Below are 72,089 nucleotides of genomic sequence, written 5' to 3' on the forward strand. Positions count from 1 at the left end.
TTAACATCAACAACAAATTCCTTGGTGGTTACAATGATTAAAACAGGATGATGCTGCTTGTCAGCTTCATTGTGGTATGACCCGGCTGGTTGGTCGATTGGCCAGGTTTCTGAAAAACTGGTCAGACCTGGCTGGTCGTGTCAACCTGAAGACTTATGTCAAAGCCTTTAGAAGTTATAGTCCCCAAAGGGAAATTCTTTTTCACAAAAATGTATTTTATGGGAAGAGATCATTTAAACCTGTTTGTAGACTCACCTTAAATCTCCATAGACCTCCAATGTCACAGCTGCTCTCAAAGCAGGTGGGCTCCAGACCTTCTTCCAAACAGGCCTTGATGCTGGTCAGACCAGCAACCCCCGAACCCACCACCGCCACTGTCCGAACCATGCTGCTGTGGGAGAAGCTGCCGACCGCAGAGGGAACTCTTCTCTTGTGGAGAAAGTTGCAGGAACTGGAGGGACAAGTTTTAAGTTGAGCGTCTATATGGTCTTTCACGCCCACTCATTCTGAGAGCTTCATCTGCATATTAATGATGTTTAAGTTGCTTGAGTTAATCAGGGTTGATTGGTTTGTGTGAACAAAAAGATTAAATTCCTTGGTTCTATCCACAAACTGTATACAAAAGGATGTATCCGGAGTGATGGAAAACGGAAGGAGTTTTGTACAGGTTTATCGAGCAATTTCTAAATTAACAGCTGGAGCATGACGTTGTCAGGGCCACCATAGGCGTAGATCTCGGGGGGATGCAAAGGATATGTGCCCCTCAATATTTAGAAAAGGTAAATGTGTCCCCCTCAAAAAATAAAAAAGCCAACCCCCTTTTCTCCAAAACAGGACAAAATAACAGTTCAAGTGAGACTTGATTCCTTGATTAAGATTGTCTGTGAGCCTTAGTGCATTCTGTTCCATTATATTTGTGTCCCCATACCTGAATGTTGTCTGTTCCTTAACATAGATAAGGACATTTCCAACATGAATGAATACAGAAAATGCAGAAATTGGTGAATAGAAATTCACCAGAATGTAGGAAACTAAATGATTGAGAATCAAAATGTTACGGGGAAGGACCCCCTGACCCCTTTGCTTAAAATGTACCCCCCCAATTGTAAAATAAAACTTAAGCCCTTGAGCGCCACCTTTTTCTGCTGTGAAAACTATGGATCAGATTCATTCCGAAACAAAAGAGAAACAAAAGTGTCTCGTGCTGGCAGAGAGAAAGTATATTACAAGATGGACATACTTTTGAAATGATCAAAGCAGTGGATTACAGAAACGCATCAGTCTGATCTCACACATGAAGAAGCTTTTTCTGCTCTGCAACAGAGCCTTCCGTGTGCACAAATCTAGCACATGATTAACTTAAAAAGCATGAACTAATGAATGACCTATGAATCACATTTAGCCACCACTGTGAGTAGTGAAAAGTTACTGAATAATAAAGGAAACCTTTTTTCCCTAAAACAAAGTGATATTCCCCCGACCCCTCCACCCCATATTTGGAAGCACATACATTACCAAAATTAAGTAATGAGAATAAAAACACAGATTATGCATTTCAGAGATGTCCATGTCATTATGTACAGGCACATATTTATTTATAGTAGGTTGGTCCAATGCCTTCTCCTCAGCAAGAGTATGCTCTATGTGTTTGTTACCAAAAGGTAAAGCTCACATTCTGTGGCTGTATAATTGGCCACATATACAAATCATTTTGACACTAAACAGGAGACATTCCTTTGTGCAGAGTACAAACATGCTGACAGACAACACTTTTTGAGCTTCCATCAAACGCATGAACACACCCTTCAATCAACCCACAGATGCACACAACCTATTCGACGTGAAGATGTATCAGCCTTACCTCTTCTCCTTAGTTTGAGATGAATGAATGGGTCAGCTCTAACACTTTGAAGAGGTCAGTGTTGGGGAAGTTGATGATTGATCCATAGTGGCTCCTCAGATCTAATGGTCTGTTTGAGATAGTTTGTACCCTGGACCATTTTTAACCAGAGGTCAAAGTCTGCTCCTACTGAGGTCTTATTTCCTGAGGCATAACAAGGTTTATTTAAAAATAGCAAGGGTTCCTCCGGAGGGGTCACTGGTTTGCCAGGTGCACGTGGGTATGTTGCAAAGAGTGACCACCCTTCCTTAAAATCATCCACCACATATTTAAAGAACATTTAGGGGTTCGTATTTAATCGTTGTCATTTTATCCACACAGATGAAAAAATATATTTATAGAAAATCCCTGTTATGGAGTGGACTGAATAACAGTGTGTCTAGTGTGGGCAAGATTAAGACAAAAATAAATTGTTGAAGACTCTATGTTGTAGGTCGTCTGCTTTTAATTAAAAGCTTTTAGTTTAAAAACATATGCATACATGTTCCAGTGTTTCTGCAGCAAAATAAGCCTTGGTCAGTTTCAGACCACTTAATTTAAAAGGATGCCTTCTGGTGGTCCATCCCGCCATCATACAACACATGCAATCCACATCAACCAAAACTACAAACAGAAACATATAACAACAATAACGCTCCTGGATATATTCCACAGTAGAAAAATACAATTCCCTACCTACAAACACAGGCACCTTATATGCAAAACATACAGTAGAAAGAAAGTTAAGTCTAGTTTGGCATTTAAACCTACATGCTCTTAACACTTTACTCTATCAACTGTATTTTTCTCAATTCCACTAAATATGAGGCTCTTCTTGACTGCCTGTTTCCTAAGCGACACCATTTGGTCAAAACAATACATCAAGTTCTAAAGAACAGGTTGCAGTCAAATTAACTGAGAATATGGTGCACAATTTTTTTCTACCTTGGATATTGTTAAGTTTTCCTCAAGACAAATACTTAAGTTTACTTAACATAACAACATACAGTATATAGGGTTTTTGATCCTGGGGTACAAACTCCACCAAGTTTTCAGGACCATATTGTGGTTAACCAGTGAACCATAGTCTGAGCTGCAGCTTGCAGCACTGGAACATCCTCTTTAGACAGAAGCACAGCCACCAGCACAATTCCTCCAAATGTGAGCAGCCAGGGAGAAGAGAGGACGGATGGCTTGCTCTCCCGCTCTGGTACCACTCTGGTTCTAAAAGGCTGAGTCACCCGCTCCCACTGAGTGAGAATAGCTTGACGGGCTCCGGCCCACCGTCCAGGCCCAGTCAGACGGTACTGGTACGGAGTGCAGGGACCAAAGAAGACCTTCACCCACAGCACAGGATCTCTCAGTAGTAGTCTCAGAAGGTTTATACGAACGCCGACCTGTAATTCGAAGACTATAATGATTGTTCTGTCTAATTACACAAAGGGTGACACAGTTGTGTTGTAGAGCTATAGAACTGACCTGCTCAGCCATGAAATCCAGGTAAGTGATGTAATCTACATACAGAGCAGCCTGTTGTGGGTAGCTGAGAAAACACAATCCAAGAGTGCATTAGTACAGATGTTGTTGTTAACAAGACACATTTTAAGTTCTGCTTTCTAAAGTAGGAACCTGAACTGTCAACATGCATCACCAAAAGCACTAGCCCGGTGAACCCAGCCTGATCGCGCCAGCTTCACTTTCGTTTCTCTCACACAGTTCAGTCTGTAATTTCTCCAATCTCTGTGGGAAGGAGCCACCAAAAATATAAAATAATAATAATAATAATAATAATAATAATAATAATAATAATAATAATAATAATAATAATAATAATAATAATAATAATAATAATAATAATAATAATAATAATAATAATAAAAAAATAAGCAAGGGAGCCTCTGATTATTTTGTGTAATTGTCAATCTATCCTCATGGCACTTGCCAAATCTCACAAGTTTATTCATCGATCAATGTGACATCAAGACCCATGAGGTGTATGAAGTGGTCAGAAACCTATCAGTCAATAAATCGACAGGTATGGATTCCATCTCTGCTGAACATCTCAAATTTGCCAGCTCAAGGTTAGCTCCTCTGCTTGCCCTATGCTTCACTGCCTTCATGGTCCATGGCTATCTTCCACACTCTATGATGACGGTACTGCTGGTCCCTGTTGTCAAGGATAAATCAGGAAAGGTATGCAGCTCAGACAATTATAGACCCATTGCACTGGCTAGTGTATTATCTAAAGTTGTTGAACAAATTCTTCTTGAAAGAGTCCAAGCATTAATTATTTCTGCAGAAAATCAATTTGGCTTTAAACCTAAGCATAGTACGGATATGTGTATCTATGTTTTAAAAGAATTGTTGAGTGACTACAAAAGAAAAAACTCTTCCATGTTCATGTGTTTTTTAGACGCTTCCAAGGCATTTGACCGCGTGAACCATGGGAAGTTATTTAAAAAATTGAGCGAAGCGGGCGTCCCAAAATACATAGTGAGAATCCTGTCTTATTGGAATGCTCACCAAACTATGCAGGTGAAATGGGATAATTGTGTATCTGCTCCCTTTCAGGTCGGTAATGGAGTCAGACAGGGGAGCATTTTATCTCCTATTTTATTTAATTTGTATATGAATAGTCTGTCAAAAGAGTTAAAAAGGGGTAAAACCGGCTGTATGTTTGGCAGTACAGTGGTGAACCATCTCATGTACGCGGATGACTGTGTGCTACTTAGTCCAAGTTCAGCTGGTCTGCAGCAGCTCCTTGATGTATGTTCCTTGTATGGAGAGCAACATGACATCAAATATAATGATGTAAAGAGTGTTATTATGATCTCCAGAACAAATGAGGATAAACATATGGTTTTCCCTGACTTTAAGCTGTCGGGTCATGTTTTAAAAACCTGCAGTCAGGTGAAATATCTTGGTCATGTGATCACTGACACACTGAGTGACGATGAGGACATTCTGCGTCAGTCTCGCATGTTATATGTGCAAGCAAATGTACTGATACGTAAGTTTGGCTGCTGCTCTGATGATGTGAAGCTGACTCTATTTAAAGCTTATTGCACACCGTTATACACTGCACATCTGTGGTCAAATTATAAAAAAGCGAGCTTTCGGAGGTTGCAAGTGGCATACAATGACTCTCTGAGAATTTTGTTAAAACGGCCCAGATGGACCAGCGCCACCGAAATGTTTGTGACTGCTCGAGTTAACACTCTCCAATCTGTCTTAAGAAAAATCATGTTTAAGTTCATCTGCCGTTTGAATAACTCAGAAAATCTGATTGTTTTGGAACTGACGAACATTGCATTTAGTGCCACACGTTACACATCACTGCTCTGGAAACACTGGTATAAGTGTATTTTAATAGGGGGTTGCTAGACAACCTTGTATGTTGTTGTTGTTGTTGTTGTTGTTGTCGTCGCTGTTTGTATTGTTTTATGTTCTTTTGTATCTGGACTTAGAGTCTGTAATAAAAAATTATCTATCTATTTGTACAGGAACCAATCAGGGGCTTTCTTTCTCCAATGGACGTAAAGTGCGGAGGGCACGGTCTGACTGGAGGCTAGATAGACAACTACATGGACCAATCAGGGCTGCCTTCCATTAACAGACAGGGCTGGGCTCCTCCCCACAGAGATTAGAGAAAGGCTAGACTGATCTGCAAGAGAGAAACAAATGTGAAGCTCGCACAAGATCAGGCTTGTCTTGCCAGGCTACCAAGGGACCCAGTGTGAGGAGAAAGTTTACTTTTTCATGTGCCTCCTCCTGTCAGACTCAATGACCTCTAGCATTTTCTCCTTAGGTGGAAGACGGCTCAAACCTTGAAGACAAAACAAGCCAAATGACACGGTTTGCTTCTCAATCCTTGTGTGTGTGTGTGTGTCAATTGTTACAGTTGTTTACCGGCAAAGACCTTAACAGCCCACCGCGCCTGCATCTCCACGACGGGCATGATTGGTCCTCTTGTTTGGAAAAGACCCATGACAGCCAGTGTGGTTGGTAAAAGAGATGGGGGAAACAGTCTCCTGAAATGAGGAAAAATCGTGGTGATACTTCTTTACAAAATAAATGATAGTAGAAACATTATTATTTAAAAATGTGTCACTCAAAACAGGCAGGTGTGTCAGAGAAGCAAGTTTAACTAGTCATTATTATTAAACCTTTAATTGTATTATTTATTTTTATCAAGGCTACTGCATGTGTACATATGCAGCCAAGCCTACTATATGTTGTATGCCTGACAGTGTTAGCTTCATTTTTGCTCTCCTCCAATTTGTTGAGATCTGCAGTGAAATACGCCATATACTAACTTGTACAATGTCAGCTCTCCGTGAGGCCCCTCAGATAGAGCTGCTGGCAGAAAAGGAAAGTTCCTTCTATAACCAGTACAGAAGACCACAGCGTCAATGTTGTCTTCTACGGTGCCATCTTCAAAGACAACTCCAGAGTCCGTTAACCCTTTCAGATGGGGTTTCATCACCAGTGCCCCCTGAAGGATTCGACCAGGAAGGTCATCATTGATCAAAGGAGTTCTGTCCAAGAACCTGGGAAAGAGAGGAAATTATTGACAAAGAAAACTTTAAGTTACCAATACTTGTCTACATCTGCCATGCTTTAGCCATGCTAGCTCTGTGGCTCAATAAGGGAAATATCGGTTGATCCAACATCTTGGTCCAGACTAGTGGAACATTTCAATAACTAGTGTAGGGATTGTGGTGCCCATTAAACATTGGTGGTCTTGGACCATGAGTGTCACCTGTGTCTGGGCTTCAGGCCGTACAGGCTGTGGTCATATTGGTTGTTCAGGACTCTCTCTACTGCCCAGTTGACCGGAGTCTTGGGAAGGAGCCTAATGAGGAGCTTGTTGATCCTTGTGATTGCTATCATATCCACGGGAAGACCATGACTGGACATCCTGCCGACCACCCAGGCCCCATGCCTTGTGCTGAGAAATGTCTGCACATCGGACATTTATTATGTTAGTGTAGCATTCTTACAAGCAGACAAAAATAATAGGACACATTACAAATATTGTGTTATATTTTCTATAGAAATCCTACTAATGTAAGATCCTGGAAGAGTAATCGAGTCACACTTAAACTGCAAGTGCAATAAGGTAGTAATAATGTTAAAGCTTCTTTGATATGTATATATTTTTTTTTAAGATATTTTTTTGGCATTTTTATGCTTTATTGATAGTGTAGAGACAGAGTTGAAATGGGGCAGAGAGGGGAGTGACATGCAGAGAACGACACGGGCCGGAATCGAACGCGGGTCCGCTACTGGCCGAGGCCCATGGGGGGGACGCCCTACCAACTGAGCTAAGGGCGCCCCCTTTGATATTTAATATCTAAGGATATTTTAAGTGCATTTAGGACAACACATGCATACATTAATGGATTGGTTGAAAGCACATATATATTTCAGTCATCCATCTCTGGTCCCCTGGTTCTTCTGTCTTACCTTCTCTGCAGATCTGCTTATCTCTACTGCGATATCTCCTCCAGAGTTGCCGATGCCAACCACCACCACCCTCTTCCCTCGGCAGGCATCTGCATCCTTATATTCCCAGCTGTGGAAACACCTGCCAGAAAATCTCTCATGTCCTAAAGATGCAAGAATGTTGAGATGTTTAGGTTATTCCACCGACTGTACTACTCCATCAAATTATGTAAAACATTTGAAAAGTGATATCTATTTGTTGACGGACCTGGAATGTCTGACACGGGGAAGGCCGGACAGGTGTAGTGTCCTGAGCACACCAGGACTGCATCAAAAACATGTCTCTCCTCTTTTCCATCCCTGTTAATGGTCACTATGTCCCACTGACCGGATACATTGAAGTCCGACCTCTGTGTCACACTCCTTACTGTGGTCTGCAGCGGTACACAAACACAATAAGAACTCTTCACATTACACTTGTGAGAAGACAGTGAAAATCCAGGAAAGGTGAACAGTTATAACCTGTAACTGAATGTATCTGAGCAGGTTGAAGTGCTCAGCGTAGAGCCTGAAGTATTGCAGCAGCTTGGAGTTGTGCATGTAGTTTGGATAGTCAGCCGGCACTGGGAAGTCGCTGAAACACATCATCTCTTTGGAAGTGTTGACCACCACAGACTGATAGATGCTGGATCGCTCTGGCTCGGGTGACTCCTGTTCACACAAGGGAAAACACGACATTTTTCTTATATCAAACAGAAGACTTGTTCTGGATGATGTGGAAAGCTCTTTGGCCAAACAGTGCCATAAGACAAATCCGGCTGGCAAAACGATTAATAACAATCACCTTAAACTTCCACAGGCCGCCGATGTCATCACTGCTTTCAAAGCAGACAGGTTCCAGCCCCTCATCCAGACAGGACTTGATACAGGCCAGACCTGAACTACCTCCTCCAACCACTGCCACAAGGCGCACCATCGCTCTGCACCTGAAGGGACACAAGGAATCAGACAGTCTGCAGTCATGCCAGCAGGGACAATGCTCACATTGCAATGATAGAAGGTTCAACACCATATCACTTTAGCCTGTTGGACAGGACAGTATAGATTAGATTAGATTATATAACATTGATTGATTTATTGAGTATGTATTTATTCCTAAAGAAAATTGCAATGTTGCAGTAGTAGGTAATAATAACTCACAACAACAAAAACTTTCTTTGGGCGATGGAAGATCACGCCATCATCAAATTCATCAGAACTTATCCTCTAGACACCTTGAATACGGCATCCAATCCATCGATTAGTTGTCCAGATATTTCACACAAATCAAAATTATCTATTTATATTGCCATTTGATTAAAGTCAGGGGTTCACTAAGGTCACCTGACAATGTCATATGAAATGGTATTCAGCCTTTTTCTGAAACCAGCATTATATATGTAATCATAAACAGATAGGTGATAAATACAGTAAAATTAAGCTCTGTAAATATTATCTAAATATGATAAACCTTTCTGAACTGTAACAATCCCTTTATACTGCATCTTGCTTTGAGTATTTTAACACTGATGCACGTTCAGAGTAACAGTAGCCTACAGGATAGAAGACTTACACTGCTTTCTTAGTCTTGATAAAGACATTACACTAAACTTCTACACTAGCACCGATTAAAACAGGCAAATTTTCACCGAAACTTAGTGTTTAAGAACCGCCAACACTTGCACTGCACTGTAGCCTATAGCCTATGGCAGTTTTAAATGACAGGTCTATTATGGAACATTTCAGGTTGCAGGTATGCTGCAGAGTGTGACCCATTGTGAACCTCCTATACTAGGCTACTGTATGAACCAGCAGAACACCTTGCACACAAGTCACTGTTCCGTTCAATAATTAAAATCGTGTTGTTAAAGTGTGAATGACATGTGCTCACCTTCTCTTGTGCAGCTGGGATCAGATATTACGCTGACCAGCTGCTTGTCCGCTTATCAGAGCAGCAGAGGACGGACTTTGACGGTGTTTGCTGCAGTGGAAACGTCTCTGGATATTATACCTGACAACTCAAAGTGAGTGGGAGTCTGTGTGAGTGGTAGTACAGGGGGAAGGGAGTGTCGCGGCAATGAAAAACCAGTTTGTCTAGTTAGGGATGAGAGTCTGCAATGAAATACAAGTTGAAACAATGTTCAAGTAAAATGTTTAAGGTCTCGATTTCAGTTGCGACATTCAAATGGAATGGGTCAGAATTTGGAGTAAACAACAAGAAAGCATGGATCCATCCTACCTTGTATCAACGGTTAAGGCTGGTGGTGGTGGTGTAATTGTGATATTTTCTTGGCACACTTTGGGCCCCTTAGTACCAATTGAGCATTGTTTAAAGGCTGCAGCCTATGTATTGTTGCTGACCATGTCCATCCGTTTATGACCACAGTGTACTCATTTTCTTATGGCTACTTCCAGCAGGACAATGTCACAAAGCTCAAATCATCTCAAATTGGTTTCTTGAACATGACAATGACTTCACTATACTTCAATGGTCTGCACAGTCACCAGATCTCAACCCAATAGAGCCCCTTTGGGATGTGGTGGAATGAGAGATTTGCATCATGGATGTGCAGCTGCCAGATCTGCAGCAACTGCGTAATGCTATCATGTCAATATGGACAAAAAACTTTGAGGAATGTTTTTAACACCTTGTTGAAAATGCCACGAAGAATTAAGGCAGTTCGGAAGGCCAAAGGAGGTTGTTACGAGTTCCCACCTTTTGTTCCTTCCTCCTGTTCCCTCCTATTCTCTCTCTCTCCCAGGTGTCCTGATTCAGGGCAGGCGCTACTGCCGGTCCTTAAGGCCTGTGCCGGTGGCTCGTTCTCTCAAACACAGGGGACTGCTCCTGGCCGCGGACGTGCCGTTCTTCACGACGCTGAAGTTGGCAGCTGATTCGCAGCAGCCGATTCAGCAGTTAAGGAAAAGTTAAGGGATTCTTAAGGAGCGGCGAAGTGACTGATTCTCCGTTGTTTAACCTCCTAAATCACCGCAGTAAAGCCACATTAATTAGTCTAGATTATCTAAGAGAGTCTAACCATTCTTTAAAAACTGTTTAAAATTGATTTAACCTTTATTAAGTTTGTTTAAAAGAAAGAGAGGGGAGATTTCACTGCTTTTTTTGCATCTGGACCACATTAAAACTGGTCCTGATTGAAAACCACTGCATCTAGACTCTTCAAATCTTGACTAGATTATCATAGTGAGGCTATAGATTATAGAAAACATAGTTTCTGATTTGTGAAACTTTTTTTCTATTTGTGAAAATGAAATAAAGGCACATGTCAACGCTTTTTTGGGGTCTAGACCACATTAGAACTGGTCCTGATTGAAAACCACTGCACCTAGACCCTTCAAATCTGGACTACAATATCACAGAGAGGCTATACATTATAGAAAACATAGTTTCTGATTTGTGAAACTTTTTTTCTATTTGTGAAAATGAAATAAAGGCACATGTCAACGCTTTTTTAGGGTCTAGACCACATTAGAACTGGTCCTGATTGAAAACCACTGCACCTAGACTCTTCAAATCTGGACTAAAATATCACAGAGAGGCTATACATTATAGAAAACATAGTTTCTGATTTGTGAAACTTTTTTTCTATTTGTGAAAATGCAAAGAATGCACATTTTAATGGTTTTTAGGGGTCCAGACCGCATTAGAACTGGTCCTGATTGAAAACCACTGCACCTAGACTCTTCAAATCTGGACTAGAATGTCATAGTGAGGCTATATATTATGGAAAACATAGTTTTTGATTTGTGAAACTTTTTTTCTATTTGTGAAAATGAAATAAAGGCACATGTCAACGCTTTTTTTGCATCTGGACCACATTAGAACTGGTCCTGAATGAAAACCACTGCACCTAGACTCTTCAAATCTGGACTAGAATATCACAGAGAGGCTATCCATTATGGAAAACATAGTTTCTGATTTGTGAAACTTTTTTCCTATTTGTGAAAATGCAAAAAAGTTACATTTCAATTACTTTTTTGGGTCCAGACCGCATTAGAACTGGTCCTGATTGAAAACCACTGCATCTAGACTCTTCAAATCTGGACTAGAATATCACAGAGAGGCTATACATTATGGAAAACATAGTTTCTGATTTGTGAAACTTTTTTTCTATTTGTGAAAATGCAAAGTATGCACATTTTAATGGTTTTTAGTGGTCTAGTCCACATTAGAACTGGTCCTGATTGAAAACCACTGCACCTAGACTCTTCAAATCTTGACTAGATTATCATAGTGAGGCTATAGATTATAGAAAACATAGTTTTTGATTTGTGAAACTTTTCTTCTATTTGTGAAAATGAAATAAAGGCACATGTCAAGGCGTTTTTGGGGTACAGACCGCATTAGAACTGGTCTTGATTGAAAACCACTGCAACTAGACTCTTCAAATCTGGACTAGAATATCACAGTGAGGCAATAGATTATAGAAAACATAGTTTCTGATTTGTGAAACTTTTATTCTATTTGTGAAAATGCAAAGAATGCACATTTTAATGGTTTTTAGGGGTCCAGACCGCATTAGAACTGGTCCTGATTGAAAACCACTGCACGTAGATTCTTCAAATCTGGACTAGAATATCACAGAGAGGCTATACATTATGGAAAACATAGTTTCTGATTTGTGAAACTTTTTTCCTATTTGTGAAAATGCAATAAAGATACATTTCAAGTTTTTTTTTGGGTCCAGACCGCATTAGAACTGGTCCTGATTGAAAACCACTGCACGTAGACTCTTCAAATCTGGACTAGAATATCACAGAGAGGCTATACATTATGGAAAACATAGTTTCTGATTTGTGAAACTTTTTTCCTATTTGTGAAAATGCAATAAAGTTACATTTCAAGTTTTTTTTTGGGTCCAGACCGCATTAGAACTGGTCCTGATTGAAAACCATTGCATCTAGACTATTCAAATATTGACTAGATTATCATAGTGAAGCTATAGATTATGGAAAACATAGTTTTTGATTTGTGAAACTTTTCTTCTATTTGTGAAAATGAAATAAAGGCACATGTCAAGGCGTTTTTGGGGTACAGACCGCATTAGAACTGGTCTTGATTGAAAACCACTGCAACTAGACTCTTCAAATCTGGACTAGAATATCACAGTGAGGCTATAGATTATAGAAAACATAGTTTCTGATTTGTGAAACTTTTATTCTATTTGTGAAAATGCAAAGAATGCACATTTTAATGGTTTTTAGGGGTCCAGACCGCATTAGAACTGGTCCTGATTGAAAACCACTGCACGTAGACTCTTCAAATCTGGACTAGAATATCACAGAGAGGCTATACATTATGGAAAACATAGTTTCTGATTTGTGAAACTTTTTTCCTATTTGTGAAAATGCAATAAAGTTACATTTCAAGTTTTTTTTGGGGTCCAGACTGCATTAGAACTGGTCCTGATTGAAGCTGATGTCTTTATATATATTTTTTTTGTTCTATTTTTTAAAGATATTTTTTGGGCATTTTTATGCTTTATTGACAGTGTAGAGACAGAGTTGAAATGGGGCAGAGAGGGGAGTGACATGCAGAGAACGGTTGGTTACGTTGTAACCCAGGTTCTCTGAGTGGAGAGACTATCTCTCCACCCTACATATTCCATATGTACGGGGACTGACCCCCACAGGGGCAGTTGACGTGGATACTCTTTAAGACACATCACTTGTGGCGGCCACGCATGATTTGCCTGCCATGGCTATATAAACTACACACATGTGTGGCCTCTTCGGTTTGAACCTTGATTGGAACGCGTTTCTGAGCGGCATCTTGGCTGGAGAGATAGTCTCTCCACTCAGAGAACCTGGGATACAACGTAACCAACCGTTCTCTATCGTGTCAAGACTATCTCTCCACCTTACATATTCCATATGTACGGGGACTTCTGTAAGACACACCGCGAGGAAACCAAGCAGACCCAGCTGCTCCTGCGGGAGCCTAAATAAAAAAAGGCAGTTGAGTCCGAATGACACGTCACCACCACCAGTGTTCACCCATGTGCCCAGTATAAAGGAACTATTTACAATTATACATATGTACACAGTCCTCGCCAAGGCGCCAGACGCTACAAAGGCTAATCTGGCCCTGCAAGACGCTAAAGCCAGCCATGAATGGGTAGATGGGCTTGCCCAAACGCGCCCCGTCCTGCTGCATTGAGCCCAGCACTCGCTCCAAGAATGGGGTGCTGGCTGCCACATTCATGCAGTAGAACCGGATAAAAGTCGACAGGGTCAACCAAGAGGCCGCCGTACGAATCTCCGATAGAGGGGCCCCTTGCCATAGTGCCCATGACGTAGCAATGCCCCGTGTGGAGTGCGCCCGCACCCCTACTGGGGTCGGCTTGACTGCCCTCTCATATGCCTGCTGGATAGCATCCACAACCCAGTGGGCAAGCCTGGTCTAGGAGACTGGCTGTCCAAGACGGTTGGGCTTGTAACAGACAAAGAGCTGGTCCGTTGTCCTATGGCCACGTGTCCGATTCAGATACACTGTTAGGGCCCTGACTGGGCACAGTAGTGACTCCACCCTGCTTCACCTTCCTGAGGAGGGTGGAAAGGGTGCAGCTCAATAGATCGACCGGCGTGGGACTCAGAACAGACTTGAGGGTGGAATGCAGGGTTCGGGCGCAGCACCACCCCAGCACCACCTGGCAAGAAGCGGCAGCAGTCCTCATGCACTGAAAGAGCATGCAGCTCTCCCATATTAATTGCGAGCAAAAACGCTGTCTTGAGAGAAAGCCATTGTAGCCTAGCTGTATCCAGGGGCTCGAATGGCTCATTCTGCAAGACCAACAGCACCACCTCCAAATCCCATGGGGGGACAGCTGGCCTTCTGCGATGTGGAGTAACCCTACGAGCACCTCTAAGAAACTGAGCAATAAGGTCGCAACAGCCTTCTGCCAGCTTCCGAGGTCCAATACGGGCTGCCTTTATGGCTGCCACTATTCCCCTCAATGTCGAGGGAGATTTGCCCACCTCCAACATTTCCTGGAGGAACTGGAGAATGTCATGGGCCGTGTCTCGAATTGCACCATGATAATTGTTGCCTTTATTAGTTAGAGAGAGAGATCAGAACCATATGACCCGACAGCAGACCTGGAACTCATATGGAAAACTGCCATCCTGTTTGTCTCACAAAGGCAAGAGGAAGTGATAATGATTTTCTATGCAGCCGTTGTGCACATTATGACAGGGAAGATGCTAGGATTGGATTTGCATTGAAAGAGTCCTTAATTGCCTGATTCTGCCTGATGCACTTGTTGTAACTCCCCATTAGCTGCAAGGAGATCCAAAATACTATGATGAAGAGATGTCATCAGCAGATGATACCTGCTGGAGATCGTTTATAAAACTCTGGTGTCAATTAAGTTGCTGCAATATATGCAAAGCTGATAGACGATGTCTGCAGAGAAGGCGTGCCATTCTGATGTGATCCTCAGAATAAGATGACTTCTCAAATGCAAAACTGAATCCTTAAAATCCATTGGTAGACATATTTTGCAAGTTTCTGAGAATTGGGAAACAATATCAGAAATGCTTCCTTTCATGACAGTATCAGGGCATAATCTCTACACAAAATCAGCTCACATCTACAGTATGTGCAGACAGGGCCGCCCATAAGGGGTATACAAGTGTGAAAGCTTTCTAGGGCCCAGCCACTTGGGGGGCCCATGGTCTTTGGAAGCCAAGAACCTACCTAGATAACCTTTATTTTTAGATTTTTAGATATTTATGTCAATATCTATTCAAAGTTGGGTGTTTACACAGAGCCGCGGCTCCGCTTAAGGCCATTTAAAAAGCAGTAGAAAAGCTACTTGTGTCTGGGTGTGGTTGTGAAAAGTATTTGGACCCCATGAAAAAACAGGTTGGGTACCTTTTGTAGTTCTTCTACATTCTTATAAACAGGACAGGCTAGTTACTCTGTCATTGTCCTGAGTCTACAAACAAAAGGCTTTGACATAAGTCTTCAGGTCTGACCAGTTTTTCAGAAACCTGGCCAATTGACCAACCAGCCGGGTCATACCACAATGAAGCTGACGAGCAGCATCATCCTGTTTTAATCATTGTAACCACCATGGTCCTGCTTTCTGTATTGTTTCTAAAAATAAAAAATAAAAATAGACCTTAAAAAGTTCTTAATGCAAAGAAAGATACAAGGCACAAAGAAGTTGGAAATAACTGAAGGAACAGATTTGTGTTCAAAGATTAAGACATTTTTTGTAATGATTTCAGTAATGTTTTCAGTAATTTTGCAGTGATGAGAGCAGAATGAACTAAGCCTAAATGTTGCAACCAAATATAGGCCAACTTTATAGTTTTGAGGGTAGGTTGGTTTGGTTATTCATGTAGAGAACCGCCTTTTTTTTCTTTTTTGTGTGAAGAATTTGTTGTTGATTGTTGATGACAATAAATCATTTGAAATATTTTGGTGGTATTGTTGAAATAAATAACGCTTAAAAATTAACATCAACAACAAATTCCATGGTGGTTACAATGATTAAAACAGGATGATGCTGCTTGTCAGCTTCATTGTGGTATGACCCGGCTGGTTGGTCGATTGGCCAGGTTTCTGAAAAACTGGTCAGACCTGGCTGGTCGTGTCAACCTGAAGACTTATGTCAAAGCCTTTAGAAGTTATAGTCCCCAAAGGGAAATTCTTTTTCACAAAAATTTATTTTATGGGAAGAGATAATTTAAACCTGTTTGTAGACTCAGGACAATGACAGAGTAACTAGCCTGTCCTGTTTATAAGAATGTAGAAGAACTACAAAAGGTACCCAACCTGTTTTTTCATGGGGTACAAACACTTTTCACAACCACACCCAGACACAAGTAGCTTTTCTACTGCTTTTTAAATGGCCTTAAGTGGAGCCGCGGCTCTGTGTAAACACCCAACTTTGAATAGATATTGACATAAATATCTAAAAATCTAATAATAAAGGTTATCTAGGTAGGTTCTTGGCTTCCAAAGACCATGGCCCCCCAAGTGGCTGGGCCCTAGAAAGCCTTCACACTTTCTACCCCTTATGGGCGGCCCTGTCTGCACATACTGTAGATGTGAGCTGATTTTGTGTAGAGATTATGCCCTGATACTGCCATGAAAGGAAGCATTTCTGATATTGTTTCAAGGTGAAGTTCCCAATTCTCAGAACCTTGCAAAATATGTCTACCAATAGATTTTAAGGATTCAGTTTTGCATTTGAGAAGTCATCTTATTCTGAGGATCACATCAGAATGGCACGCCTTCTCTGCAGACATCGTCTATCAGCTTTGCATATATTGCAGCAACTTAATTGACACCAGAGTTTTATAAACAATCTCCAGCAGGTATCATCTGCTGATGACATCTCTTCATCATAGTATTTTGGATCTCCTTGCAGCTAATGGGGAGTTACAACAAGTGCATCAGGCAGAATCAGGCAATTAAGGACTCTTTCAATGCAAATCCAATCCTAGCATCTTCCCTGTCATAATGTGCACAACAGCTGCATAGAAAATCATTATCACTTCCTCTTGCCAGCATCAACCATAACATGCCCAATGGACCCCAACAACTAATATCAGTGTGGAAGCCCCCATGTCACTAACCTCTGGCTCAGCTGCTTTCATAAGAAATGCCTTCCACCAGTGGTTGATAAAATTTGATGATTGGGGTGGAATTGTGGCAGTGGGCATGTTCACATAGGAACTTACATGCGGAGTAGATGCATGTAGGGTCACTACGTCTCATATCAACCAATGGGGTAAACACAAAGGATGTTTTCCCCAGGTGATTGCCATGCTGTGCAAATTGCATCATACTAGACCATGCTGGCCTTTGTGAGACAAACAGGATGGCAGTTTTCCATATGAGTTCCAGGTCTGCTGTCGGGTCATATGGTTCTGATCTCTCTCTCTAACTAATAAAGGCAAAAATTACCCAAAAATAACTTGACATTGTTATCTTGAAAACGTTTAATACATTTATGGCAAGAAAATTAAATCAAATTAATATTATGACTTCATAGTTATCATTTAATTTCACATGCATTGTACCATATCTCTTGTTAAACAAAGTTGTCGGTTGATTTGGACAGTAATGAACGATTTGTGTGGATATCAGAAAAGAATGTATGTATAAATAAATAAAAATTAACATTGGATTCACCCTTAACTATTGACCTTAACTGTCTATGATGTTGTATGTGGTATCATAGTAATCCCTGACCATGAAAACATAGGGTTAGACATCACTAGTTATGTGGTATTATGTTTGGTTCAGGAGTTGTGATGAAAAATGCATAATTAGGCTATGGCGGAAAGTAAAATGGTCTCCATGGCAACCATGATTCAATTTTGCAATGGCTTAATATCTGAAAATGTTCAGAGCCCCAAACTGTATAAGTGTACCAAGTTTCAAGCTTTTCTGAAGGGGTTAACAATTTTGCACATATCCCCTCTACCATAAAACAGTACTTTAGGAAGCCGAAAATTGACATAAAGGTGTGGTTAAGAAACCCCTTAGAAAATAACTTTCCACCACTTGGATTCCTTAAGACTTTTAGTATGTTATTAATTACATATTCATGAGTCAAAAACAGTTGAAATGGCTTCTGTTGCAATTTTTGAGAGGTCCACCCATATTTTCTCACAAAATGCCTGTACTAGAAGCCTGCTCTTTCTCTTGTTGAGTCTAGGTGTAGTGGTTTTCGATCAGGACCAGTTCTAATGCGGTCTGGACCCCAAAAAAGCATTGACATGTGCCTTCATTGAATTTTCACAGATAGGGTTAAAGTTTCACAAATCAGAAACTATGTTTTCCAAAATGAATAGCCTCACTGTGATAATGCAGTCCAGATTTGAAGAGTCTAGGTGCAGTGGTTTTCAATCAGGACCAGTTCTAATGCGGTCTGAATCCCCAAAAAGCGTTGACATGTGCCTTTATTGCATTTTCACAGATAGGGTAAAGGTTTCACAAATCAGAAACTATATTTTCTATAATCTATAGCCTCACTGTGATATTCAAGTCCAGATTTGAAGAGTGTAGGTGCAGTGGTTTTCAATCAGGACCAGTTCTAATGCGGCCTAGACCACTAAACACCATTAAAATGTGCATTCTTTGCATTTTCACAAATAGAAAAAAAGTTTCACAAATCAGAAACTATGTTTTCCATAATGTATAGCCTCTCTGTGATATTCTAGTCACGATTTGAAGAGTCTAGGTGCAGTGGTTTTCAATCAGGACCAGTTCTAATGTGGTCTAGACCCCAAACAAGCGTTGACATGTGCCTTTATTTCATTTTCACAAATAGAAAAAAAGTTTCACAAATCAGAAACTATGTTTTCTATAATCTATAGCTTCACTATGATATTCTAGTCCAGATTTGAAGAGTCTAGTTGCAGTGGTCTTCAATCAGGACCAGTTCTAATGTGGTCTAGACCCCAAAAAAGCGTTGACATGTGCCTTTATTTCATTTTCACAAATAGAAAAAAAGTTTCACAAATCAGAAACTATGTTTTCTATAATCTATAGCCTCACTATGATAATCTAGTCAAGATTTGAAGAGTCTAGGTGCAGTGGTTTTCAATCAGGACCAGTTCTAATGTGGTCTAGACCCCAAAAAAGCATTGACATGTGCCTTTATTTCATTTTCACAAATAGAAAAAAAGTTTCACAAATCAGAAACTATGTTTTCTATAATGTATAGCCTCACTGTGATATTCTAGTCCAGATTTGAAGAGTCTAGGTGCAGTGGTTTTCAATCAGGACCAGTTCTAATGCGGTCTAGACCCCAAAAAAAGCTGTGAAATCTCCCCTCTCTTTCTTTTAAACAAACTTAATAAATTAATGTGGCTTTATTGCGGCGATTTAGGAGGTTAAACAACGGAGAATCAGTCACTTCGCCGCTCCGTAAGAATCCCTTAACTTTTCCTTAACTGCCGAATCGGCTGCTGCGAATCAGCTGCCAACTTCAGCGTCGTCCGTTCTTCCTTGTTGTTTTGAGTTATTTGGTTTAGAGAATGGAGGCTTGTTAGTTTAGGTTTACCCGTGTTTTGTTTATAGTTAGGGGGTTCGGGGATTTTAGGTTAGGGGGAGGAAGTCCTGGACCCAACGGTCCAACCTGCGGCTGTTCCAGGCTTCCTCTATTTATGTTTTGTTTTGCAGCCCTCCGGTTGACGTGAGTTTTGAGATTGATTTAAATAAATTACATTATTGTTTTAAACTTCTATCACGGTCCTTCTGTTGTTATTTAATGGTTGCTGGCCGATAAACAAGCCTGGTAGGGTCGGCCGTAACATATTGGGGACTCGTCAAAAGTTTGTTTAACGCACGTTCGTGTGTTGAATGCGTTTATTTACTGTTCTGCTTCGTGCCTTTGTTTTTTTTTTGGTAGACGGGAGTGCTGGGGTTGCTCCCTCGTCGCTTATGGTGGTGTTTGGTGGCTACTGAACACGTTGTCCTTGTGTGCCGGGCGCCATATCAAGTGTAGTGTTTGTTTGTTGTGTTTTTCTAAAGCACAATGGAGTCTGATCTGGAGGGTTTTGTGGGTGGCCCAACCACTGAGAAACTGGATGGGTGCACAGTAGAGCACTTGAAGCTCATTGCGGAAAGATATGACGTTCTCGTGAGTGAGCAAGGCAAGAAGCTAATTAGGGATCAGCTGTTTTTTGCTTTGGTTCAGCGGAGAGTGTTGGTGGCGTGGGTTGCAATTACCCCTCCTTTAAAACTTTATTTAAATAATTTGTTACATGACGTCAATTGAGAGGCGGCATGAGGAGAGGCAATCACGGGTTGTGACATGCGAACAAGAAGAATTACGGTTTAAAGTCCCTGTTAAAAGCATGCAGCCAACAAGGGATGTTTTTTGTTACTTCCCTGTATTTTATTTTGCTTATTTGGCTATTTTTGTTCTTTGTAATTTATGATTTTATGTAAAGATAATGTTGTGATTTCTGTTGTACTGTGTGTATTTATCTATAGTCTTCACGTGAAGTTGGAGGAAAAGTCTGCAATAAAACCTGTTAAAGGAAACCACTGGTGTATGCAAAATGCTTTAGAGGGATTTATAGAAACATATAACAATAATTACCCTCCAGGATATATTTCGCAGAAGAAATATACAACAGATTCAAAAACACAGCCCCTTATTTACAAGACACAAAACAGTGATCCAAACGAGACATAAGAATAAAAGACAATATTTTGAAGTGTGAGGTGTATGCTGTAGATATGTTTGGAGCCAGGGAAGAGCAAAGTGAAGCGAAAAAGAGTTTGTTTGGAAACTGCTATGAAGTAATAGAAGATGGAGGTGGATAAATGTGTACCCAAAAGAAATAGAGCCTTGGGTATCGCCAGAAGGATGTTCAGCTCAAAAGTTTGAGTTTCCAAGTTTGGGGTTCAGGCTCCATTATTATTACAAATGAAGCACATTATTGAAACACAAGTCAATCAACAGGCAACCTCTCACTAAATCCATAAAAAAGGAAGTTGAGTCTGGTTTGGCATTTAAACCTACATACTCTAAACACTTCAGTTTATCTACAGTATTTTTCTCAAATCTACTAAATATGAGGCTCTTTTTGTAGACTGCCTGTTGTTTCCTTTAGCGACACCATTTGGTCAAAACAACACATCAAGTTCTAAAGAACAGGTTGCAGTCAAATTAACTGAGAATATGGTGGACCATTTTCAACCTTGGATATAGTTAGGTTTTCCTCAAGACAAATACTTCAGTTTACTTAACATGACAACATACAGTAGGATTTTTGATCCTGGGGTACACACTCCACCCAGTTTTCAGGACCATATTGTGGTTAGTCAGTGAACAATCAGGCCCCTCAGGAAAACCTTGCATCTATCCATAGTCTGAGCTGCAGCTTGTAGCACTGGAACCACATCCTCTTTAGACAGAAGCACAGCCACCAGCACACATCCTCCAAATGTGAGCAGCCAGGGAGAAGAGAGGACGGATGGCTTGCTCTCCGGCTCTGGTTCCACTCTGGTTCTAAAAGGCTGAGTCACCCGCTCCCACTGAGTGAGAATAGCTTGACGGGCTCCGGCCCACCGTCCAGGCCCAGTCAGACGGTACTGGTACGGAGTGCAGGGACCAAAGAAGACCTTCACCCACAGCACAGGATCTCTCAGTAGTAGTCTCAGAAGGTTTATACGAACGCCGACCTGTAATTGGAAGACTATAATGATTGTTCTGTCTAATTACACAAAGGGTGACACAGTTGTGTTGTAGAGCTGTAGAACTGACCTGCTCAGCCATGAAATCCAGGTAAGTGATATAGTCTACCTGCAGAGCAGCCTGTTGTGGGTAGCTGAGAAAACACAATCCAACAGAGGATTATTACAGATGCCCAGCCTGATCACACCAGCTTCACTTTCGGTTCTCTCCCACAGTTCAGTCTGTAATTTCTCAAATCTCCTTGGGTAGGAGCCACCAAATAAAATAAATAATAATAATAATTAAAAATTTAAAAATTTAATAATAAAATTACAATGCCCTAAGGTTTGTCCCTTAAAGCAGCCTCTGATAAGTTTCTTTAATCATCGATCAATGTGACATCAACAACTACTTGTACAGGAAATAATCAGGGGCTTCCTTCCTCTAACGGATGTAAAGTGCAGAGGGCACGGTCTGACTGGAGGCTAGCTAAACAACTACATGGACCAATCAGTGCTGCCTTCCATTAACAGACAGGGCTGGGCTCCTCCCCACAGAGATTAGAGAAAGGCCAGACTGATCTGCAAGAGAGAAACTAATGTGAAGCTCGCACAAGGCAAGACATCAGGCTTGTCTTGCCAGGCTACCAAGGGACCAAATGTGAGGAGAAAGTTTACTTTTTCATGTGCCTCCTCCTGTCAGACTCAATGACCTCTAGCATTTTCTCCTGGGGTGGAAGACGGCTCAAACCTTGAAGACAAAATAAGCCAAATTACACGGTTTGCTTCTCAATCCTTGTGTGTGTGTGTGTGTGTGTGTGTCAATTGTTACAGTTGTTTACCGGTAAAGACCTTAACAGCCCACCGCGCCTGCATCTCCACGACGGGCATGATTGGTCCTCTTGTTTGGAAAAGACCCATGACAGCCAGTGTGGTTGGTAAAAGAGACGGGGGAAACAGTCTCCTGAAATGAGGAAAAAACGTGGTGATACTTTAAATGATTCCATGATGTTACTTCACAAAATAAATGATAAAAGAAACATTATTATTTTAAAATGTGACACTCAAAACAGGCAGGTGTGTCAGAGACGTTCAACAAATCATTATTATTAAATCTATAATTGTATTGCATGTGTGCATATGCAGCCAAGCCTACTATATGTTGTATGCCTGACAGTGTTAGCTTCATTTTTGCTCTCCTCCAATTTGTTGAGATCTGCAGTGAAATACGCCATATACTAACTTGTACAATGTCAGCTCTCCGTGAGGCCCCTCAGATAGAGCTGCTGGCAGAAAAGGAAAGTTCCTTCTATAACCAGTACAGAAGACCACAGCGTCAATGTTGTCTTCTACGGTGCCATCTTCAAAGACAACTCCAGAGTCCGTTAACCCTTTCAGATGGGGTTTCATCACCAGTGCCCCCTGAAGGATTCGACCAGGAAGGTCATCATTGATCAAAGGAGTTCTGTCCAAGAACCTGGGAAAGAGAGGAAATTATTGACAAAGAAAACTTTAAGTTACCAATACTTGTCTACATCTGCCATGCTTTAGCCATGCTAGCTCTGTGGCTCAATAAGGGAAATATCGGTTGATCCAACATCTTGGTCCAGACTAGTGGAACATTTCAATAACTAGTGTAGGGATTGTGGTGCCCATTAAACATTGGTGGTCTTGGACCATGAGTGTCACCTGTGTCTGGGCTTCAGGCCGTACAGGCTGTGGTCATATTGGTTGTTCAGGACTCTCTCTACTGCCCAGTTGACCGGAGTCTTGGGAAGGAGCCTAATGAGGAGCTTGTTGATCCTTGTGATTGCTATCATATCCAAGGGAAGACCATGACTGGACATCCTGCCGACCACCCAGGCCCCATGCTGTGTGCTGAGAAATGTCTGCACATGGGACATTTATTAATTTAGTGAAGCATTCTTACAAGCAGACAAAAATGATAGGACACATTACAAATATTGTGTTATATTTTCTATAGAAATTCTACTGATGTAAGATCCTGGAAGATTATTTGAGTCACACTTAAACTGCAAGTGCAATAAGGTAGTCAATAATGTTAAAACATCATCATCATCCTCATCTTCAACCGCCTATCATGAGTCGGGTTGTTGGGGCAACAGCTTGAGCAGGGAACCCCAAACGTATCTTTCCCAGGCCACATTGACCAGCTCTAACTGGGGAATCCCGAGGCGTTCCCAGGCCAGTGTGGAGATATAATCTCTCCACCTAGTTCTGGGTCTTCCACGAGGCCTCCTTCCAGCTGGAAGCTCCTGAAACACCTCCCTCTTACCAGATGCCCGAACCACCTCAACTGGCTCCTTTCAACACAAAGCGGCTCTGCCCTGAGTCCTCACGAATGACTGAGCTTCTCACCCTATCTCTAAGGGAGACGCCAGCCACCCTCCTGAGAAAACCCATTTTGGCCGCTTGTACCAGTGATCTCGTTTTTTCGGTCATTACCCAGCCTTCATGTATAGGTGAGGGTGGGAACAAAGATCGATCGGTATATTGAAACGTTTGCCTTCTGACTCAGCTCTCCTTTCGTCACAACAGTGTGGTAAAGCAAGTGCAAAACCGCTCCATTGCAAACAGCAGTGATGAGATCCGAAAACTAGTCCGACTTACTACCTAGAACCCGGACACTGTACAGCCGGACGGTCTTCCAGAAACACTTTGGTGCCGACCGAAAGTCCTACTCCATGGTTTTTCCAAAACTTTTCCCATACCCGCTGCTTTGTCTCTGACACGGCAGAGGCTGCAGCCCTTCGGTCCTGTTGGTACCTTGCAACTGCCTCTGGAGTCACCCGGGATAACATTTCCCGGAAGCACTCCTTCTTCAGTCGGACAGCTTCCCTGACCACCGAGGTCCACCACGCTGTTCGAGGGTTACCGGCCCTTGAGGCACTTAAATCCTTGAGACCACAGCTCCCCACTGCGGCTTCAGCAATGGAAGTTTTGAACATGGACCACACAGGTTCAATGCCCCCAACCTCCAAAGGGATGCTAGAAAAGCTCTGCCGGAGGTGCGAGTTGAAGATCTCTTGAACAGGGGCCTCTGCCAGACATTCCCAGTTTACTTGCACTACCGTTTGGACTTACCAGGTCTGTCTAGAGTCTTCCCCCACCCTTTGAACCAACTCACAACCAGATGGTGATCAGTTGACAGCTCCGCCCCTCTCTTTACCGAGTGTCCAAAACATGCGGCCTCAGATCAGATGATACGATCACGAAATTGATCATCGACCTTCGGCCTATAAAAGGGTGCTCTGGTACCACGTACACTTATGAGCATCCTTATGTTTGAACATGGTGTTCGTTATAGACAACCCATGACCAGCACAGAAGTCTAACAACAAACGACAACTCAGGTTCAGATCGGGGAAGGCCGTTCCTCCCAATCATGCCACTCCAGGTGTCTTCATCATTGCCAACATGCACGTTAAAGTCTCCCAGCAGAACTATGGAGTCCCCTACCGGAGCCCCATGCAGGACTCCGTTCAGGGTCTCCAAGAAGGCCGAATACTCCTAACTGATGTTCGGTGCATATGCACAGACAACAGTCAGAGTGTTCAAAATGCCTTAGATATTTAATATCAGGGCTGTACGCTTATTTTTTATGTGGTAGCACTGGTGCTAGCAAGCAAAAAAAAATCAGTAGCACAAAAATAAATTTGGTAGCAGACAAAGTATGAAAACTTGCATAACCTTAACCCTTGCATTTCGCTCTTATTACCTTTGAGCATGTCATCTTGGTCTCATTTGAGATTCTTAATTAATATTATTTCCTAGTGTGTGCAGTAATAATTATAGAAAAATTAATTTAGACAAAATAATCTAACCTGCCATTTGCAATTTGTTGCTGATTCAGAATTATTTCTCCCCATAAAAATATAAAAATAATATCTATATCTATATATTTTTTGTATACACATATAATTATTATAATAATGATACTACACATTTTTAGAAAATGTCCTTCTGTTAATTAAAACCAAACATTAAAACATTGAACATAGCCTATTAAATAAATAAGTATACATAATGGTACAAGTTAGGATAAATTAAATAGGTTGTTGTGAATGTGTTGGGGGTAGTTCTTCAGTGGCTTATTTCAAACTTTGTTTAAATAGACTATTGTTGACTTTTCTCTGCAGCTGAATCAGTTGCTTTTCAAGCTAGAGGACTGCAGTGCTAGCCTGGCTCCGCCCGCCTACCTACTTCCGCTCAATTTTAATTTCACTTCAGTAGTCAGTCTGGGGCTGAGGTGTGTTCATGGAATTCTGCTCGTCGAGATTTTTGGTTATCCAATAAGCAACCAGACCGAGTGGCTGAAAACGATGACGTCGAAGTCGCGCTCCAGTTTCAGTTGAATGCTGCGTTCCTTCAACTCAGAACTCGGAAATTTCCGACTTGGCAGTTCCGAGTTGCAACCTGTCTGTGTTCCAGTGCATCTGCTCGGGAAAGTATGGACGCTTAAAACCTTTCTCATCCAAATAACTAAACGTTAGGCTCTAGCATAGACTACAATATGTAGTGAAATCGGAAATTTCCGAGTTCCCTGTACAACTTGAACGCACTGTCAGAAGCCGGCTCATGACATACGTTACGACCCCAAACGTTATGCGATTGGTTGGCTGATCAAGAGTCGCACTTGGCAGATCCAATAGTTTTAAACTTCAACAGACACCCGCCTCCAAGTGAGTGAACGTTTGCCAATTACAGCAGTTCCAGACCTTCTGTACAAATGAAATTAAGTACGATGGTCTGGTAGCACCAGGCTACTACAGTGCTGTACAGCGCTAACTTCCTGTTCTTACTGGCTTCAAAATAAAAGTCAACTCACGTTTGGCTAGTAACAGGCTTTTAATGTGAAGGCAGGAAATGTTCTGTTTGCACACACGCTAACTTAACCGCGTTAATGTTAAGAGCCGTCTCCTTCCGGTTATTACCGTTGGTGAAGTTCACTAGACGCTAGAATCGCCGCACGAGCACAGATCCAGAGGACACGTCTTTCACCAGCCAAAGTGGCGGGTGGACTCAATAACTTACTCGCCTAAGACTACATTTAACCGCATTTGGAGAGTGTTAATGTAATGTCCCATGTTGTGCATCTTTCCTCTGTGTCTCAAAGAGACAACATCTGCGTATTAGCAACCTGTTAGCGAGTGGACTTGTATTCATCATCGCATGTGATCAATTTCAGTAGCAAATGCGATCAAAACTGTCGCACCTCACAGCCCTGAATATCGAAGGACATTCTTAATGCATTTAGGACAACACATGCATACGTGAATGGATTGGTTGAAAGCGCACATTTCTGTCATCCATCTCTGGTCCCCTGGTTCTTCTGTCATACCTTCTCTGCAGATCTGCTTATCTCTGCTGCGATATCTCCTCCAGAGTTGCCGATGCCAACCACCACCACCCTCTTCCCTCGGCAGGCATCTGCATCCTTATATTCCCAGCTGTGAAAACACCTGCCAGAAAACCTCTCATGGCCTGAAGATGCAAGAATGTTTAAATGTTTAGGTTATTCCACCGACTGTACTACTCCATCAAATTATGTAAAACATTTGAAAAGTGATATCTATTTGTTGACAGACCTGGAATGTCTGACACGGGGAAGGCCGGACAGGTGTAGTGTCCTGAGCACACCAGGACAGCATCAAAAACATGTCTCTCCTCTTTTCCATCCCTGTTAATGGTCACTATGTCCCACTGACCGGATACATTGAAGTCCGACCTCTGTGTAACACTCCTTACTGTGGTCTGCAGCGGTACACAAACACATTAAGAACTCTTCACATTAAACGTGTGAGAAGACAGTGAAAATCCAGGAAAGGTGAACAGTTATAACCTGTAACTGAATGTATCTGAGCAGGTTGAAGTGCTCAGCGTAGAGCCTGAAGTATTGCAGCAGCTTGGAGTTGTGCATGTAGTTTGGATAGTCAGCCGGCATTGGGAAGTCGCTGAAACACATCATCTCTTTGGAAGTGTTGACCACCAAAGACTGATAGATGCTGGATCGCTCTGCCTCCGGTGACTCCTGTTCACACAAGGGAACACAAGACGGCAGCAGTTATTCTTATATCAAACAGAAGACTTGTTCTGAATGATGTGGAAAGCTCTCCAAGCAAGTACCACAAGACAAATCCTGAGCTGGCCACACAATTAATAACAATCACCTTAAACCTCCACAGGCCGCCGATGTCATCACTGCTTTCAAAGCAGACAGGCTCCAGCCCCTCATCCAGACAGGACTTGATACAGGCCAGACCTGAACTACCTCCTCCAACCACTGCAACACGGCGCACCATCGCTCTGCACCTGAAGGGATGCAAGGAATCACACAGTCTGCAGTCATGCCAGCAGGGACAATGCTCACATTGTAATGATATAAGATGCAACACAATATCACTTTAGCCTGTTGGACAGGAAAGTATAGATTAGATCAGGGGTGTCCAAACTACGGCCCGTGGGCCATCTGCGGCCCGCAAACAAATTTTTATTGGCCCGCGGCCGATTTTAAAAATATAATGTAATATGGCCCTTTTAATTTTAATTTTATTTATTTATTTGTTTATTTTTTACCCACTAATGCAGGGGTGTCAAAACTGATTGATTGGCCCGCGGCACATTTTAAAAATATAATGTAATATGGCCCTTTTAGTTTTTAAATAATTTAAATGCATTCATTATATTACAAAGAAATATGTCCCATAAAATAAAAAGAGCACCAAGCCCATCCCAGAGGACCCTGCATAATATTTTATTTTGAATTATTATTATTATGGAAAATCCACGTGTCCTTCTTCAATAACTTCTAATTCATCTGACGCAGTATCTCCAAATTATTTGTTCACACAAAATTCCTCAGATTTAGCCTCTTAATTTTCCTCTCAAAGTGCACCAGATTCATGCATTTCACTTTAAAAAGTTAAAAAAAATCTCCCGGGGGGGAATACCCCCGGACTCCCATAGGAGGGTCGGGACATCGGCTGGCTACTATTTTCACCCAGCTGGACATTGGAGGCAATAGCAGAAAACACTGGGTGTCTGAAGGCATTTAACAATAGTCAATGATTTGGGCAGTGCTAACATTGGAGGGGGCCCCCTAATCAAATTCTGCTTAGGGCCCCTTGGGAAATGTGTCTGTTTAATTTGAAAGGAAAGTGTTGCCGTGAAGAAGGATTACAATTTACGAAGACACTATGAAACTAAACATCAGAGCAGCTACATGTCCTGATAAATGTGTTATTTTTGCCAAGTGGCCCGGCCCTTCGTAGATTTTTCTGTATGTGGCCCTCAGTGAAAAAAGTTTTGACACCCCTGGATTAGATTATATAAAATTAATTGATTGATTATTTGATTTATTTATTTGAATTGCAACATTGCAGTAGTCATCTGATAATAACTCTTAACAACAACAACAACATTCTTTGGGTGATAGATGGAAAATCACACCATCATCAAATTCATCAGAACTTATCCTCTAGACACCTTGAATACGGCATTCAATCCATCCAGTCGTCCAGATATTTCACACAAATCAAAAATATCAATTTATAGTGCCGATAGATTAAAGTCAGGGGTTTACTTAGGTCACCTAACAATATCATATGAAATGGTGCAGTATATTTTCCGGCCTTTACTCAGAAAAACGGCGTTGGTAGTGGGTTGATGAAAGAAGACGCAGTTTGAGGCAGATGAGGAGGTCTTCAGGAACAATTCTTTTATTTACAACAAAACTCATCCTGCAGTCAAAACGAAGCCAATAAAAAGTTAAAGTGTTTGTAGCCAAAAAACTAATAGAGGTACATGCATAAAACCAAAAGCTATGAAAAGTTCCTGTTTCCTAAAAGACCTGTCTCTTCCTGAATTGTGGTGGCCTATAACCTGAAATCTAAGTGAGTTGATTGGTCCTTAGGTCAGTAAGCTCCACCTCGCCTAACTCCTGATTGGTGGATCCTAACTAACTCCGACCTACAATGTCCAGAGGACATCTGTGTTAATCAATCCCTGGAGGTGCTCTGCCATTTGGGGCCAGGAAGTCTGATTCAGTAACTTTAGGACAATCCCTTTAGCCAGGGGCCAATAAATTAGCTGTTAAATCTTAACCAATCTGTCCTAAATTGCCCCTACAAGCCAGTCACCCTGGAGCCTCCCTTTGTGTGCATGCTGAGTCACCTACAGAAATCTCACCTATGGCTTCCCCCACTAAGCAATACACATTCCTATCCTGCACACACATATACCCACGAGAGCTACTCCTGGCTCCCCTTATAGTTAACTCTGTATGTAATTAAACAATCTCCTGATTTATCATTAATCTTAGAATGTGTCATAACGAAATACACTACAATGGGATTCAGCCTTTTCTGAAACCGGCATAATATATATAATCAAATACAGATGGGTGATACATACAGTTAAATTGAGCTCTGTAAATATTATCTAAATATGATCAACATTTTTAAACTTTAACAATCCGTTCATACTGCAACTTGCTTTGAGTTATACTGCTTTCTTAGACTCGATAAAGACATTATACTAAACTTCTACACTAGCACAGATTAAAACAGGCAACTTTTCACCAAAAGTTAGTGTGTTAGAACAGCTAACACTTACTTGCACTGAACTGTATCCTATGGACTATGTCAGTTTTAAATGACAGGACTATTGTGGAACATTTCAGGTTGCATGTAGGCTACAGAGAACACCTGGCACACAAGTCACTGTTCTGTTCAATAATTTAAATTGTGTTGTTAAAGTGTGGTTGACATCTGCTCACCTTCTCTTGTGCAGCTGGGATCAGATGTTACGCTGACCAGCTACTTGTCCGCTTATCAGAGCAGCAGAGGACGGACTTTGACCGTGTTTGCTGCAGTGGAAACGTCTATTATACCTGGCAACTCTTAATCAATGTGAGAGTGAACAGTTGTCTGTGAGTGATTATACAGGGGCAAGGGAGTGTTGCGATGATAAAATACCAGTTATCTGGATAAGAGAGTCTGCAGTTAAATACGAGTTAAAACAATGTTCAATTAAAATGTTTAAGGTCTTGATTTCAGTTGCGACATTCAAATGGTAGGGTCGGAATTTGGAGTAAACAACATGAAAGCATGGATCCATCCTGCCTTGTATCAACGGTTCTGGCTGGTGGTGGTAGTGTAATGGTGTGGGGGATATTTTCTTGGCACACTTTGGGTCCCTTAGTACCAATTGAGCTTTGCCTCAGCCACAGCCTATGTATTCTTGCTGTCTTCTATGACCATCCCGTTATGACCACAGTGACCCATCTTCCTATGGATATTTCCAACAGGATAATGCACCATGTCACAAAGCTCCAATCATCTCAAACTGGTTTCTTGAACAAGACAATGACTTCATTGTACTCCAATGACCTGCACCAGTCACCAGATCAGATTACACAGACAATGGTACAACACTTCTGCAATCCAGCCTTTAATTTAAAAAAAAGATGAGATATAATTTGATGAGATGACAAAGGGTGCTGATAACCCAAAGTAGGAAAATATCCTGTGATTGACGTAATTTTTTCCCCCTACTGACAGTGGTTACTGTGATGTAACATGGTCACACAGTCGACAACACGAACAAATCTTTATGAGCAGGTATTTCATGATGAAAACTATCAGTGCATTATTAATGTAGCCTACTGTGGTGCTTCATGAGTATCACATGAGTGAGTGACACACATTTATGATAAGATTATTGTGAAGGTATTACAGGATAATCTTCCCCTTGAACAGTGAGCAAACCAAACCTTGTTTTGACCAAGAGAAAGATAAAGTGACAGATATCTGGTCTCCCCCTGCTGTAGTTCTCAAAATGATCTAGAAGCTGAAAACATGGCGGAAGATAGCCATTTGATTCCTTTTCAGTGAGTGTCAACGGAGCAGGGAGGAATTTAAGGAGCTTGTGCAGTGCAGTGTTTCAGCAGATGATGGTTTCTTTGTGCAAAGTATATTAGCTATGGACATCAGCATGGTCCATAGTTTTCAAAGGACAGAGAAAAGCACAAGTTAATGAGAGGATGTTAGCAACATGTGCTCGACAGGTAAGACACACAGACGACTTAATCAAGAAGGAGAAAGGACTTTTGCCAACTGTCGCTGTCAGTGAAATCGAACAGGATGTTCAGCACAGTGTATTTCCAAGAAAATATTACACCACAACGATTAAAGTTTTATTATTTTAATAGATGTGCATTGTTTCACCATTGAGACCTGTCAGGCTGTGCAGGAGATCATAGAAGTTCTTCAGGCTTGTGCGATAATTAGAAGAATAAAGGTGTAATTTTCTACCATGCAAACAGACCCAGAAGCTGTCAATCTAACTAGTCTCCTTTCGAACCATCTGTGTGCAGGACCTGTTATGTCAGCTTTGCCATTCCATTTCAATAGGGTTGTACATAAGATGACACACTGGTTGATACACAGAGGAAAATCCTTCCACATGATGCCTTAAAGTTTAACATGATAGAAATAAGTCTGGTTAGCTTTAGGTTGTGCTTTTAAAGAGGTCGGAGTGTGACTGATTTAGGTGAACATACAGTGAGGGTGGGACGGTTGGGCATGTTGATGTCTCTGATCCTCCATTAAACGCCTGTGCTGATGTTTCAATATCTACAGTAACTGTGACAATGAGAATAAAGGCATATCGTGTGAAAGAAATGGAAAGCGTTGACAGGAAGCATTAGAAGTGAACATTTTCACTTGGTTCAATATATTTAGTTAAACCACTGCAGCGTGTTCAGACTGTTTGTGGACGCAGTCTGGACAGGAAGGTGGGGATGGTGTTTGGGTTGCGCTGATGGACGTAGTAGATGGCAGCTCCTCCAGCCATGGCGCCCAGGCTCAGCTTGAATAGGGGGCCAGCGATGGAGGGCTCTGGCTCCTGGAGCTGGAAAAAGACAGGATGGGATAAGTTATGTACTTCAGGTTGACACTGAAGTCTAAATTAAGGATTTCATGATGCGAGGCTTAGGTAATGGACAAAAAGAAGTGTTCATTTCAGACCTTTCTGGTTTTTAGGGGCTGGTACATGCGGTCAAACTGAGTCATGATGGCTTTGCGGGCACCCTCCCATTTCCCCGGGCCCTTCAAGCGGTACTGGTAGGATGTGATGGGTCCCCACAGGACCTTCTTAAACAGGGGGTAGTCTGTGAAGAAGAGCCAGAGGAGACTTGGGCGGACTCCAATGTCCCCAGCTATGTCGTCCATGTAGGAAGCAAAGTCCACCTGCAGGGGGGTCAACTTTGACACATTGTAGCTGCGGAGAGGACATATCAGAAAATAAGGACTTCACTAAACAATGTGTTACACGTTTTTATGTGCTGCCTAATATATAGTATTATAACATGCTGCTCATAACATATGCTGATCATGTTTTTTGTATGATTCCTCTCATGATAACTCTTAATTGATGTATTATGTGTTTCTTAAGTTGCATTTGGACAAGATTTGCTTCTCAAATGTTTGTGGTGTACTGTGGTTATAACTTTCGCAATACAGTAATTTAAATCCTGCCTCACATGTGCTTGTTTTTTCCACCACCACCCCTTATTAAATCCAGTTGCAAAACAGTACTGTTTTTCAGCAAACTCGTCGTCCTTAGAAGCGATTAAAAATTTCAACACTTATCAACTAATTAACACTTTCATTGTCGACATGCAACACATGGCTATCAGTGATGTGGGAGCAGTTGCCCATAGTGACACATTTCACTGTTCAATTTATACAGTGTTCACAGCTTGTTTGCTTCCCCCATGTGGCCAAAAATAACATGAATACATCCATTGGGATACAACAAAATAAGGTATGATTGCAACATATAATAAGGTTTACGTTTTCTCGATGTCCTTGGTGTCCTTCTCAACAGCTTTTATCATGGCCTGGTTTGAGGGCAGCTTTTTATATCCTGAAAACCAAAGACAGAAAACAGACTGAGGTGAATGTGAATAATCTAGACTAGACCAGTGGCAGGTGATAAACTGGACCTGCAGCCTCACCTTTGAAAACGCGCGTGACCCAGCGAGCCTGTATTTCAGCCTGGGGCATGATGGCTCCAAGGGCATGGATGAAACCCACGACAGCCAGAGTGGGATGCTCGATGTTGGGAGGGAAGACGTGCTTGTACAGACCCATGCGGTGCCCAGACTTGTACATGGCATTTTTCGGCAAGAATGGGAAATCATAGTTGTAACCTGTGGCGAAAACAATCGTATCCACCTGTAACAAAGAGCCAAGTTACAGATGAGCTTCGAGTGGGCTTGGAATAAATATGGTTTTCTTTAAAAGGGAATCCATGGAGACAAAGTCCTGACCTTTTCCACAGTGGTGCCGTCGTCAAACACCACAGTGGAGCCCCGGATCTCCTTCACGTTTGGTTTGACAATGACCGACCCGGACAGGATCCTTAAAGGCAGGTCATCGTTGATCACTGGGATCTGACTGAGGAATCTGATGAGGCAGAAGAATAAGAAGCGGATAGCAAGGGCCGGTTATTCATTATGCATTGTGAGGAAGTCAGACTGGATGCAGAGTAATAATCCGATCCAAACTGCACCTACTGTACCTGTGTGCGGGTTTGAGGGCGTACATGCTGTGGTCATACATGGCGTTGACTTTATTTTCCCCAAACCAGTTGAGGAACCTCATTGGCAACAGCTGGAACAAGATGTGGATGAAACGCGTGATGTACTTCATGTCCACTGGCAGGCCATTGTCAGAGACTTGGCGGATGACCCAGGCGCCACGACGAGTGCTCATATACACCTGCAGAGCAAGAGATGGACATCAACATGTGTTTATGATCTTGAATCAAAGGAAGACCTGAGCAATCAGAAAAGACCTCAAACCTCCTCTGCCACTCTGCTGCTCTCCACGGCGATATCCCCTCCAGAGTTACCGATGCCTATGACCACCACTCTCTTCCCGTGCATGTCTTCAGGCCCCTTGTAGTCCCAGCTGTGGAAGTATTTCCCTTCAAATGTCTCTATTCCTGCAACGCAGCAGAATGAGGATTGCATATACTGTGTAAAGAGCACTTGAAGGTGAAGAACAAACGTGATGCTACAATAAAGGTATTGTTTCTGCCTTGCCCCTTGCTAAACTGGGCACTTTATGCGGCACTCAGCAAGTCGTGAGGAAAAATATTGTATTTATACACAGCCTAGGCTCTGTAAACTGGTATATAAACAAAGGGTATGTATAGAAAGGGGGCATAACGTAGCTAGCAAAATATCTGTTTTTAAAGCCATGGCCCTGTATTAACACCAACTATTCTCAGCGCGCACACACACAGTACACAGAGGTAGTGGATCCTACCACTATTCACTGATTTTGAAAACAAGCTTTCTCCAGAATCCCTGACTCCACCTTTAATCACACATAACTCAGAAATTTGCATAAGATCATGTCCTCCCTTGCAATGAACAAAGCAGAAAATGTTGGTTCTGCTGTTGCTCACGACTCCAACTGCTGCTACACATGGCTGGTGTAGCAGGTCAAAACATAAGATGCTGCTACGTACTGCCACCCGCCGATTACATGCCCAGTGTAGTTCTTGGGTTACAGTGTAAATGTCAGCTTACATTTCACTGCAAACCTTTACCAGTTAAACCTCGTCTTTACCTGGGAACTCTTTGAGCGGCAGGTTGGGGTAGGTGTAGTGACCGGTGCAGCAGATCACTGCATCAAAGACATGCTTCTCTTCTTGTCCATCTCTACTCTCAGTCACCACCTCCCATTGACCAGTGCGAGAGTAGTCCCGCATCTGTCTGACGGCCTTCACTGTGGTCTGAAATATGTAACAGGTTCAGTGGATTATAGCCACGTGTTGAATGGACCATTTGCTCCTTTTTTATGCTATTGTTCATTTTCTCACCTGGAAGCGAATGTGTTGCAGCAGTTTGAAGTGTTCTGCATACATGCGGAAGTATTTCAGGATTTTAGAGTGATGCATGTAGTTGGGATAATCAGCGGGGATGGGGAAATCACTGAAGCACATCATCTCCTTTGAGATGTTGATGGTGAGGGAGCGGTAGATGCTGGCCCTGTCTGGCTCCGACACTTCCTGCAGAGAAGAGGTTTCAAATTGCAGAAAACATGGGCCAAGAAAACTGGTGGTAAGATTGACAGTGACCTAAACCTTCTTGTGCAGCTTAACATGAATACATTTAGGCATTAGCACTTTTCTTTTGTGAGGTGACCTGCCTTGAACCTCCACAGTCCGCCCATGTCATCGCTGCTTTCGAAGCAGGTTGGCACCAAGCCCTCGTCCAGACAAGCCTTAAGGCTGGTCAGACCGCAGGGGCCAGCCCCGAGCACTGCTACTCTGTGCACCATGGTGTAGCTGCATGCAGGAGAGGGAAACACATGGCTGTCATCAGATTGAATCAGCTTTACAGTAGCAATAACTGTAATTCATTAGAGGTTTTTGAAAGGTTTCTTAAAGTGTATAGGAAGATACTATGTAAAAAATGTGGGACCAAATAGGTTGTCATGCCAAAGTGAAGACTTTTGCTCAGACACTGTAAATTTTCTGCACAAACTCCAACTGGCATTAGACTTGATTTGATGGTATCTCTGATTGCCATAGAATAAAGCACTTAATGGTTGAAAACATGTTTTGTTACTGAACACTCAAACCTTTGAAAACAAAACTGCAGCACAATTAAATCACAGTGTCATGCCATGCAGGTCTGGCGGTTATATCCAGTCATTTGTTTTTTCACTCTTGGCTATACACAGTAGTGGTTACAGGCTCAATCAGATTAATTTTGCTATTAGAAATAAATCTGAAAATAACAATACAATAATAATTTACTAAAGTAATGTAGGGACGCCACCATTCACTTAAGAATGGAAAAATAATAGCAAGTTTGTCTCGTTTATCAATGGTTTGTCTAGTGATCAGTTAAATAAATCAATATTAATCAAACCTAGTCGAATTATCACTATAACATCTAATAATACAGACAGAGCCAATTTTGTGATTAGAACAGAGGGGCTGGGGCTCAGAGGTGTGAAGTCACAATAGTGCCAAAGGGTCATTTTCAACATGGCAGGAGGAGGAGTTGTGTGGGCTATTGATTAAACAGAGTGATCAAATCATTGTGGCTCCTATGATTAGACAGAGCTCAATCTCGTTACACAAACCAAACCAGTGGGTACCTTATCTGAAGCCCAGAAGAATGTCTGGGGGGTTTTGACAAAACACTCTGTGTTACTGTGTCAAATATCAGTATTTAAAATCCAAAAGGTCAATGAATGAAATACATGTATATATTCACTACAACACACAAGATGAATGTCATCTTAACGACTATAAGTGGAGTGTGGAGTCTGAGGCAAAACACAGCCTATTTGGCACTCAAACCTCACTTAGCAATGACTTTGTACTATGTCCTAGAATTCCCCTTAGTAAAATACAGCAAACTGTGAATATATTCACTACTAGAAATCCCATTTTAAAATATAAATTACAGATAGCTTATCTCTAAAACAATTGTGACATTCCAAACATATTTTCACATGTAAAAAAAATACATTTTGACTCGTCAAATTTAATTCACAGATATCTTAAAAATATTGATACCAGTAACTCCCCATTCACTAGTAAGAAAAATTATTTCAGATATCAACAATTGCGTTTCCGATATGTCTGATTAACAAACCATTTCGGATGTGTAGGCGCCATATCATTGAAGTAGCCTCGAAGCCATATCTACTTTTAATACCCCTCTGTAGCCTATATTAAATGAATATTCAACAAATGCGTTTTGAAAACATGTTAGCTTACTGAATTCCGGATCGACTTCTTGTAAGACATAAGATGATTGAACACGTCACACAAATTAGAAAATCTTAAATGCAATTCTGAATAGTAATACATAATTGTAACCAAAAAGAATGTAATTACCTGTAGTTACAATTGTATTTCAAATATCTGAATTTACATTGTAGGCTACATACAATTTCAAGCCAAAAAGTGCTGATTAAATGTTAGAAAGGCTTGCCATAGCTCTCCTTCTTACCTCGATCATGTGTGTTGAGAAAGGCTGAAGAGGGCCGAGCATCACTTGAGCTCAGGCTTTTATTTAGAGGTGGAGTCTGAAGACCAGCTCTGCTTTCTTTCTTTTAATTCAGATTATCAAGTTACTTTGTGTTGACGCAAATCCTTTTGGTTTGACTTTGATTAAAGTTCAATCTATGTCCTGAAGACACAAATTATTTTGGAAGAGTGAACGATTAACAATGATGACGCCTATCCCCTATTTGATCACCTTGTCTGAACCTGGAGCAGTCACACCTTGTTCCATAGAATGTGCACAGATTGGGGTTCATCCAGTTGGAGTAATGTATGGATCCTTAAATCTGTCCATGATGACACGAGACGGCTTCAAATTTTTTTCCACATTTAATTTAAAAAATCACCACAACAAAATTATTCTGGAATAACCCCTCAGGAAATACACTCAAATCCATTGAACATAACAGTGCAATCCCACAATTTGATACACATACAGGCATATGTATTTACATTAAGAAGTAGTGCTACAAAGGAAACATACAATATCATTTGTAGTATTGAGCAGGCATAACTGGATGCAGTGACACATACTGGAGTCAGCTGCATGTTGGACCATGAGAGCTGGAGAAACAAACAAAATGCATCTTACTTTATATAGTGGAATGTTTCAATTGTTCTGTAATCGTTGTGATGAATAAATATATTTTTCTTCCGCATGATCTCAACATATGAAACAACACACTAATCGGTCATAAAAAAAATTATTTGGTCATAAAATTCACAGTCCTACTGATTAAGATTTGAGACAGAGCTCCACCTCATCAGCTGGGCATCGCATCACTCCATCATAGATCATCTGCACATTATTGCTGAGAGGGTGCACACTGCACAGAACGGAGGACTTCATTGAAACCGTCTACAAGGGGGCACCAGAGATCAGATGTGTGGACCGGGTTTAGACACACACAGGAGTCCTATGTCTACATATCTGATCATATTCCCGATCCATAGAAGACTTCAAATAGACCACAAAAACAGATGAACAACTTTTGGGTTTTCTGATGTTTAAAACGTGGAGTCAGTGATTATGGAGAGTGCTTGTTGTCAAAATCAGCGAAAATCTCCTCACGATCCGCTACCTGTCGGTACTGTGTGTGCGCCGCAAGAAGTGGGCATATTGCTAGCTACGATGGGCCCCCTTTGTTTGCATACCCGTTTACAGAGCCCAGGCTGTGTATTAACACCAGGAAATATTCACAGATGTTGACAAATAGTGATTTTCACATCAAGCGTTCTCCAGAATTGCTGATTCCACCTTTAAAGTGAGCTGGCTGTGGGGCAATTTCTTAAACAGTCCTCTTTCTTCTGAGAGCAAAAACACATGCGCACACTTCATCGGCACCAGCTTCACCTCTGAGGGAATATGAGCTGAAATGGGCTGATAATGTGTACATACTGTATAGGTTAATCCTCTGACTTTATGGGTATTGCTAAAATGATGCCTCATCCGCCCGAAAGAAATTCCCATAAATTAAGTTGTGTGACAGCCAACACAGGTTTCACAGCATTTCACACCTGCATGTTCTCCAGGGGCTCATGTAAAGGTTGAGAGCACCGACGCTGTTACAACACTTCGGCTGCTAACGTCATTCAAGGTTACAATTTATGTTGGATCTGAGCCTGGCATACAAACGCACAGCAGGGGACCAGTGCGTGGACACATGGATTAACCATTAAACATGGTGCTTCTGTATGTGCACCTCAACGCACCCTCACAACCAGACCAATAGCAGGAAGGACACGCACACACACCAGCCAAACTCTGATCACAGATGCAAGAGCCCTGGCACCACGCCTAGCTGTTACACAACATATCTCTACAGACTTCACCCTTTGACCCTTACTCAACTTCAATAAAAAAAAAAATAGGAAACTGCGTGCTTAGTTTCCCATTCTGGTAATTATTTTTCAAAGCGTCAACTGATGCATGAACCCAGTCTGTCCAGCTGTGTGACGAGAATCATTGCAAACGTGGCTGGAGCAAAACAGAGTGCAATGTCTGCAGGAATATTTTCACAGTGCAGAATTCTTTTGTTATGAACAAACTGTAAAGTGACATAAAACCTACATGAATTTTTGAAAGTATCCCTTACCCGCTCTGGAGTGTTTTTTTTATTCACATATCGTCCGCTGACCGGGAGAACCAGTTTGAAATAGAAGGTTTAAATCAGGTTCACTCTATGATTGTGACCACAAGTTTTCGATTGTCGAATGAGAATTAGTGAGTAATAAGTAGTATTATCCTCACTCAGAGGATAATACTACTTATTAATACTACCAGTGCAGGAGACCTTGGTGTATAATAATATACATTTTAGACGATTCCTTGAGGTGCAGATGGAGCTCAGCCAAACTTTGTTCCACCATTAATATAATATATTCAGATCAGTGCTTATCAGTTTAGAGCAATGTAAGCCAAATCGCTGGCTTTCCTTGAAGGGATAGTTCAGTATTTTTGAAGTAGGGTTGTATGAGGTACTTATGCATAGTCCATTATCTTTTGAAGTGGCGATCAGCGCAGTCATTTGAAGGAGTTGGAAGATATGTCACTGTAGCAGGAGTCAGCCTATACTGTTACAGAGAGGGGACCAGCAGAATTTTTTTTTCTTTTCCCGCCAGATATGAATGCTAACCTGCTGATTTGTGGACTAATACCATCCACAAAACAGCAGTGAAAAAAATCTTAATTTAGCATACGATTGAACAGATATTAATTTCTGAGGTAAGCAAAATCGTTTTTCTGCTGACCCCCTCTGCAACAGTACAATGCTGACTTCTGCTACAGCCATGTCTCGCCCAAACTTCTTAAAATGACCGCCATCTCCATAAGGTAACAGACTTAGCTATTCATAAATACCTAAAGCAACCCCACATCAAAAATACTGAACTATCCCTTTAAGTTTAGCAGGTTGCGTTCAGTAAACAGACGGTCCATTGCTTAACAGTGAAGATCTAAAGATACAGGATTTTCCCTATTAATAAAGACCTGATTTAATGTGTAGCTTTCCTTCCTCTTATTGTCCCAGAGAGGAGGAGCCCCTCTCTCTCTGTACAAGGGGAAAGTAAATTATTACAGATTGATAAAAGCAGTCATTTGTAAACATATACAGGTATGTGATATGATATTACACGTACACACTCCATGATAACATTTTCTGTCACCTGATAATAGAAGTGTATCTAAACAGCACAACGTGATGTTTTGGTCATTTTTTACTGAAACAGTGATAATGTCAAAGAAATTAGGAAATATTGATGAAACGCGTGATAACGATGGTTGGCAGTCTAACTCAATCATATTAGTGATAGAGCTCTGTTGGCTCTGAGCTCAGAGGGCTGAAGAAGAGTGAATAAGTCCATCCTATAGAAAGAAAAAGGTGAAAATAGGTGGGAACTCGGTGAACCTCTGAGTGTTGACAGTTTGTAAGCAGTTGTTACTGGACGCTGGAAATTACATGTGGAACAATTTAGTATGAAGTCCCTCTGATTACAGCATTTATTCCATTTCACTACTGTGCAATTTGCTTCCGTAGTCACTGAATAAAGCTTAGTTAAGCGTCCAAAACAACTATAAATTAAAAAAGAGGTCAAGTTGTTCATGAATAAGGTCAAGTATAGGAGAGGAGGGGAGGGGTTCTTGGTCTGTTGTGGTAACAAACAATTTTTTTTGATATCCCGATCACCGCAAGCTAAAAGTGGGGGGGGCTGAAAGTGGGACGGCAGAAATAAAACTGTGTTATGGAACTCTTTCATGTGTCAGTCTTTCAAAAAAAAATGTCAAGACATCTAAAGGTGTCAGACTGCTCAGGGTCCTGCATGCTAAGCTTGCAGTCCCAGCAGGCCTTGCAGGGTCTGAAGTGAGAGCCACAGCATCTCTATGAGGTTATACTGGAAATAGCCCATCCAGAAGCCGAACAACACGTCGGTCACGTTGTGCCTGCCCAGCATCACTCTGCTCAGCCCCACCAGACCGGCCCACAGCAGCACCAGGACCCTGAGCGGAGTGGCCAGCACCAGGTGAGCCAGCAGGAAGCGCCCGCACATGGCCGCCCGCGTGGCATGGCCCGATGGGAAGGAGTAGCGGTCCACGGAGAAGGTCGCAAACATGTCCATGCGGTTGTGTGCTGGTCGACGCCGACGCACCACCGCCTTAACGATTCCAACCAAGACCAGGTCCAGCAGCAAGCCTGGAGGGGATAAAAAAAAAGGGAGAGATGAGTTATTCTGCACAAAGAAACAGCACAGACATCACTGCAACTCATACAAACAGGTCAGAGACACTTATCACAACAACATCAAAATCACAGAATGTTCAGATGAATATTTTTTACACAATCGGAACCAAACTTGAATGATTACTGTTTATTTCCTTATTTTTTTGCATTGCGATTTATTTTTCTCACAAAAGACTCCTAGAAATGGTTGCAGCTGTACAAACACAACATAATGAAGCACAAAAACAAAAAATAAAACAATAAGAACAGCTAATCCAACCCAGTGGCCTCTCAAGAAAAAAGAACGATAACTTAAGAATACGGTACTGTAATCATTCTAAACAAAAATGACAGATGGTATGCGTAGGGATTTAGAACATGTGCGTGAAGAGACGCATAAGAAAACTTTTACAACTTGGAAAAAAATAAATTATAGAACACATCTGGGCTTGAGCGTGAGAAACCAAAAAGAGGACAATACCCAGGAATAGAGGCCAGAGTATGTGTGTGTTGAAGACAGTTATGTCTTAAAAAAAATCTGTCTGCTGTCTGCTCATGAACGTTTTGCCAAACCGGGAGATCTATAAAAGTAGTACATACCCATTAGAGAGCATTTTTATAGAAAGATATACTTTCTAGAATATACGCTTATGTAAAGATAATATGAAGATGCGTAGTTAAAGATATGTAGCTACTTACAGACACGTAAAAAGCTTCTACAAAGATAACAAAGATGCATACTGTATATAGAGGTAACATGAAAATGCTTATATAATGATAGATATGTTATCTAAAAATTAAATAAAGATAGTATGCAGATGCTGATATGGGCGGCCCGCCCAAGGATGATCAAACTCTGCATGAGCATCCAAGCTTAGGTTGCATCTGGCAGGCAGAGGAGGGCAGCTGAGGTCAACCACAATACCATCAGGATTTGATTACCCAACTGAACAGCAGAAGCAAGAGTACTGGTTTCAACAGCACCCGTTTGCATCTAAAAATGTGTGCAAACAAAAGGTAATTCATCACCTCAACATTGCAATACAAGACAATAATATGTGTAGCTCAAACCTGAAACACCTGTGCAGACAGACAGACAGACCTGCCACTCATCACTCCAGTCAAAAGGTTCACATGAGGTTATGTACACACAGTTAACTTTCAATGTTGGCTCAGCAACATGTATGGGAACCTCCTTTATATACCAGTAGATGGGAACCTAACATGCCCTTTCTCAGTGATATGGCTCAGAAGACACACACACACACACACACACACACACACACACACACATACACACACACACACACACACACACACACACACACACACACACACACACACACACACACACACACACACACGGCTAAGGTGCTGGATGGGAGGTTATTGAAGTCAATAATTTAATAATGGGGAATTCCATCATCAGTATTATCATGAATTGAGATAATCATAAATAAACTTGAAAAATCTATATGGTTCAGATATCAGATATCATTAACATACAGTCAAATTACAGATTAATTTTGCATAGCGTCAAGAGGGCACTGCATCTCCAGTCATTCCAAAATCAAACATCACAATCAAATGTCACAATGGCTGAAGGCTCGGCTTGCACAAAAAAAACTATATTTTGATTGTTTTCACTAAAAAAAGTGTGTCCTGTATGTGATGCATTTACATTATGAAAAGGCATTGTCTGCTTATTCCAGTATGCTATGCTTTAGAGCCATTTTAAAAGTTTCAGGATGATATTGTGAATAGCAATTATTTAAGTCAGATGTTTGGAGACATGAAATCGTCCTATGCCTTTAGGGAAATCCTATTGGTACAAGTGTCAATCCCCTAGAGGTTTTTTACCCGATATGACTGATGGAAACAGATTATAGAAGACAATATACAGGTCTGGACTACAAACAAGGAGCGAGACCTGCAAACCGAGATGGATGGAGGCCAGAACCCAGAGGGGGACATGGGCCACCCCAGGACTACCTGAGCATGGCAGGTGAGGAGTCAAGGCACAGGTGATGCACCTAAGCCTATAGCACAGACACAACAAGTGGAGGAGGTGTTTTACCCATGAACAGGTTGAGCATGACCTCCTGTCCTGCAACACTGTCGCTCTTGTACAGACAGTAGGCGGTGCCAGCCAGCCAGGGGATGCCGTGTCCCGATATCTCTATCAACTTCATTAGCGGACGAACGCTGCCCCAGGACGAGTCCTCGCAGGCACACACCCCCATGGTCTTGGACATCCACAGGTCGATGGCTAGAAGCGAGCTGAGCGCTACGCGGACGAAGGAAGGGTTGAGCCGGATTCCGTCCTCCTCCGGCGGGCCCAGGCCGCTCGCGGAGCCTGTGGAGGAGCTTGAGCCCCGGCGCCGCGTCGGGCTCTCCGAGGCTCTGAGGCGGGCCGTGGCCAGTTCGGAGCCCTGCCGCTGGATGAGGTGCGGCGGGGGGGACCGGTTCAGCGGCTTCGTCAGTGACACGAAGTCGTAGCGGCCGCTGGAGCCGCCGAGCACCGGGCTTCCTCCGCCGCGGCTGGGGTTCTTAGCTTTGGGAGAAGGCATGCTGTCCGGTAGGCTAGTCTACCGGCGCGGACCGTTAGCAGTGATGTCTTTGCCCCGCAGTGGTAGATTTTCCGCAGTGCTGTATGTGCAGGTTGCTCCTTAGTTCTTCTGTTGCACCATTCAATATTCACATCACGTCCACAGAGCCGCCATCCGTGTTGTTTCATTCGCAAAGGTACCTGGGAAATTGGGTTTTCCTGTGAAGTTACACGTGACCAGTGTCTCCTCACTCTCCCCGTTGGTGAATGGAGCCGAATGTTGCATAAAATGTTAGGGCCTACAATACAAATGTTATTTTCATTAACCACCACCAGTCTAACCTATTCTCTTTGTAGCCTACACTGTTTAATGTAGGCTACCTACCAAATAGTCATACAGAGAGATTCCATAAGGCCTAATGGACTCACTAAGCAATAAAACCGGATTCTGATTCAAATAAAATATATTAGGCTAAATTTGATTAAAATAAAATAAACAATAGCCTATAGATTCAATATTGTTTATTTATCATATGCACACCAATTACAGCAGCAGTCGTTGGCAATGCAATTCTTAATTCTTATATATAATTCTTAACCCCTCGATTGATCTCTCAAGTAGGCTATAAATAAAGGTTAATTGTAATGAATGTCTCAGGCTCAATTAATCAACACAAAAGTAGTGCAAAGTATATTAAAATGCAAAAAAATAAAAATAAAGTTGAAATTGAAGAAATTGTTCTAGTTTCCTCTGTGAACCACAGACTGTGCATGGTAGCCTATAGTAGGCTATCTCTTTTACTGATAAAGTTGGCTAATAATTATTATGGGCTATCAGAAATGTTGTAGGCCTGCCTATATTGGTATTATTTTGTATTTGTTTACTGCCAGCAAAGTCCATGTCTGCTAATTGCCTACTGACTCTTCATTAAGCCCTGTTGATTATTCCTGAATATGTTGAATTGTTAAAAGAGCTCACAGATATTTTGTTGAATTTCTTCTCTTTTATTAAGACACGTTAATGCTCTTGTAGAATGATGAAGTGCTATCTACAATTTTGGAGAAATAATAGGAAGCTTTGTGTTGCTAGTAAAGGAACAACATAAACTGAACCAACAAAAGCTGCTTATGCTTTTCCTTTTAAGGCCTTCATGCTGCATATCAAACTTATTTATAATCCTTAAATATTTTAGTGCTAACATCATTCAGAGGTGTTCACACTACAGTATGTTGGTGCCCAGGAGTTTCACAGCTGGGCCATCTAGAAGCAAACATCTGTCAAACAGGAGTTAATGGAGCATTGTTAGAGACAATTTACAATAGCAGCTCAGGACTGTGTCTTCTGGACTGAGTCAAAATAAATGTCCACGATAACATGTCTCGCAGTGTAACAGTCAGGCTCATTGATGGGTTTTTAATGTAGTTTTAGGGCCCAGAGGAAGAAAATCTATCAAACTGTGATACACATTAACCCCTACTTGTAAGGTAATTATTATATTTTTTTTGTCACAATAGGAAAAAAATGAATTTATCTAAGTTTATCCTTCATCCCAGTGAGTGTCCAAAGTAACTTTCCTGCACTGCACATTAAATGAAAGTCTGGATAGTATTATTTAGATCATTTTTCTATCCCTATGAATAAAATCAATTGTTATTAGAACTTAATTTCTGTTGGTTGGAGCCCGAGATGATACTTTCACTGTGACGATGTGCACAAATAAAGAACTAAATCTTTATCATCATGTAACCTTATACTGGTGTGGTCCCTGTCAGAATAAACGGTTGTGCCTCTTGGGTAAAACATTACATTCACAACATTTAATTTCTATAATTCTAATTAAAAAAACATATATTTTAATGATTATTATTGTTTATATTGCAGTCTTCTTTGTGCACTGTTTTATTACGTGTTTTTCATGTTGTTGTAAAGTTTAAGTTGTTTCCCATCCCGTTTTATAATACGTCCATGCTCTGCTCTGGTTGGTCAATGGCCTGATTCCATCCCGCCCATATCCGGTCTCGTGGTATAGATCAGCTCTGGGTGCAGGCAGGTGGTCCTCTCTCTTCTTTCTCCGAAGTGTGAGCTGCAGAGAAGATACCGACATGCCTGGACTTCTGCTTGGAGACGTTTTCCCCAACTTCGAGGCCGACACCACCGTCGGCCGCATCCGCTTCCACGACTTCCTGGGCAGCTCGTAAGTGCGCATGCTTCACGTAACGATACACACTTTCAGTTGCTTTGTCTCAGGTAAAGTTACCAGTGTTTGTGACAGAGCCTTGTTGGCCTGGGTAGTGTGCAGGCTGCTGATATCCCCGACGAGCAACATCATCTGGTTCAAGGTTCAGGATTAACTATTTTAGGGCGCACAGGGAGTCACCTGCCGGCCCACACACACACAGCTACAAGCACGAACGACAGAACCATGACTATATTTTAATAGTTTGCTGCGGAGATAAACATAGTGCTGCAGACAAAATGTAGAGGATGCGTGTGTGTTTTAGTTGCATTTAGTTAAGTTGCATGAAAGTCTGCTGTTTGTTAGGAGCTGGCCCACACACTGAATTCCCCTTATCTCCTGATCCTGGAGGTTTGAGACTCACCATGACTTTGCAGAAACGGCGTTACAAAAGTGCAGCTGGTTGTGACCCCCAAACTCACAGGACACTCCACCCACATATCATAGTTTATCTTTCCTCAGGGACTACCGGGGAGAACGGATGTGTCCAGCTGTTGGAAACATTGTGTTCTTCTGCAGTGGTGAAAAGAATTTGCAACCCTGAAGAGAAAAACAGCTGTGTCTGAGTGGAGCTCGTTTTTTGTATGCAAACTACACGTAGTCCTAGAAAAGTTAATGTGTGGAAAAACTATCAAATTTAATTTAACTATTTTCGGTGCTAAATTCTACACCGGCTGCAAGAACACAATCATCTTAGGAACTGTGTTTGAATCCCCCCCAGTCAATCCATAATCAGCTGATACACAGTGGTGTGAGGAGGACAGCTCCCACCCCACATGTGATGGTGCATGGTGCTTCACATGGTAGCCTACATGTGATGGGAGTTGAGTTAAATTGTTACATTGTCTGTTTTTGCAGGAAGCTTCAGGGCCTGTTGATAGGAATACATGAGTGTAGACTGCTGTCAGTCACTGTATTGGCTGTTGTTTTCACATTGAGCTTTCTGAGCCAGAAAAGTGACGTGCAGAGCAAAGACATAATGGCTCTTCTACGTGTGTTCCCTGGTGTAGGTGGGGCGTCCTGTTCTCCCACCCAAGGGACTTCACTCCAGTCTGCACCACCGAGCTGGCCTGTGCCGCCAAGGTCAGCGATGAGTTCAAGAAACGAGGGGTGAAGATGATCGCCCTGTCTATTGACAGTGTTGCGGATCACCTCAGCTGGAGCAAGGTTTGGAACACCCCCCCGCACGCACACACAAACAAACTGTTGTGCTATTGAATTAAGTAGTGAAGTAAACCCCTGCTCAACAGGTCAGGCTACTATGGGTGGAGTAATTCATGCTCACTTTTATTGCATAACATTGACATTTTACAGTGGGTGGGAGGTTTACTGTCATAAGTTACTGTAATTACATGTTAAACATCCCAATCCAAAGTCCATTTAGACCCAAAAAAACTAAAACCCATAAAACTATGTCCTAACTGGCAGAATGAGGATTATGTTAGTAAAAAGTTTCAGGTTTAGGAGTAATTAATTAAGCATTTTAGCACAAAAGGAGTTCCTGAAGCAGTCTGGAGGCCTCCACAGGCATCAATAAATTGCTGAGATATAGATAAATTATATATTATTTAGATTTTCCTTGAGATAAAGATAATGAGTTTACTGAGTGTCAGCAGTGATTTGCTGCATGGCGTCAGCATTTAAATCTAACAATAAATAACGAATCACATGGAAATCTGTGATGACGGTTAGCGCAACTTTTCATCACATGGACCTGAACATTAACAAACTGAATTATTACTGACTGCTTATTTTTGTTTTTTGCTGTATAATTTTATATTGCATATCATGGCATTCAATGATAATGTGATAATAATTTGAAGTTGTGATAATAATTTGAAGTTTTAAAATAAAAAAAATATATTGTATATTATTTATAAAAACTACTTTTCTTTACAATTTTAATGTCTGTTATTTGAATTAATTTATTTTATTTTAATTGTTTATATTAAGTTAATATATTTATCTAATTTAACTGGATCTTTGGAAGGAAACTTGATTAATCTCATAATTATAAACGGTTGGTCTAGATTCTTTTTATATAATACCATTGTAATTGTGCATGTGCCCATGCAGTGATTAGTGGAAAATGAGGGGTCGTCTATGGGCTCCTCATACAGGCCAGTCATTGTTCAAAGAGGGAAAGTGTTGGTTAGAGCAACTGTGTGGTAACATTAAAGGAATAGTTCAACATTTTATAATTATTAGCTTTTTGTCTCGCTTTCTGGCTTACAAAAAAGGCGACAGAAACCGTTCCTGTAACTGTGCATGCATTTTTGTGATAGGTCATAGGTCGCTCATCCAGGTTAGTTTAGCTTAAACGCTGGTAGTCAAGAGTAGTGTCTGCTTACAGTCAAAAGATAAACTTTACAACATCACCAAACAGAATGGTTGAACAACTCCTTTAACACCACCTGCGTCCATATTATAATGAATCTCTTGAGTTTACAGTGTTGAGCACAATGAGCTGCACTGTTTTTGTCTATGAAATCGTTGAAGGTTTATGGTCAGTCATTGCTGCAATGCTGGAAATTATTCATTTAGGACACACACACACATTAACAAAGGGTGTAACTGCTGAACTTGTCCCCTGTGTACAGGATGTGATGGCGTATAACAGTGAGGCTAAGGGTGACCTGCCCTTCCCCATCATTGCTGACCACAAGAGGGAGCTGTCAGTCCAGCTGGGCATGCTGGACCCAGATGAGCTAGACAAGGACGGACTTCCCCTCACCGCTCGCTGCGTAAGACACAGTCACAGACTCTTGTTGTTGTTCCTCCACTTTCTGTCTCTAATTGCAGTTGGCCACTACATCATATGGTTGAAAGACAATCAAAGATATATAAGCAAGAGGCAAGTTCCAGGCGTGATATTATGATTAAATAAGTAAGTAAGTAAGCTTTATTTATAGAGCGCCCTTCACAGACCAGGGTCACAAGGCGCTTCACAAATCTTAACACATTTTATACACACACACTCAAACACCGATGGCAGTAGCTGCCATGCAAGGTGCTTTCTGAACCATCGGGAGCAATTTGGGGTTCAGTGTCTTGCCCAGGGACACGTCGACATGTGGCGGGTAGGCGGGGAATCGAACCTCCGACCCTGCACTCCAGAGGCGATCTCCCTACCCACTTCGCCACTGCCGCCCCTAAATAAGTAAATTAAGGTCCAAATTGTATGCCTACTGCATGCTCACTAATTCCTTTTTTAATGGCCAGCTGTAGTATGTAGATAGATGAAAGAGTATACTTTTTTTGGAACCCAGGGATTGTTACTGTACCTCTTTTAACAATAGCTCTCTCATGGAACCTACAGTCAGCTGAATATAAGAGACAGTGTAAACCTGGTCCTGCTCATGGGGAAAGATGTATTCTTACGTTGCGGTGTTGTGTTGACTGGCAGGTGTTTGTGATCGGCCCCGACAAGAAGCTGAAGCTGTCCATCCTCTACCCGGCCACCACAGGGAGGAACTTTGATGAGCTGCTGAGAGTCATCGACTCTCTGCAGCTCACCGCGCAGAAGAAGGTTGCTACACCGGTGGACTGGAAGGTAAAGGGTTAAACTGTCTTTAATCTGATCAGAAAGGTGATGCTATGAACGGTGCCTTCACTGCACCCATCTGGGCACATGAACAGATTCTCAGCTCATATTAAGGACAACTGTAATGAAGGCATGATTTAGCTGAGGGTGTAAATAAATAACTCTGTTGCCTCTTATACAATATTATTACATTATCCTGTTACACATCTGTACACATCCACCTCACTGGAATGGGGATATGTACATGATGTTGAATATTTTTTTTTAATCAAATGGCATATGTTTGTAATATATTTCCTGCAACTATTGTTAAAATATTCACATTATTTAAGAAAAAAATCCCCAGAGAAGTTGCAACACTATAAATTAGCCTACTCGCCCAATTCATCAATTATTGATGGCTGGATAGTTGTTTATTATAGTAGTTGTCTTATTAACAAGGTATAATCTCTGCTCTAAAATACAACAGTTGCATCCACCAACATGCAGGAACACAACGTCTGTGACCTAAGATTTTAAAGAACTTCAAAAAAAGGAAAGTAATCTAGGGATCAGTCAGCCCAAATGTTCAACACTACAGCTCCAGCCTGTTTATAAACCTAGAAACCAGCATTCAAATGGAGCAATATTGTGCAAAACACTGATGGAAATGAAAGGAGAGATGCCTCATGATGCTCCATTCTCTAAGACCGTGAAAAAAAAAAAAAAAAAAAAAAAAAACTACACCCTGCATCTTAAACTTACTTCCTTCTTGTCGTTGTCTCTTTCAGCCTGGCATGAAAGTCATGGTCATTCCCTCACTCTCTGATGCTGAAGCTGCCACTCTCTTCCCCAACGGTGTGGAAACTAAAGAGGTGCCCTCTGGGAAGAAATACCTGCGCTTCACACAGCCCTGAAGAAAACCTTTTTCCACTACATCCTGTTAACGTTTACATCTCAGCTGACCTAGCAATCCTTGTATCTCAGAGTCCACATTGTCCCTGTACAGTGCCTTTTTTTCCACCAGCCTTCAATAAACACATGTGCTCTGACCTGCTTGTGCCACCAGGTGTCCTTCCACCACCTTGAATAGAAATCTCGCCATCACTACCGTCCCGGGTCAGTAGGGGGCAGTACTGCACTATGTTTGGGCCAATGTATCCTCTATGATGGGGAGTGTTACCACATGTACTCACACAACTCGTTTATTTACATTTCTGTTACTTAAAAAGAGGTTTGGCCACGTTACGTTCATATTTGCTCTCACCACAGCAAGGCTTTTAGAACACATTTATTCCTTCTGCCACTACATGTGTTCATGTATTATCTGTTAAACTTAGCTTTGTGTTGTGGCCCTTTTACATGCTGTAATCCAGGTGAAACTTCCAGCTGCACGGATCAAGATTTAACACAATGAAAACCTAAGAGGACACTTAGTCCAGCACATTACTTCAAAGTAGTGGTTTATAAACTACTTCCAGTAGCTGTTCCTCCAGAGATGCACATTAAAGTTTCTCAGATGGTTCACTTCAATAACTGCCCAATAACCAAAATAGATTAAAGGATCTATTTTTACACAGAAGGCAAGGGACAAATATACACTAAGGAGTTCTGTTTCTTCTTTTTCAGTAACGGGAGACATTTTATTGCACAACTGGTACTTTTACTGTGATACTTGACAGGAAGCTGGTGACACCTCTAAACTTCTACTTGTAATGGAGTATGTGTACATTGTTGTGGTGCTCTCGAGTGAAGGACTTGCATAAACCCATCCTCCTCTGAAGAAACTGAAATCCTTTTATCTGGATGAAAAAACACAGATTTTTTTTTCTTTTATATATGAATATTTTTCACATCATCCACATTATACAAACGTCGGACAAAACACAAACGACAAATGCAAATAAAAAAGGTAGACGAGGTCATGCGACAGTCACTAAACCATGGCAAATTTGGCAAAATGTAAAAATTCCTAATGATGCAGATGCAATGTGTCTGGCTTAACCACACCCCATTCTCCCCATGACTTTTCACCTAATGCTTTTTAGAAGTCATATGGAGTGTTAAACAATATGTTTAACAAAGTTAGCACTTTGTGATGGCCTTATTTCTGGCTCCCAGCAAAATCTTTAAAGAGGTAGGCATCATATAACAGAGGTTTAGTAATGTCTGGCAATGTTTTTCTGAGAGTAATAAAATATTTGGTTCAGTTCAGAGGAAAACAACTCAATAACTGTTAATTCAAGTTAGAATTGTGGATTTAAAGCCGGAAAGCATCACATATCTGCATCAGGACTGAGGTGCAGGGTTCCTCCTTGCACTGCCTGGCTGAGGACTGTATTCATGGAAGAGCATGCAGAGCTGCAATGTACTTTTTTAACTTAACAGAATCAAAGAAACAGAGCCACGTTGTACTCTTCATCAGATCACATTACCCTGTTTCTGACAGAAACGCTGAATGATGAGAGCTCATGTATTCATCCAGTGACCTTTGCCCTCCCAGCTCCTCTGTCTGCCTGCTCTCTCCCTTCTCTGGTGGCTGTTTTGTCCTCGGGAGTCGTCCAAAATAACTCCCCCCCCCCCCCCCCCCCCCCACACACACACACACACACACACACATGCCGTACTGATCAAATGCATTTCTCGGATTCCTCTATACAATAGCATGAGAAGCGCTTTGGGTGTCAGACGCTGGCTTAATTGCCCCCAGCATAGCCCCCCCCCCCTCCCCCTTCTGTTCATCTGTCACCCGTCACGTCTAAGGCTATCGAGCCAACTCACCCCACCTCTCCTCAGCAACACTAGTGCATGTAACACAACACCAGGCCGGGCCAGGTCTCAGTGGGCAAAGCACAACAAAGCAGCTGCTGCTCGCTCTCTTTCCACCGATCTGTGGTCTCTCTCTCTCTCTCTCTCTGACACACACACACACACACACACATACACACACACACACACCTCTCTGAAAGGAGTGGCCTCCCACCAAATTTATCTCAGAGAATATGTTTTCCTCCAAACCGCACCAGGCTCCAGTTTTCCTGAGAAGGGATAACCAGGAGAGGATCCCCACCATCTCAACGAGCTCCATACATTAACATTTAATCTGGTATGTCTACAGCCAACAGTCAGTTGCCTTGGCTTAGCATAAAGAATGGAAACAGCTAGCCCGGCTCTGTCCATGTAGCCTATGTTTTATTTATACAAAACCAAAGTATAAAACCATCTTAATTGTGGTTTGGCTTGACAGTCTCATAGTGACGTGACTCCAGGACGTCACCAAATGTGTCCTTTTTACACTTAAAACACATTCAAATATACTATAGAAAAATAAAACATATAAAGTGGAGTGGGTTAACCGTTTCCCCCTGTTTTCAGAATTTATGCTAAGCTATGCTAACTAGTCAGGGGTGATATCAATCTTCTCCTGTAACTCTCAGCAAGAGAGCAAATTTTCCAAAATGTCAAGCTATTCCTTTAAAGGTGTTGTGGGTGCAACGGCATGAACACACTCAGTGTGTGTGTGTGTTTGTGTTTATGCATGAGCATGTGCTGTGCTATGGAAGAGGTCATTATTCCCGCGCTGTGTGCCAGGCGCTGTGACCTGCAGGTTAACAAGCCTGAGACCAACACACACCCACATGCACTCGCACATATGCAGAGCGACAACTTGATGCTTTCCAGACGCACCCTCTTACTCTCCCTCCTACATTGCCTGGCACTCTCACCCTCCCACCCAAAGACACACACACACGCACACAGACTAGCACTCCCTTCGTCCCCCCGCGCTTATCAAAGCTTTTATTCCTTTTTGGCTTCCCTTTCCCATGCACAGACAAAACAGTGCACACTCAAGTTCTTGTCTTTGTTTCTTTCACACTCTGCGCTGTTTAATCCTCCTCACCCTGCACAGTGTTTACAATGTGAAAACCTGCCCCCGTACCACTAACACACAGAGGCCCTGATGGAAAGTCAAAACAGATTGAAGACTGAAGGTCACACAGTCCAACCGAAACACGGCATTGACCTCAGGATTGGGCTGAACTTTAAGGAGCAATAAGCGCCTCTCTGCAGGCCACCCTTGTCCTGAGCTAAAGCACGGGTCAGCGGGCCTTTCAACAGACTCACACACCTGCACGCAGAGGAGAAGACACGACGATAAAAACGATGACAGTGTGTGGTCCAAGTGCTGAGATAAACGCCATTGTTTTGATGGCACCTCGTAAATACAGCATCCAGACAGGCTATTACTGCAGAGCGGGTTAGTGCTCTACGAACAGGTGATGAATGAGAAGGTAAAAGTGCAATCCCTCTCTGTGCTTGTCTTTATCTCTCTCTATCAATATCCTGGTCTTTCTCTCGCTTTCTGCTCCCCCCCTCCCATCCTCTCTATTAGAGACACATTGATCACCAGCTGCTGGCAGATCACCTGAGTAATGGCTCAGGGTGTCTGGGCTTTAAAACAAGCCCAGCAGAGCCAAGAGCTTTATCACAGTGACGAGACACACAGTACAGTGTGTGTGTGTGTGTGTGTGTGTGTGTGTGTGTGTGTGTGTGTGTGCGATCATAACGCTCGACTCTGCCATTAAGAGGAGACATCAAACATAAGCCAATAAGAATCACAGCCCAGCGGCCCTGCCACACAGCAAAGTACTGTGGGACCACTTTAAGTCATTAATAATGTTTCCAGTGTGTGTGTATGTGTTTCAGCCCTCACTGAGTGATCTCCAGATATTTACACTTTTTATCTCTTTCACATGCTCTTCCTACCAGGTGTTCTCTTTGAGAATGTGAAAGAAATATACAGTATACATTTTTGAAAATATGCTTATATCTTCCCTATCGGTGTTGGTACAACACGTACATGTATCAGACTCAAGTCCAGAGAAATAAGACCACAAGCTTTGATTTCTTTTTCAGTCAGATCTAAATCAGGTCCACTGCTGAGGTTGTGTCCCAGACACTCAACACTCCAAATATGGAAATATGAAAACAAGATCAGAAATTAAACTAAATGGTTGCTACTTGCTGATAGCTGTTGTATAAAACCAGCCATCAGCAAGTTAACATAGCTCAGCATAAATACCAGCTCCTTTTAAGCTCCTGTACCCAGAACATAACCAATGTTCAACCACTACTTGTAAAGAATTAAAAACAAATAAAAAATGTGATCCACTATGTAAGTTGGTGAGAATTCCCCCTTATATTTACCATTTAGACATGACAGTTGTGTCATGTGTATACAACAGCCAAGTAGAAACTACTTTAATTTCTGATCTTATTTTCATATTTCCATATTTGGATTGTTCAGTTTCTGGGACACAACCTCAGCAGTGGACCGGATAATTACAGAAAAAATCAAATGGTCGTAGTCATCTGGACTTCAGTGTGACTCCAAGACTGTATTTCCTGATATGAGTCCTACAGTAGTTATCCAAAATTAAAATTTGCTTTATAGGTCATATTACCGTATTTAGAATTGCATCTGTATTTTTTTAGGTACAGGTATATAGATGCATGATACTATTTTCGATTGAATCATTGGAACTTAACATTTCCACTATAATCTGAAACTTCATGAGTTTGTAGCAGTGAGGTCAACGGTCTTACAGCAGGTATCACATACAGGAAAAGTCGACTAAATATGTTTGTCTCAGAAGTTACATTTCGCTTCTAATCAAGAGAAAACTATTCCCAGGCCAGAATCCACGCAACAAACTCAAACAGTTTCTACAAACTGAAAAAGTGTAAATTCTCCAAGTAAACACACTGACGTTGAGCTGATTACTCATCATGCTGCACACACACACACACACACACACACACACACACACACACACACACACACACACACACACACACACACACACACACACACACACACACACAGAAACCTGACTCCAACGTTACAGAGAGGAGGTAAAAGTTGTGTGGAAAAAAATAAAGCAGAAAGGAAAAAGATAGAGACAAAAAACTCTGTTGCTGTTTTTTATAGTCTGTATTCTTTTCCACTGGTTTATTTTTTCTCCAAGCTGAGGGCGGAGCAGAGGAGGGGGGGAGTGCCACGTCTGTGATGTGGTGGAGAGAGAGAGAGAGAGAAGGGGAAGAATGGGTGGAGGTGAGGAAAGAGAAGAAACTGGTAGAGAGAAAGAAGGAGAGGAGGGAGGTGACATGGGGTTTCCATAGCAACTGTTTAGGGTTTGGATGAGTTTCCCGAACCATAATGGGCCAGTTTGGAATATAATGAAACCAGTCTGGATTTTCCTGGCTCTCACACATGGGGTCACGTGCACATACACACACTCTAACACATGTTTTGCTTTAGTTCTTGTTTATGTTCATCCAACAGTGGGAGAGCAGAGCCATGCTCAACCATCAATTACAGCCACCATCATAAAAACCGGCACTTGTAAATAAACACAGAGAAAAAGAGAAATACCGAGAAGGCCGGGAGGGACAAAAAGAGCACTGTAACGTTATTATAACGCACGTGTTCTTTAATAAAAGACAACATCTGAGTGCTTTTTCCCAATCAAGACAAACACCTTTTGGGAAGACAAGTATGAGTCTCTTTCACTTAACTTATAGCCTACGGGCTTTACCACAAGGACCCAGCAAGTCTTCTGGGTTAAGGCTCTCAATAAGTACGCTTATAAAACTTTGTGTGTTAATGGGGCTTTAAGCCAGCATATGTTACACATGGAGAGTAATAAGTCTCTGAGTGTGTGTCAAAGTGTGTGTGTGTGTGTGTGTGTGTGTCAAAGTGTGTGTGTGTGTGTGTGTGTGTGTGTGTGTGTGTGTGTCTGTGCGTGCGTGCGTGCATGTGTTTGAGGGTGTGTGTGTGTGTGTATGTTTGAGTGTGTGCACGTGCAAGCATAATGAGTTCCCCAGGGCCCCTACCCTCACCACCCCCCTCTGCGCTCCTGCTTTCCCCTGAACTTGGCCCTGTTAACCCCCCTCTTCTCCCCCATGTTTATGTGAATAGGGGACGGTGGGGAGGAAAGGTGAGTGGAGCGCCTGTACACATGTTTATTTGTACAGAGGTAGGGCAAAGGGTTGGAGGAGGTGGAGGAGGAAAGAGTTGGTGCGACTTTGGGATCCAAACAAAGGTTTGTCTGCAGGGTACAACAAAGACAAAGACAACAGCTTAGACGTTGGGTCAGTGACTTCACACCTCGGACTGACCCAGTAGCCATGATGCTGAGGCTGAGGGTCAAGGGTCATGAGCTGCCCTTTACTGGTGTAAGCTATGTGTGGGTGTATCAGGCCTCAAGGTGTAGCTGAACCATTACCTGTGGCACCAACCTTAATCAGATCAGAGAAATGTGAAGCATGGGCCAAACAATTCATGTTTTAAAGTTCAACATTTTGGGAAACACGCTTACTCGATTTCTTGCTGAGAGTTTGAAGAGAACTTTAATACCGCTCTCATGACTTAATGCTAAATTTTAAGCTAGAGTTTGCGGCCAGTTAGCTTAGCTAAGCACAAAGGTTCAGCACATTGGCTAACCACTGTAAGATAGTGATTTGTGGTCTTTACACATCGGTTTTGGGATGGATTAAACCGGATAGGCTAAGTGTTTGTGTTTATGAGCTTGAAACCCAGAACATTTTAGACTTAAACAGAGTTAGGTTTGTTTGTTTGGTATTCAGATTTTTTCTGAAAAAATTTAACGAACAAAGCGACATGTGGTGGGTTAGAAAGTTTGTCCATCCAGAATTCCAGAATCACACATACAAAAGTCAAGTGCATTATGGGTAAAGGTTGCTTATTATTTAAACATTGTGTGCTAATGAGCAGGCTGCTTGTTAGCAATCATGTGCTGACACGCCCTCATGGGTCTTCTCTATTGGAACTGCAGGTCCATGAATTTAGTCTGCCTTTGGACAGAGCCAAGCTAGCTGTTTCCACTCTTTATGCAAAGTTATGTGTAGCAACAGCTTCCCTGACTCGGGTTTTCCCCTTATAACTCCCGACAGGAAAGCTTCAACATTTAATCTCACAAGAGAAATGCTTCTGAACAAGAGTTGACCCAGAGTCAGAGTAACCTCTGTTTTATTCTCTCTTATCGGTGACAGTGAATAACAAACTGAAAGTCAAATATTTGACTTAACCTTCCCGATTCAGTGGCAGCAGCTCGAGAATGGCACAAAAAATGTGACTTGTTTGAGTAACCTTGGATATTAATGGCTGTGTCAGTCGTATCAGCCTTGATGCAGTGCAGTGTTTGTGTCAGGGTGTTTGGGACGGTGGTGATGTGGTCAAAGTGATTAAAGCCAAAGCTCACTACAAGACATTCTTTGGCTCTGAGGAAAATACAGTTTCACAAATCCCGATAAAAGTGAAAGATAGGAGGGGAGAAAAAGGGGACACAAGGTGACTAGGATGGCATGGGGTGACACAGGAAGCATATAGGGTGGCACTCGGAATAGGCCTGTGACATCAGCAGGGATCTCCCCCCCCCCCCCCCCACCCCTGCTGCTTGGTGCTATTTAGGCCTCTTATAACAGGATTAGTGCCATCTCAGTGCACCTGATCTCAGTCCAGCCATCTCATCATGATGACGTCACAGCTAATGTCCAGGGATTTCGAGAACAAAAACAAAAAAAAATCGCTAGACTCTCGCCCCCTCACTTTCTCGTTTGAATCAGTGCTGCCGATGGACAAGCCTGCAAAAGGGCAAGCTAAAGCAAAAGAGACAGAGGAAGAAAGTGAACTAAAAAACCACCTATGAAAATGTATTTTTCAGGCAAGTAGGGGATAGACAGAGACAGACAAAGCTAAGACAGGGCGACGCCACTAGTAAATAGAAAAAGCTCAGGTCTTTTCAAGTGTTGCCCAGCGTTGGTGAAGTGTCAGACCTGCTGCCAGGGTGAATACTCTCCAGCACAGTGAGCCTTTGTAACTGTGGTGGTGCTCAGAGGAGCTTAGGGCTGCTCCAGTTGGCCCGTACTTTGCCAGTTCGGGCCACTGACAGTCAGGCATGGAGAGGTATAGTGGATGTGGGCGATGTGGTGGGATATTTGAGAAGGTTTTTTTTCCCTTTTCCTTTTTAACTTTCCAATATAGCAACTCAAATCTACTTGATACCATTTACAGAACACACTGGGCAAACAGAGCTCTTTGTTTTATTGCATTCACTGGGTTACTGCTCTGCTGGGAGCCCTTAAATACAGCAGAAACAATACTTATACTGTGCCACATTGAATCGTGTTATACAGCAGTGCCACCATATTGTGTAGAATGGCTCGTGCTTTTTTAACATGGATGGAAAGACTTTAATTCAAGTTCCCTCATTACTGTGAGTGAACAGCTGGTTTCAACCACCATTTTGATGAACTATTGAACACCAAACTATCATCCCTAAGTCCCTCATTCAAAGTTGCTATAAACAATATTTGTATATTTACCAAAAACAGAGCTAAAAGGTAAGGGGAATATTGAGCTGTGAGAGTTGATAGATTTTGCCTATGTGTCAGCCCTATCCAGGGTGCTCCCACCTCCTGGCCAATGTGTGACAACACTCAATTTGCAGGTTACTGTTTGCGAAGTAGTTTCAGTCTGAATGCTACATGTATTTTTATCTGATGCTGATGGTGTAGCAGTGCCCTGGCACATCTCTCTGGCATCTGCTATAGGTGTTCAGTGTCTACTTTGGGTTTGACTTAAGGGATAGTTCAGTATTATTGAAGTGGGTTTGTATTAGGTCCTCATGCATAGTTAGTCCGTTACCTTATGGAGATGGCTGTCACCTCTGTCATTTTATGAGGTTTGGGGTAGACGTCTTTGTAGCAGAAGTCAGCTTTCTACTGTTGCAGTGGGGGCCAGAAAAACTTTATTTTACGTATATAAATGCATAAGGTAACTGACTATCAGTATAAGTTGCCTCATACAACCCCACTTCAAAAATACTGAACTTTAACTTTAAATCATCTGCAAAGAGCGATTTAACACTTACATTAACATAAATAAATTGCTTACTTCACCTTTAAGTGTCTTGTAACTTTACACATAACAGTTTTTCAACCACTTGCCATCCAGTGAAAACCCTGTGTTTCCAGATGTTTGGGATAAGCTGAATGGTGAAGTTAGAAAAAAAGTCTCCTCCTTCATCAGCTAAATAAGTATTTCAAACCAGAGCATCTGGAATATGCATCATCACAAAGCTGAAACAGAGCTGTTTTTCTGAGCTCATGAAAACCCGAAATACGTGGTTCTTACTGGACAGCCTTACAGGCTACAAACATATTATGATCTTATTGGACGTGCTGCATTGCTGTGGATTAAACTTCCCAACCGTATATAAAGAAGTTAAAGCAGCTTAACCTTAAACATCTAAAGCTGTAAAATGCTGTAAAACATATACATTAATGTAACCAGAATATAAATCTACAAACATCACATGTATCAGGAAAACATTTGGACTTTTCACCTACTTTAAGTAAACTGATAAAAACGTGTATACTTAAATAAGGTGAATAGAGGACTTTGTTCATTGTGGAGTATTCTAAGAGTGTGGTATTACTGCATTCAGGGATCTGTGTACTGTCTGTAGCTCAAAGCAGAGCTTCCCCATCAGCACAACATTCATCATTCAGCAATATGCAGGGTGTCTGTTCTGTCACAGTTGAGAAGTGAATATCAATCACAGGGAGGCAACAGGAGGTTCAGCTCCTCCCCTCCAGCACAGATAAGAGCAGCACACACACACACACACACACACACACACACACACACACACACACACACACACACACACACACACACACACACACACACACACACACACACACACACACACACATATTAGCATGCTTGTGCACATGCCTGTGACAGGGACATCTCCATGAGTGTGTTATCATCTCTTTATGAGTCTCTGACAGGAAGTCCGGCTGCTCGCTAAATTACATGTCTCCGTGTCCCCAATCCTGTCTGCTGAACAAAGCGTCTTAAACAAAGGGCTTTCTACATTTTATGGTCCGTGGAACAAGTTATTGCAGGTCCGTGCTCAGTCGCACGGAGAAGCTTGTCCTCTGCGATGAGATGTTTTTGACTGAGGAGTGTGTGTATAAAACAGGCAGACAGCTGAAAGGGCACTTTGCCACTTGGCTCACTGCCATTTTCCATTTAACGTCCCCCTCCGCCTTTCTCCTCCACTTCACCCGGCCTGCATCAATCTGGAGATATTTCCACTTTGCTTCTCTCCGTCTTTTAGATTTCACACACACCCATCCATCATAGAGAAGTATGTTTGTGCATGGAGGTACCAGCAGTATGTTAGTGTGTGGCCTGATCCTTTAGGGACCGTTTTGGTGATCCGATCGACATCAGAGGGACAAATGAGGACAGATGTGGAGCAGGACAGCTGCAGGCCGAGCAGCTATACTCTTACAATGGTCTGGCAGGAGTTCAGATTTTACTTGTGCGTACCACCCTCTTCTCAGCTCCTCTCTGTTGTGTTTTTTACCGCCTGCTGAAATCGAATCGAGTATTTTTAACCATCTTTTCCCCCTCCGGTTGACTTCATGCCATTCTTCCTCCACCTCCCTCCTATACTTATCCCCTCTTTGCCTTTTGCCAAAACCACAACACACACTTAAAGCAGGCCTGCAGTCAGTTTCTGAAGGTCAGGTCTGATGTGACAGCTAAGGGGAGGGTAGGGTAGGGTAGGATAGGGTAGGGAAGGGAAGGGAAGGGAAGGGGGGCAGGGGCTGTTTAAACTGGCCCTGATCCATGAGTCCTCCACAATACAACACTACCATGGAGGAGAACGAGATCTACGATTGTGATGTAAACATGAAAACAGATGTGGTAACCTGGCACAGAGAGAAACCTCAATCACCTCCCCTGTAGCTCTGAGATCAAAGAGGAAGAGTTTATCTAAGATTGGACACACTTTTGGCACTTGTACTTGCATGTTGTTGTTACAAGTCAAATGTCCACCCAAAGTGAAGCCCAAGTATTAACATTATTTCCATAAAATCGTGAGGAGAAGGTTTGAGTTGATGATTGAATTAATGTGCTTTTCCATCCTTCGCTGCTCTGAGAATATAAAACGTTTGATGCGTTGAGATAAACAGCTGCCAGAGTTGATTACTGTAAACCATTGCAGAAGAAGAGGACACGAAGAGAGGAGGTTGCATTAAAATATGTAAAACCATATGGAGAACACAATGGGAATATGGCATTTGTGTCAGTTTTATGCGGTAATATGGTAATACAGAGATTGTGTGTGTGTGTGTTATGATTTTGTTTTGTTCAGCATTTTGTTTTTATCTACACACACGCACACTTTTCAACCTCAGCCAAACATAAAATAATTTTTGAGGTATTTCAATTTCTGTCCTTCGCAAATTAACTATACACAACAACCAAAAATAACGTAACGGCACAAACACTCAGGAGAGGCCAGGGACCGATTGGAAGAACAGGTTTACCAATGTGCTGATCTCTGATTTCTGTGCATTAGTCTTTATTGCGTGGTTAGGTTTTTTTTTTCTACCGTTATTTCTCTTAACATCGTGTGTTTTTTACCCGACCACAGCAAAAAAATGAATTAAACCTACGATCTCAGCTTGTTGACTCCAGGCCTCGCAATATGTGTGTGGGCATTAGTCTGCCCACAAAAGAGTCCCACAAAGGACGAGAAACCTCCAGTGAGCCACACACACACACACACACACACACACACACACACACACACACACACACACACACACACACACACACACACACACACACACACACACACGCACACACACACACACACACACACACACACACACACACACACACACACAGACACAGACACACACACACACTCAGTGGAAACCTGATCCTCTTCATATTTCCAGTTCAAACGCTGAGAGAAATGCCTGAGAAACGCAATTTAGTGGAGAGGCTTGGCAGCACAAACGACAACGGCAGCAAAAACCTAATGAACTTTGTGGGAAGAGATGAAAAGAAATTAGCTGCATGGCAAAAATAATGTATGTGTGTGAGTATGAGTAAAGACAGGTTCCCATACTGTTCCCATAGTGTGCTTTTACTCGGAATGAACTATATTTAAGGAAGGATTAAGTGTGTGAAACCATCTCAGAGGTCTGCATTTGTGTGATTGTGAACAAAGTAAAGCATTCTCTTATCTCAAAAACGCATTAATCAGTGCTGTTAGTATGAAGTGTGTAGTGATTTGTGCCTGTTTCACTGATTATAATGGCACAGTAATAGGTTGCATTAGTGGCGCCACTACTGAAACTTTCACCTTTTCTGTAGCAAGAACGTCCGACCCCTGCGCAGGACTTTGGTGCACAGCTATCATCCATCAGGGTGGGGAAAGCAGGACCGAAATCAACACTGTTTGTTTTCGTTTCACCGTGAACCTTTAATCCTCCAGAAAAGGCCTGGAGGGGCGGATGATGGATGGAGCAGGGGACGGAGAAATGTAGCAAAAGAAAAGACAAAAGGGGAAGGACAGTCGTATAACCAGACTGATCTATTTGCAAGGCGGAGGATCTGGTGCCTTTTAATATTCCAAATGTAGAATAAAGTTCAGGGCATTATTCATGTTTATTCCTCTCCCTCAGCCGAATGGCCACGCACTGTCTGGCAGGTAGGCAGCCACTCTCTCATTGGAGCAGTGCGAGCCTGCCAAGCCATAAAAGCGGCTGTAAAAATCACCTCCAGAACCATCTCAGCTGCCGGCCATATGGCTGCGAGTTTAACAAGGACAAACTGCACCTCCTCACAGCTGCCTGCTCTCTGGGGCTCAATCCTCCCTGTTTCTGCTTTCTCCTCCATTCGTTCCCTTCCCATGGATCTGAGCTCTTTGTCCCTTTCCTGACTCCATATTATCTCCCTCAGCAGTTGGGTTTGTTCTGGATCCGCTGGTCAATCTGTTGCAGTGGCCTCCTGCTATGCTGCATACCACTTCATATATCCTCATATCATAAAGTTCTGACTTTTACTGTGAGCTTGATGGATTCTTTCTCTTACTGGTGCCATATTGAGCTAACCATTCTAATTCAAGCCTTTTATTCATTGCAGCTTGGTGTTTCTGCTCCTTCGCTCTCATTTTGTTTTGTTGGAGTTAATTGAAAACAGAGCCTATAATTGAAATTTAAGATGGAGAGTTTTGGTCATTTGTCAACAATGAGGATTTTTTGTTAGGTTTCGGTATACTCGTGCACCTCACTTCTCCAGGGCCCCTCAGGCTTCAGGTGTGTGCCGCCCTGTCATTAACTCTGAGCCTTAATTAACAGACCCACCTGTCACCACGCAGCCGGTCACACTGGGGCCGCCGGGGAATTCCCACTAAACCATGTACTGCACATCAGATTAGGGAGCCCGCATCTTGTTGTTTGTCTGCAGCTTTGTCCAGAGTCTTTCACAGGTGTTGCGGTCGAGGAAGGATGTTGCACGCGAATCGCAGGGACCAGGATGGGCAAGGGGGCGGAGGGGGGAGGGGGGAGGGGGGGAGGGGGAGGGGGGATGCTAATGGGGACATCTGTTGGATTTGGAGTGGGTGCGCAGAAAGCGAAGGACAGCAGGTTTGTTGGTTGTCCGCCATGCTAACAAGCCGAGTTAAAAGCCCAGAGTGACAGCCCTATTAGAGGCTAATGGAGGCTGAGACAGCTGAGCCCCTGACAGACAGACACACACACAAAACACACACACACACACACACACACCTTTTAATAAAAAACCACCACGCCCAAGAGCAACCAAGTGAGTGACTCCCCCCTGAGCTCCACCGCCCGTCTTTACCTTCCTCCCTCCTGTCCTCCATCCCTGTAGTTAAAGATCTTTATGGCTGAGGGAGTGGCACGGGGACGGGGGCGATTGGATGGGCTCTCATGCTATCAGCTCTCCCTTGAGGTAAAAAAAAAAGGTCAAGGACTCTCATTTTTCATCTCAGCCAATTACCCTCCCATTCCAACCCCGGCTTTCCTCTGCCTCTCCATCCCGCCCTCCCACCCCGCCGCTCAGTCCAGTCCTGTAATCACATCCACTCTGCCTCGCCTGAATGCACACACACACACACACACACACGCACACTAAAGCATGCACACACACACACACACACACACACACACACACGCACACTAAAGCATGCACACACACACACACACACACACACACACACACACACACACACACACACACACACATGCACAGACAGACGTGCTTACACAGTGCCAATGTCCTTCAAAAGAAAGCGTTCAAGAAAATAATAGTCAAGTCTGATAAAAAAAGGAAAGAAGAAATACCCCTCTAATTAACATTCCTCTTCCTACATGGATGCTCTAGTATCTGCTGCAGACTACTCGACATGCAGGGCCAGATCCCCGCTGTATTCTGTCCAATATGGATGTCTGAATGTCTGGGACTGTGTTCTGCTTGTGTGTTTGGCTGACCCAGGGGTACGGTCCGCGCCAAGTCTCGGGGGGAGAGGCTTGGCCAAGGCCTGACCTTCTGGCGCTCAGTGGTATGCTAAATATGCAGCAGGAAACAAGCTGAACATCTATCTGTCCTCATAAAAAAGGGGGGACTGTTTGCCTGCAGGCCAGGACGTGAAGGGACACTGCAGAGGACAGAGAGCTGAGCCAATGTTGTAGCTGTCAAGTGTGTGTGTGTGTTTCTGTGTGTGTGTGTGTGTGTGTGTGTGTGTGTGTGTGTGTGTGTGTGTGTGTGTGTGTGTGTGTGTGTGTGTGTGTGTGTGTGTGTGTGTGTGTGTGTGTGTGTGTGTTTGTGTGTGTGTATGTGTGGGTGGGGGGGTCCTGGGCGTGGGTGATGTTGGCGATTACTTCTAAGAGGGACTACAATTAACCCTTAGCTTCTCCGTGACCCTCTCATTCCCATACTTGACCCCTCCCAGAAGTCAGAGGTCAACAGGCTCTAAGTGGCCCGTGGGTCTCTAACGGGGCAATTCACAAATGAATATTTGACAGTGAGAGGGAAAAAAGGAGTTTGCTGAGGAGAAAGAACAGAGCGGCATCAGTAAGCGCCAGTCCTTGTATATTAAACAAAGCACTCTAATAAACCTGTGTGACTGTTTCTGAAGTGAAGTTTGTGAGTTATCCTATACCTTTTCATACTGAAAGTTACACAACACGCTACACTGAAGAAACTGAAGGTGTGCTAGGACTGCCGTTTGGAGCTGCAGACTTAGCTGAAGTTCCGAGTCAACACTGAACAAGTTTGAGGGGTCGGCAGCTACATCATGCTAACTTGCTAACAATGACAATGAACATGTTTATGTTGAGGAGGAACCTTTTCTTATTACCTCTGGTGATCATGACCTGTAACAGCAATCAAGACCATCGGCGAAAATAATGCCATTTTCATATAGTTTTTTAATGCCTTTGCTCTGGTACGATAGGCTATCCCGCCAACTTAGATAAATCGATTTACGGCAGGCAGACGGGAATATCCAGTGTTTCCCGAACATTACTAAATCAAAGTTTATTCTACTTCACCATCGTTGTATTGCCATAATTAAGTTAGTCACTCATTTATATACTGTACTTTACACCATTGTGGTGCATCCTGCGGTCTCTTTTTCACTAAATTTCTAAAAGAATCCAAGCGTCACCGGCACACACTCACAAAGATCTACGACAGCAATATTGTTAGCATGCTAACATTATATAGCTAATAAGCAGTGAACACAGCGAACAGCTGAGGCTGATAGACGTCTTTAGTCCTGCAGGAATTAGTTTATACACCCAAGTGTTGAACAAATGATGTTGATCTTTTGATGGCACTAGATGAATTGTCAGAGGATCAACAAAGTCATTAGGAATAATCCTCCCAGAGACATGAATGTCTGAAGCAAATGCCATTAAAATCCATCCAATAGATAGGCCTTTGAGTCAAAAGCCCAAAGAACAAGTGTCTGTGTTATGTGTCATCTAAATAAACATATCACTTGTAGCAGCAGAAGAGAAAAAGTCAGATGATCACCAGCATCTAAGATTCTTCGTCAGATACAGTATTTACATCTGGATCAAAATTATGGACTGACCAAGCGACAGTCGGACATCGCCATCCCTAAACGCAAAGCAGCTATCCGGGCTACTGTAGTAGTAATTAAGCAAGTAAGCAAGCAAGGCTTTATAAGGGTAGCACTTTTAGAAACATACAGTTACAAAAAAATAAGCTGAAAAAAAAATACAGAAAAGTCAAAACAGTAATGAAATTGTTAGCAAAACAACGTCAATGGCAGCCTGCTGTGGGTGTTGAAATCAGTTCAGAAATCAGAACTATGTGTAAAAGTGTGCTTGGCTGAAAAGCAGGGAGATGTCAAAATGATTGCATGATAAAAATACATATTTTATTAAAGATTAATGTTACCTGCTGTAAGTCACTAAACTTCAACCTTCTTTCTTTAACTCTTTTTTCCTTCAGAGCACAGGTGAGGTGCCTTTTACTATACAGTATATATTTATGTTTCAGAGCAGAGAGAGTGCAGATTGCAGAGTGCAGAAGAGTGAGTCAAGTCGTGAGGAGAGACCTTTTCCTCCTCTCCCCAGTAACTCTCCTACCACATTTCCACACAGACTGTCAGCCAAGATCAGGATTAACTGTGACTCATTAACTTGGCTTGGACTGTGTTTATGCCCACACGTGACCCTTCTCCACCTCCTCCACCATGATTCCAGGGCTGTGAGTGTACATGTGCCCCCGGGAGAGACTCACGGTTTGGGTATGCCCTCCATTGAGACCTCCTGGCTCTGAGTGCAGAACACTGGAGCCAGGTTGCCTGTAGTAGTGGCTCCCCAGGGAGGCCAAAGGACGGGTATGGGGAGGTCTAGAGTTTGGGGGGCTGGGGGAGTGTTGGGTGGATGATTTCCCAGGCAGATATGTGCATGGTTTTGATCCAGCGTGGACACATCTGCACATGCAATTTTGCTCAATTAGTCACACAACGTTGTTTTGTTTTTTAACAGTGCGCAATCCACATCTTAGCAGAGAAATGCTGAGAAGATTGAAAATCCTCTGGACACAAAGGCTCTGACAGTTCAACTTAGAGTGAACAAAAGTCCAAAAAGAAGAAAGAGACTTTTTCTGTCAATTGTTTGAAAGACCCTGTCAGCACTTATTCTGAAATGAAAAGAAAGGCAGAAAAATGTGGGGAAGACAACAAAAACACAGCTGTTAGAGTGAGATGAGAGGGGAAAAGATTTGAGTTGTGAAAACACTCAGCCTACTTTGAATACGGCTGTCCCTCTCGTGAGGGGAACCACTGTGGGTTGTTGCTTCAGTGCATGCAGGCACTTCTATTCCACTCTATTGTGAGGTAATGTTACAGTGAATACTATATGGGGCAAGGTTCAATCAACAGTTACACTTTTGCATCCCGTTCAGTTCAATGTGTTTGTACTGACTTAACTTGTTCATGCTGCAGCGTAGACAAAGCACTCTTAGCTTTCATGATTCCCCATTTAAAAATATCTCACTAAAGAGCGTTTCTCATTCACTTCCTCAGCTACTGAAACTGTACTTGGGTCACTTTGAGCACGTTTGGTTTCCTGGATCTTTTTCCAGGTTTTTTAAGGTTGCTGGCTCTGCCGGGCTGCTGACAAAGACAAATACACTGCTGTCCACAGAGCTGGACTCACACTCATGTGTCAGGGGGAGATTGAAACACAGCCCGACCTCAGCTTGGACTTATTTGACCCCACAGGACAACAATAATTAAATATGCCCAGGGCCAGGGCAGTGTTACATGTATACATTTGAGTTGTCACGTAGTCAAAGAAAGGTTCATGTGTTATTAATGAAGGCAATAAAGACAAAGACAGGAGCTGTTGTCTTGTTTCCAAACGTGAGCAGTCTGATTCCAAAGGAGAGGCTTGGCAGGATCAACAAGTCCACAGCAGATTGCTGTTTGAATTACCTGAACGTAAGAACGGTCTTTAGCTCGGCAGGTCTGTCATTTGACTGCGACTTGCGACTTTGATGGGGGGTCATTATGTTATACACAACCCCATGCACACGTTAGCACACGTGCATTGGCGGCCCATGTAACTGTCTCTCTCTCTCTTTAAATCTCTTCTTTACTGATCTAATTAGTCTTTTTGTGAGAGGAAATACCGAAGGGGAGAACGGGGGAATCTGAGGCATCGGGTAATGTGAGCCACCCCCTGTATCTAGGCAACGGAAAACATTTGTGGTCATGTGAGATATATGTTTTCAAGCCCCTCTCATTTTCCCATGGCCCTGAAAGAGATCCTTGTGGTGCTGTGGTAAGCATGTTTTTTTCACCAAAATAGGTATTTTGCATGTAAAAGTACATTTTCTTGCTGTCAACTTAATCAACTGTTGTGCCAAAGCAAATGTATTCACGTAGAAAAACTTCTATCATACGTGTTGATGAACTACCAACATATAAAAACCATGTGATGATATTAGCTAAAGATTAGCCTGAAATGCTAAGAGAGGTAGTTTTTTCTCCAATTGTGGTGGTGGGGAAAGTGAGCCAAATGCTGTGGGGGAAAATGAGACACTGTCTCACTTTCCCCCACCATGAGGCACAAGTTAAGTTTAGTCTTAAACATATGTTAATGTAATATTACATTACATATGTTTTATTTTAATGTCATACACATTGTAGAAAAGCCATCATGCCAAGGAAATACACCAGGAAGACGACCTGGGGCAACCACACGGAAAGAGCACCTTTCCCTGTAACCTTCAGGGCTGGAATGTAGAGTATGAAAGGCTGATGTTATAATCCAGTTGGGTCTTCTCCTGTGTTCTGAGTCCCAGGCTGTTCTCGCTGGTTCTGATTTTCCTATGCTTTGACCCCCAGACACTAGCTGGCTCTAAGGGTCCTGTGTTCTGACCCCCAGACTGTGTTCTAATCTAACTGGTTCTATCTTTCTTTTGAATCTTATTAAAACCTTTTGAATTATAATATGTTGTATTTGATTTTGTTCAGAGTTACTTTCAAGTGTTTAGAAAATTTGCTTGACCAAACCCCATCATTCTTTAACTAGTCCGACATTAGTTCTGGAATGTGCGGCTAGCTTTCAGGATTCTAACTCTTACAATATGTGTTGTTACGGTAGTTTCAGAGTGGAAAAAGTAAGTGGATCAGTTTACCCCCAGCTGGTTCACTTTACCCCCTTGATTTGTCTGGTCTGTCTCAGTTTACCCCACAGCTGGGGTAAAGTGAGCCACATGACAACTTTTTTTTAAATAATCATATTTTCACTGCCCTTTGTCTTGAAAAAAATCTGCTAATGCCCATTTCTAGGAAACATCCTGAATTAATGGGAAATGTGTAAATTTGAGTGATAAATAATTTTAGCTCGCTTAGAGGGGAGCAAATGTAAAAAGTGTCTCAGATTACCCCGTTCTCCCCTATATTAAAACAACGATGATACTGTAGCATATTCTTCCATTTCCCAAAGAGGTAAAAAAAACCCTACTACCAGAGTGCCTGACATTTGTGAACTTTGGAGATGCATCGTCAGATAGTGCTAATGGAAACTGTTTCAGCCCTGTATAGCCTCCATCAGCTGATACAAGATGTTTTTTTATCCTTTTTCAACAAGCCCACACATTTACGTTTATTGTGAGCAGTTTACAACATCTTTCCTTAGAACATTATGGACACTGTCATGCTTATTCGTTCGTAAGCTAGCTTTGCTTGCAGGTAAAACACTGAATGTAGGTAACCCGCAAATGGTATATTTATATGGCGATATCCAAATCCTCTGACTCAAAGCACACACGCACACACACACACACACACACACACACACACACACACACACACACACACACACACACACACACACACACACACACACACACACACACACACACACACCAACACACAGTCATTGTAGTTCAGGTCACGTTTAAGCCAGCATAGAACTAGGTGAAAACACAGCACATGTAGACAGCTGGGCTGATTAAAATGCCAGGGCATCCTCTCCGTCAGACGTTTGAAACCCTTCTTGTGTAGACATGCCGTCAGTGTTGTGTTTGTGACACCGTCTCCTCCTCTGTGCGTTTGTTTATTTTCTGTATGAATGGCGTCTCTTTTCCTAGTTTCCATGTTCTTCAAATATGTTTACAATCTGTCTTCACTTTTTCCTCCTAATTGTCTACGCCATGCTTTTACTTTGTGGACCTGTTCTGCTCACATGACATCTACTTCATGTCTGTCCGTCCTGCAGAGGTATCTATGCTGCTCCTGAGGTTTCTTACACTTTTTTCCTGTTAAACAGAGTTTTTATTTGTCTGAATATGTGCCTAAGGACAGAGGGTGTCGTATGCTGTACAGATTTTAAAGCACACTGAGGCAAATTTGTTATTTGTGATGCTGGTCTATATATATTATTTGACTTTTCTGAAGAAAGGATATATACCATTCAGTTATTGTGATGGCTAATGACGAACCTCGGCCCTTCATGCATTACCTCATGAATCCATTCTGCTCAAATCAACAGCTTACAGCGCCTGATAAGCACTTGTGTGGCCCTCAGACCTGAAGCGATCACAAACTACAGATGCTGCACCAGTCAGGTGAAAATTCAGACCCTGTTTTTTTGTTATCTTACTGAATGCTGTCCGCCCCGTCTTACCACTCAGTAACCTATAGCACAGATAGTCAGAACTGAAGGAAATTCCTAAACCAGATTCATTTAAGTGTCTCTCTCTCTCCAGCTGTCTCTCTTTCATCCCTCTCTCTCTCTCTCTCTCTCTCTCTCTCTCTCTTTCTCTCTCTCTCTTGGCTAAGCTCTAGTTTCACGGGCTTAAATTGAATCAAGAAAATCAACTTGGACTTCATCCTCATCTTTAATGAGAGAGGTGGAGGGATTTCCAAGGTGCTGCTCTGCCCTGTTTTCTTTAGAAAGGTCTCGCTGTTCTGGGAAGGAAGCCCAGAGAAGTGG

General features: G+C 42.3%; 5 protein-coding genes across 5 annotated transcripts in view; 1 reads left to right on the top strand and 4 right to left on the bottom strand.

Moving 5' to 3' along the window:
* Window positions 1-387, bottom strand: part of LOC307254465 (uncharacterized protein) — a gene marked incomplete at its 5' end in the record, with an annotated part of 22,488 nt that extends 22,101 nt beyond the window's left edge. Inside the window, one exon of the mRNA XM_080032859.1 lies at window positions 256-387. Within this exon, the coding sequence (XP_079888985.1) occupies window positions 256-387 (132 nt within the window). The remainder of the gene's footprint in view (window positions 1-255) is intronic.
* Window positions 388-2,327: 1,940 nt separating this feature from the next.
* LOC307254284 (dimethylaniline monooxygenase [N-oxide-forming] 2-like) lies at window positions 2,328-9,396 on the bottom strand. Its single transcript, XM_080032591.1, is given in 12 exon segments — window positions 2,328-3,008; window positions 3,010-3,276; window positions 3,359-3,422; window positions 5,633-5,705; window positions 5,789-5,910; window positions 6,196-6,429; window positions 6,642-6,841; window positions 7,349-7,491; window positions 7,596-7,761; window positions 7,850-8,038; window positions 8,172-8,313; window positions 9,258-9,396. Coding segments are annotated over 11 exon segments (1,650 nt in total). The 5' UTR covers window positions 8,304-8,313; window positions 9,258-9,396; the 3' UTR covers window positions 2,328-2,948.
* Window positions 9,397-21,182: 11,786 nt separating this feature from the next.
* Window positions 21,183-35,911, bottom strand: LOC307254466 (uncharacterized protein; the record flags this gene model as incomplete). Its single annotated transcript, XM_080032860.1, is given in 22 exon segments — window positions 21,183-21,542; window positions 21,625-21,688; window positions 22,212-22,284; window positions 22,376-22,497; window positions 22,777-23,010; window positions 23,223-23,422; window positions 26,820-26,888; window positions 26,893-27,038; window positions 27,143-27,308; window positions 27,397-27,585; window positions 27,725-27,866; window positions 27,950-27,963; window positions 32,322-32,465; window positions 32,582-32,834; window positions 33,410-33,482; window positions 33,574-33,793; window positions 33,889-34,024; window positions 34,140-34,339; window positions 34,423-34,565; window positions 35,198-35,363; window positions 35,451-35,639; window positions 35,780-35,911. Coding segments are annotated over 22 exon segments (3,435 nt in total).
* A 2,097-nt stretch (window positions 35,912-38,008) lies between these two features.
* On the bottom strand, window positions 38,009-44,592 carry plpp6 (phospholipid phosphatase 6). Its single transcript, XM_080032705.1, has 2 exons — window positions 43,950-44,592; window positions 38,009-41,845 (listed from the first exon to the last, which is right to left on the bottom strand). The coding sequence occupies exons 1-2, from the start codon at window positions 44,440-44,442 to the stop codon at window positions 41,478-41,480; spliced, it is 861 nt and encodes a 286-aa protein (XP_079888831.1). The 5' UTR covers window positions 44,443-44,592; the 3' UTR covers window positions 38,009-41,477.
* A 1,862-nt stretch (window positions 44,593-46,454) lies between these two features.
* Window positions 46,455-51,232, top strand: prdx6 (peroxiredoxin 6). The gene is made up of 5 exons (XM_080032707.1): window positions 46,455-46,615; window positions 47,668-47,824; window positions 49,258-49,401; window positions 50,064-50,210; window positions 50,972-51,232. Exons 1-5 carry the CDS (start codon window positions 46,524-46,526, stop codon window positions 51,095-51,097), a joined length of 666 nt encoding a protein of 221 aa, XP_079888833.1. The 5' UTR covers window positions 46,455-46,523; the 3' UTR covers window positions 51,098-51,232.
* The last annotated feature ends 20,857 nt before the right edge of the window (window positions 51,233-72,089 follow it).

The sequence above is a fragment of the Ammodytes marinus genome, assembly GCF_949987685.1.
Source record: "Ammodytes marinus genome assembly, chromosome: 8".
In the NCBI taxonomy this organism is placed as follows: Eukaryota; Metazoa; Chordata; class Actinopteri; order Uranoscopiformes; family Ammodytidae; genus Ammodytes; species Ammodytes marinus.

Bases quoted from the DNA above. Each gene is read 5' to 3' on its own strand.
- plpp6 (XM_080032705.1), bottom strand. From the start codon at position 44,442: ATGCCTTCTCCCAAAGCTAAGAACCCCAGCCGCGGCGGAGGAAGCCCG. The intron at 41,846-43,949 runs GTAAAACACCTC...TATCCCCTCCAG, and splicing joins CATGCTCAACCTGTTCATGG to GCTTGCTGCTGGACCTGGTC.
- prdx6 (XM_080032707.1), top strand. From the start codon at position 46,524: ATGCCTGGACTTCTGCTTGGAGACGTTTTCCCCAACTTCGAGGCCGAC. The intron at 47,825-49,257 runs GTTTGGAACACC...CCCTGTGTACAG, and splicing joins ATCACCTCAGCTGGAGCAAG to GATGTGATGGCGTATAACAG. The intron at 50,211-50,971 runs GTAAAGGGTTAA...TGTCTCTTTCAG, and splicing joins CTACACCGGTGGACTGGAAG to CCTGGCATGAAAGTCATGGT.